Below are 72,089 nucleotides of genomic sequence, written 5' to 3'. Positions count from 1 at the left end.
GTATTATTAACAAAAAGTTTTACTTTTTTTTTATATTTATGTAATTTTTTTATTTTAATTATTTATAATTTTTAATTATCTAAATTTTTAATTTGATATATTTAAATATTATGAAATTTAAATAATGTTTGAATAATTTTGATGTTTAATTTATTTATTTATCATAAATTATTATGTTAGTTTTTAATTATTTTCTTTTATAACAACATATAGAAACTTTTATTATAATAAAGTTAATTTATTTTAATTGTAATGTAATAATTATATAAAATAAATTTGAAGAAAATATTTTTAGATTAATATTCAACCACTCATAATAGACTGAGTTAGGTTATAAAACTTTTAAATCATTAATAAGTGAATTAAATTGATTTGACTTATATTTAATTCAATTCATTATATATCAATTTATATGAATTAGGTTGATTTACTTAGACATTTCTATTTACAAATAAAAAGTATAAATCAAAGAATGAATAAATAATTAGTTTATTATATTAACATATTTTAATTTTAATTAAAAACTTATAATTTTATTTGAACTAGTGTAATGAAACATATATTTGATTTTTGGTAATTTTTACATATGGTTATTAAAGAGAAGTTAACTTTAATATATAATTAATCTTAAATAGAGTTTTTACCATTTTTTTTTCTTTTATACATACAGAATATTTAGTGTTTTCTTAAGATTAATTATATATTAATGTTAATTTTTTTAATAAATATATATCACAATTATTAAAAATCAAACATATGCTAAGTATGTGCATTATTAATGGAGTAACAAAATTCACATAATTAAAGCTGTATTAAGATGATAAAAAAAATCTATTATTGTATTATAAATAAAATATATGTCAGTACAAATATTGAGTCGACTATTTGTTGTTAAAAAAATTCATATAATTGGTTATAAGTAAAAAAAAATATATATATTTTTTTTATAAAATTAATAAATTTCAATTTTTAATTATTTCTTTCTTACTTTAGTCTTAATCCTTATTTATTGAAAATCTTTACTATTAATGAAGTATAGGTTAGGTTCACCAATACACTATAGTATTATAGTATTGGTAGGTGTTAGGTCATCCTTTTGAAATTTACTTAACTACGCAAACATTTCTCCAAGCCAATTATCAAACTCAACCCTACTATTGTTTTGTCTTTTATAGCTAAATAAACATGAGCCACACTTCTTTTCAAAATTCACTCACTCATTATAATGCTTATACCTTACGTTTTTGTGATTAATCAATTAGTTCTTAGTACACCATTTTAAAGCTAAATTAATCAACTATACTTAAATATTATCAATATTTTATTACAGAGGCTTCTGTCCGTTTATCTATCAAGAATAAAAAAATAAAAAAGACAAAAGTCATGTGTTATATGAATAAAAAATATAAAGAAAGATAGGTTATATATACATTGAATTTCAATTACAACAATCTTAATGAAATTGTTCCACTATTTTAAAAATCATATTATTTTCATATATTTTATATATAGAGATTGAATAATATATTATAATAAAATATTAAATAAAAATCAAATTAAAAAATAAAAAAATAATTAATTATTATAACATCCTATTCTAATAGTATAAAACTACTATAATAAAACGTTACAAGATTATAATAAAACAACTAGATAAAAAAAACAAACCTACCACAGAGAAAAGATTTACACTTGTAGAACCACCTAATTACACATCTGCTTTACCATCACTCCTCGCAGGAACAACTGAAAGACATCTTTATCTACTCTCATCATTAAGGTGATCATCATAAACAAGAAGATGACAAACAAAAAAACAAACACAAAAGTAAAGGTAAGATAATATATAAAAAAACATGCATATAAATAAAAACATAAATTTTGACACACCAGATAGATGAATCAAACAATCCTAAGTATACACTTCTAGATTGACTATCCGAATACAGGCGTTATTGTTGAGTTATGGTGAGTTCTGCATTTGTATGGTGGAACAACTGATCCACTCAAAGCTATCATAGAAGGTTAGTTTGTTAAAACAACCTTTTGCCAAATGGTAAGGCTTTCAGATTAGGACTTCTTGCTACTCCCACCACATGATTTCCTTCTCTATCGAACATAGATGACCATTAGAGTATCAGGATAACCTCCAATAATAAGCTCCTAATATAATACATACACTAATGGACACCACCATGGAATCTCTCCATGAGAGTTATGGAATTACTCCATCTACTAAGCACATGACCAAGACATCCTCCTCCTCCTCCTCATCGTCATCGTAATATCATACAACTCAATATATAGTACCAAACAAGCATCAAAGTACCAATATAACTCAAACCTAGTCAGAAATAAGAGAAAAGAAAACACAAACACACCAGTATTCTGGCACTCAGCACAACCTTGCTCACCTAGCGAGCTCTCCTAACGAGAGCAAAAATAGAGAGTTTTGCAAGCTCAATGAAAGCAAAAGCAGAGAGTTTTGCAAGCTCAATGAGAATGCTATCCCAACCTTTGTAACTCATTATTTTTCTCAGTTATATACTTGCCCAACGGCTCCCTAGCTTGCCCAGCTAGTATGTGAAATTATGCAACACAACATTTTTGAAGAAAAAACCCCTATCTACCTCAAATGTTCTAACTTCTACACCTTCCTATGCATCTACAACTTTCATTTACCATTTTGAGACTTGAAATTGAACTTAAAAAAAAGTGTCTATGACTCAACTTAAACCTTATTAGTAACACTTTTAAAAGAATTTCTACTTCCCTCAAACTAAAACACATTTCTACAACTCATTATTCAATTCCACTCATTCCTCATCAAATTTTGGCAAACTTAACCTCTATACAAGTCCTAAATGGCCTAAAAATTGACATTGAACTTCAAGTTTCCCCATCCAAACACCATCTCAAAATCTCACTTGTCAAAACCTCCTATTTAACGCAAAACAGCCTACAATTCTACCCAATTGCTACTTCTCCAAATCAACCTCATATTTTTAGTCAATTTAGGCCCTAGACAAGTTTCAATTGATCAAAAGCTCCTAGACATCATTTCTCACTCAAAAGTCACTCCTCTAAAAACTCACATACCAAAACTTCAATCTAGACTAAAAACAACTCAACAACATTCCCTTTTTAATACTATTAATTCTATAATAGGTTTGTACCTCCTAAAACTCCAAAAGCAGCAACATTAAAAGTACAATGTAGTAGCAATTCATTAGCATACATGACAGTCATTCATCAACATACATGACAGTCATTCATCAATAATTCAATTCCATGCGTCAAACAAGATTATTACTAATTATTCATCTCAATTGATCACATATTAAACCAAACATCATTCTTACAACATGGCAAGTATAAATTCATACTTCTTAACACAAAATAAAACAAATATTAGCTTCCCTTATCTTTTTGAAGATCACACCGTTCTAGAGAATCCTATTCTACTCTCAGAGCTCAAGGAGTTCTATATGTACCTACAAACAACAGAAACATGATCAGGGTATACCATTAGAACCACTTATCAACATAAATTTTTATAGAAGACTTAAACATTACATGCAAAATGAGCGGGCCCCACATACCACGGAAGAAAGAAAGGAGCAGAGAAAATGGACGAACTTAACTTACTTAAACGAAGAAATTAATCCGTCTGAATTGAAAAGTTTGCCGCCAGTATCACTCTTACATTCTCTATTCTTCAATCAGATGATTAGAGAAGAAGAACTAGAGAGATATCAGAGAACTCTAAAAGAGTGGTTTCTAGAAAAATGGTGTATTTTAAAATAATGAAACTCATTTATAACGAAACTATTTATAATAAAACTATTTAATATTAAAATAATCAAGTTTCACTAAACCATTACCATTTCTAAAACACCATTTTTTAGGTCTTTACAATTATTATATCAACTAAGTTAAATATCATTTTATAAACTAAAAATTATTAGTGTAATATCCCAAATTTAGTAATATAAAACTACTAAAGTGAACATTACATTATAAAGAGAGAACAAAACTACAAATCGTGATGAAGAATAAAATCCTAAAGTGAACATTACATTATAAGGAGAGAACAGAACTACAAATCTTGATGAAGAATAAAATCCTTCACCTGAAGAACAAAAGTACACCCTATACAGCAAGCTTCACTCCCAATCTCTTGATGAGCCAAATGAAAAGATATGTCCCTAAGCTCACACCATTAAGGTGATAATCTCAGAAGAGAAACATCATACAAGGACAGACCACAGAAAAACAAGGGTAAGCTAGAGTATCAAAAGATTTTACATATCAATTTAAAACGATAACAATATACAAGCATATTATAAATTAAACAACACAGCCTTTTGTCCAATCCACTTGAAACCCTTTTTTACTGTCCGGACAGATGTACATACGTCGGACTCATGGGGAACCTACACCCATGTATGGTGGAGCAACCTAACTTAGAAATAATAATAATAACCACATCCTCAACCACCACCTATAATACCATAAACCAAAGTTAATCTGTCAAACATCTATGGCCCTAACTAGTGACCATAGACTAGGACCTCCTACTACTTTCCACGACATAATCACCCATCTCTACATGAAATGGGGTTATTGAAAGTGTCAGGATCATTCCCCAATCCAGGAGCCCCTACTTCGATACATAGTACCACATAATCAACTTAGGGTATCCCTCCTTGGGATTCCTTTCTCACATAATACATAAAATCCACATCTCATACATTGTTTTAACATCATCATCACATTCACAACCTTGTTTCCATACCACATTGCATACCATAATACACATTCATATATACTGAACAATGAATCTCAAAACTTCAATTAAATCAAACTATAACAAGAAAAATACAGAGTAAACTAAAATCTGAACAATTCGCTCAACGCACATCATTCGCTAAGCGAATAAAACTGACAATGCTCCCAGACCTCAACAATTCGCTCAACGCACACCATTCGCTAAGCTAAAGTCAACAATTTGCTTAGTGCACACCATTTGCTCAACTAAAGTCCTCAGACAGAAAACCCACCCTCTACCACCACTCGCTGAGCGAATGGATTCGCTCAGCGAGTCTGCATAATTTACAGCACCAAAATCTGCAGAATTACGCAACTCACACCAAGTTTACCAATTCTAACTATTTTTCCCAACTTCTAACCCTCCTAGATTGTGTTATACACCTATTTATATGTAACCAATGTTGTCTAAACACTTTTAACCCCAGTCTAAACAATTAAATTCAAGATCTCACTCAAAAACTCACAAAAACTCAACTTATAGACCAAAATTGAATTCTACCATTTGTAGCACAATTCTAAGAAACTTAAGGACTCAAACAAGTTGCAAATAACTTACCAAGATTCCCCAAACTGACTATACAAGCACAAAACCTCCAACTCACGTTTTCCCTAGTTCACTTCCTCAAATTGAGTTCGAAACTAAGTAGAACTCTACCTTATTAACACCACACACTCACACTTCTTATTTCTTCTATTCTAATTGTTAGAACAGCTCACAAATCAACTTATAACCAACTCCAAATACCTCTCACTAGTTCCCAACACTTATCTCACAATTTCCCTGTCCAAAACCTCCTTTTTAGACAAAAAGACTTATAATCATTAGTAATAATTTATTTTCCCCAATTCCATCAACATACAATCTTCACAACACCAAAACCCAATTCGACAACACATACTAACAAATTCAACATGTTTCAATCATTCATCTGTACACAAAGCATCAACTAACTCATCATCATAAAAATACAGTCAAATTCTCACTTCTCTAACATTTGCATTCTTACATACACATACATTCCCACATATAAAATCACAGTACATATAAATCCCACTTCTTTTCAACATAAACACAATTTAAGTAGAGATTCTAGCTTCCTTTACCTTACACTGACGATACACAACTCAAACTCCTCTAAACGCTCCACCGATCACTTGTTGTACAAGGAACTTCTACAAAACCTACAAGTTATCGATTGATGATTGAAGAATAACCTTCGAATCACCAACAAACTAAGAATCCAAGAAGAGGAAAACTTGATTCATGCAAAACAAAACTGTTTTACATAATCAAAACCCTAGAGGCTAAGAAAAAGGGGTTACCACTTACTTGCTCTATTCAACAAATTGATCGGTTGAAGAGGTAGACCTCGACGCTATGATCGCCTAGACACTTCCTGATCGTCGAACAAATGACTTGAGGTGAAGAACCTTTAGAGAGAAGTGAGAGAAAGCAAAGAGGATAATTGTTTAGAAAGATGGAGGAAATTAAGATAATGAACCGAGTTTTAGAAACTTATATTTATATTATAAAACTATTTTAATATAAAATAGTCGGTCTCATTATTTTAATACACTTGTCTACTCTAATACTCTATTTTTTAATTCTTACAATTAGTATATAAAATAATTTTTATTAAAAAAAATATAATTAATTTATGAATTTGTTTTACGTATTATTATAATCAAAATATCTGCATAATATTAAATTTATTTTCTTGTTTGTTGATGCTTAATTATTTTTCACCCTTTAAATATTTTTTTTCTTTTGGACATTTGCAAAACAATCATGTCTAATTTACTTTTATATCATGCAAAACAATCAGTTTTTTCGTTTACGAGCAATGATCCGTCTTCATCAAGTGAATATCGACAACAGCATTGTAATAGAAAATATCTAAGTAGAATTTTAAAGATATATATTAATAAAAATAAAGACACTTAATTAAAATGTGGTAACAAAGAATTCCAACAAAATTTAAGACGCTTATTAGAACAATTTCCTACTTTTCTATTCCAATGAATATGTGCTTTTGAGTTCCACTTTCATTCTAATATTACACTTTAAAATCGTTGTTTTCATAAAGAAACACCAAATATTAAGTAGTTCAAGTAAATTCCTCTTGAAACTCTTCTATGTTTGAGTCAAGAAATATAAATGTTTCAAAGAATATAAAATTTACAATGAAGATCCCCTATGTTTATCCAAGATGATACTGTGCAATTACTTATGTTCTATCTTCAATGAATAAATCAACCTACATGAAAAACAATATCAAAATAAATAAAGTACCCATAATATAAATAGTTTAAATACAAATTGGACTCAAGCAACAATATAAAATAAATAAATAAATGATATTTTACCAGCCATCTCAATCGATAACTTCCAAACTGTTTCACAAATAAATTATACTTTCATATCACATATTATTCTCATGCCAATGAAAATCACCAAATTACATGGAACTCAATAGTTTATCATTTGATAAAGATCTCACACTTTTTATTATTTTTCGAGTTAGCTTATTCAACTGACACTACAAAAAATTTTATAATTATTGATGAAATTTTATTAAAAAAAATAAATTTGTTGATTAAACCAAATTTGTCAACAAGTTTTATATTTTTAATTATCAACAAAAATATTTGTCATTAATAAATTTATCGATAAATTTTGTTATAAATGTTGACAAAATTACAAACAAAACTTGATTTTTGAGATGTGTATAAATCATATCTTTAAAAACTTAACTTATCTGTTATGTATAGTGCAAATCTTTCAAAATGCAACAAGAACTTTTCGAATTTTTTAAAAAACTCATAATTAGTAAGAACTTTTTAAAAGTAATAATCTAGGATATAAGAGAGGAAGAGAAAAAGATAAAAGAACAAATAAGATGAGAGTGAGAAAGATATGTCTCAATATATTTCTAGGGAGCATAATAACATCTATATATAGGGAGGGGAAAGTTTGTTCCGTACAATCAAAAGCCAGTGGATCCCAACGTCCCCGTTGATCTATGGAGAACAATTTGTCACATTTTCCTTGATCCACAGAGAAAAATCCTTCAAAGGAACACAACATCCATAGCAAGAATCATAGTCAATGTTTTATCAGAAGATGATGACGACACACTCACCCTATGAACCTTTTCATTCCAAAAGAGGGGAAAACATGAGAAAAGAGGCATGAGCGGTTTTTAGTGCCAATATATATCTCTCTGCTTCCAGACTCACATTTGATTGTTGCACCAAATATTGCTTATCAAGAATTCTAGGTGACTGACCATTTTTGAAGAGTAAGGAATGAAAGGAATACATGTGAAGAAGAAAAGAGAAGAGTTTACCTTGAGCTTGATAACCACATTCAATCTTTTGCAATACACTTGATACTTTGTTTCCATCATAAATTCCATCGTTAAATTTTTTCACTAATTTTTAGGGTTAAATATGTTTTTAGTCCCTATACTTTGAAACGATTTTGGTTTTAGTCCATTTTCAAATTATGGTACAATTTAGTCCTTCAACTTTAGAAAACTCTGATTTTAGTCCTTTTTACCAAATTTTTTTAACTTTATAATAAAACCAAAATCGCCTCAAAGTATAGGGACTAAAAACATATTTAACCCTAATTTTTAATTCTTATTACTCACATATTTATTTGTCATAAAATAGTGTCAAACTTTTGACTTTGAATTTTGACCAATTCATGTAAAATTTGTTGGTAATTTTTTTTTTTATAATTATATGTTTTAAAATTCATTGATAGTTTATAATTCATAATACAACTTTTTCTATTGGTAAATCCTTGGATAAAAAGTGCATCAAATTTTCTATCAAGTTTATAAGATTTTTTTTATAAATTAAGTGGAGATGAGTGAGAAGAAAATAATAGAAGAAGGAGGAGAATGAGTAAGAATAAGAGTAGGAGGAAGAAGAGTAGGAAAAAGGACGAATTGGTAACGGTGGCGGTGACATGGCGAAGGTGCGATGACGATGCAGTAGAGGAGATTATGATAATAGTGACGATCAAAGATTTAGAAGAAAGACAAGATAATAGACATTGTAGGAGTGATGTGGAGGAGGTGGAGGAGAGAATGAGGTGGAAGAGGAAAAAGAATACTTAATTACAATATTTACCAATGAATTTTAATGATAGTAAAAATTTATTAGTAATTATCAATGGATATTTATTGATAGGTTTTGGTTATCATTTATTATTGACAAATTTGAAAAATCCATCATTAAAATTTAATGATTAATATTTTATCGATGAACTTTTTATTGTTAGTAATTATTAATTTTCTTGTAGTAAAGTTCATTATTTTTCAAACTTTCTTTGTCAAACTTATATAATTGATTAAAGCTAGCACACTATTGAAAATATTGATTATGAAGGAGTATAATGAACAAATCACTAAATTTGGAGGTGAACACATCATATACATGTTTAATTAAAGGCATTTCTTGTGCAACAGCTATAGACATTCGTTGATTTTGGTAATCAAAATTATCTTAATTGCCATCATCAACAAAAGTTTGAAATGAAAAAAAAAATTGTACTGTTGATACATTAAAATTATAATTAACTTTTTTTTTTTTGCATTTGAATAATTATTAAATTAATACACTAAAGGAAAAAAAAAAACTTCATTAACCATGACAAGATACTAGTAAATTACAAATACGAGTGCATCTAAATATTATAGTTTTCTATTGGTCAATCGTAACAAAAATTTCAAATGGTGTATCATATACATAAATTTTGTATGTGAAGTAACAACTTTTGAAGAGATAGAATAGAATCCAAGAAACATATAAAGTAACATTTAATATTAGTTCACCAACAACTTTTAGATTATTTTGAGTTCCTCTTTACTGATTAAAAAAAGTTGATTACAAGTATCATTCTACAAATCACTTTTAGTTGTCTTTTCTCAATTCTTCTAATACTAACAACTCAAGTACCACTCCTACCTACAAACACATATAATAAATAATAATAATAGTAATTCTTAGAGAGAAGATATACCTACAAACACATATAATAAATGATAATAATAAAATCTCATAATTATTAAAAAAGTTTCAAATTTGTCGATAAATTTTAAAAAAAAATCCATCAAAAGATATTATTTTTTTTGCTAATCCATCGAAAAACAAGACTTATCTTCTATCCGTTGCCAACAAATTAGGATTATCAATGAGTGGATTTTTTTTATAGTAAAACAATGTCATTTCGATGACTTTATAATATAATAAAATGACTTCTTTAATAAAAAAATTAAATATATTTATTCTTTACCAACCAATTATAAATATTAAAAATTATTCGGATGAAATTATTGTTTTCTTATTGAAAAACTAATTAAAGAAATTTGATTGAAAAGTATGAGAAGGTAAGAGGAAAATAAATCTTAATAAGTAATTAAAACGTGATGAGAAGACATGATAAAAAATTTGAAAATAAATAAATTGTCTTGGTTGACTATAATGATAACGTGGGAAATGGGGCAGTGGTGGGTTCACATGGTGCTCCCTTTTAAAACACTTGGAAATAATAAAGAAATATTCACAAACAAAGTTGTCAAATTTGACTGTTCAGTGGTGTGATCGAGATCCATCCAAATATTCTATTCGGACAAATTCTTGTTTCGTTTTGATTTCATCTGACTTTCACGTTTCAATCAATATGCAACATTATCTTCTCGTGTCCTGAAACATGTTCTAAATGCCAACTAAACAATATCACCAACAAAATTTAATGCTCCCTCTAAAATATACTTAATGTTTCATTTCTCTTTATTAAATTAAATTTTTTTAATATATCCAGACAAACTTATGCAACATGGAGATAATAAAGTAAAGAGAAATAGATTTGTCAAACACATCTACTTCAGTTAAATAAACTTGTGAGTTTATCCAATAAATTATAAATTAATTTAAAAAAATATTTCAAACACACTGATTCTTTATTTCAAATCAATACATTGAATAATAAGATATACAAGTGAGTCATTAAAAGTTTGAAAATCGAGAGGTAAATTTAAGTTTTATATAAATAAAAAAAATTGAGTAATATAAGAAAAAAGATACATTAACTTTGAAAAATATATTAATATCTTATATCAGTTAGACTTATCATTGTTGTTTTATCTTTTCAATAAGTTTTCTTCAAAAACCCAGAAAAAAAGAAGAGAGAAATAAAACCATTTGATTATGTAAAGATCCGTAAACTTATACAGGATGAAATATTTCAAACTTTGCGAGTCTTTATTATATCATACAAAAATTAAAATCACCGATACATGCATTTAGAAAGTTGGTGCAGAAACCTGCATAGTTTGTTTGTGTTGTGTACAAAAAAAAAACCCTAGTTTGATGAAGTTTAATGGAACATTACTATTTCTGGTTGAGATATCTTATTTCTCAACCAACCCAATGCACATGCATTTAAGGATTCTTTCCATTCTATTTTATTCCTTGAATATAAGTTAGGTAGAAAATTAGAATAAATGGTTAATTTAGTTGAGAAATCTAATTTAGTTAAAGTTTAAAGGTTTAAACCTCTTTTTGGTCCCTAAGTTATAAACGGATGTTCAGTTTAGTCTCCGTTTTTAAAAATGTAAATCTTTAGTCCCTAAGTTATAAAAAATGTATCAAATGAGTCCTTTTTTGACTTGAAATACTGTTTTTGGTTGTTTCTTAACAACTGCTACATCTTTATATTGCTCTGATTTGTTTCTTAATAATAACAACACTTTAGATTACTCTTTGTACTTTGACTATGAACATCAAAAAAGGACTCATTTGATACATTTTTTATAACTTAGGAACCAAAGGTTTACATTTTTAAAAGCGAGGACTAAACTGAACATCCGCTCATAACTTAGGGACCAAAAAAAGGTTTAAACCAAGTTTAAATCATCGAATGGTCCTCGTATTTGTAGGAGAATTGCAAGTGGGTTCTCTTGTTGAAAATGATCTCAATTGGGTCTTAATTTTTGAAAAATTAAGTTAATTAAGCTCTTTCCGTTAAGTGTTGACAGACGATGTCAAAGTTTGATGATGTGGTGATATTGATTTGGATGATTTTATTATGTGGAGATGTCGCGTCCAATGAGAGTTTGTCATTGCATCCCCTTTTTCCCCCAAAACTTAGGGTTCTTCATTAGGCAAAGGGCTCACCTGCTTCTCCTCTACGATAGCTATTGGTGAGAAGAGTTTAAACAATGACACGAGATGGTTCAAAGATTCACGATGTCTGATTCTAGTTGTGATAACGGTCTAAAAACCGTTATTTTTATACTTGAATTTGATATCAAAACACACCCTTTATGGCTTAGAATGAGCTTAGAATCAAGTAAAACACTTAGTTGAGTCACATGAGAGTCAAAAGTTGTTTTTAGAGATATTATGCTTATTTTTGCATTGTTTTGCAGGGTTTTGATGAGAAATGAAGATGGAAGTGAACAAGGGAGGATTTAGACTCAAGAAAGGAGGAGAAAAAGGAAGAAAAGAAGAGTCAAGTTCACCGCTCAACGCATATTCCAACGCTGAGCGCCAATCTCGTGGGTGAAGCCACTGTTTCTCACTTGAGCGGAAGCGCTGAGTGTCCTGCGATTAGGAGGGCCACCGCTGAGCGGTAGACTGGACCGCTGAGCGGCCTGCGATTTGGAGGCAAACCGCTGAGTGGCCAAATTGAGCGTTGAGCGCTTAAATGATGGGCTTGGGCTTAAATTCTGTTATTTTTATGCGCTATAAATAGCCCCAGTGCGACCCTTAGAGTAATCTTTTGGCAAGTAGAGACGTTTAGAGCACTTCTACACTCCTTGGAGGAGGTTTCTTGGATGCTTAGGCTCCAATTTATCAAATCTAGGGTTTACTCTTTCATCTTTTTCATTAATTCCATCTAGTTTCACCATGCCTATGGTGAGCTAAACCCTTTGTTATTGGGGAACAATGTAATCCTTTTGAAACTCTCTTATATTGAAATTCTTATTTTAATCATATGCTTGTATTATCAATTGTTGGGTTTCTTATCTATGATTAATGCTCTTATCGTTTAACTCATTCAGTAAGAAGATATTTGTCTTTGTCGATACGCAGACGTACGGGGAAGTCATGAACTGATAGGAATTTCCTTGATTAAGCAATACTGCCTAGAGATAGGGATAGGACGATCAATTGTATTTGCTTCTGTAATATATTGCATTGCTAATTACTTAGGGAGACTAGAGATAGTAAACTAGTAATTAGTGGTAGGCTCTTTTCGCCGAGAGATCGGGTTTAGAGTAGGCTGAGAAAGTTTGCATGACAATTTGATAATAAAGCGAATTTAATAAGAAAAGTAGATATAAGAGAGTGGATAAGGATGAAATTATAAACCCCAACAATTCCATTAATTCATATATTTTCTTTGCCAATTGATTCACTTGCATTTGCATGTTTATTTTCATTTTGCATACAACTACGAAGTTATTTCTTTTTCAAGTCTTATGTAATCAATCTACATGAAAGATAAGGCCTAAGAGTCCTTTGGGAGAACGATATTCGCTCTTACCGATTATATTACTTGATAACGATCTGGTACACTTGCCAGGGGCTTAACAGGTTGCTCGAATTGGTTTCTATGATTTGTTTTCTACAGGTTTCGTGGACGCGAGTTGAATGATGAAGTAACGACTAGTTTTGAGTGGAGAAGCAATAGCGCGATTTGAAGGTTTGTGATTCAATGGAGGCGCGAAGGAATCGCGATTGGTTGTGGAGGAGAATCGCGATTGGGATTTCGCAATTAGGGTTTCTAAATTGGGTTTTTTGGGTTTCTCTGATTTGCAGGTTTGAGACGTGATTCTCAGTTCAGAGGAAGGTTTCTAATGAAGGTTGATGGTGGTGCAAATCGTAGTGGTGAAATTAGGTTCTTCACGTTTTAGGTTTCAAACTAGCTTTGCGTGAGGTTGAATGAAAAATGGCAACAAAGCATGAAGAATTGGTGAATGGTGGCGGCGTTGTGATGTAGGATAGCGGCGATTTTGCCCTGGCTACTAGCGGCGTGGTTTTGGGAAGAACAACCCTAGATTTCAGATGCAAGTTCGCTTGGGATTTGTTGCGTTTGATTTGCTGCGCAAGGTGGCTTCATCATGGTGGTTTGACGGGTTGTCGTGGCTGCCATAGTTGACGGCGACGCATGGCTAGGTGGAGTCGCGCTGGTGCGATGAAGATGATGACAGTGCAAGGTTTTGCGGTGGCGCGATGAAGAAAATGAATCCCCTTTTACATCAAAACCCTAATTTGGGTGGGGAATTACAAGTCATAATTTAAATTTTTCACGTAATAAAATCATCCATCAGTAGACTTTGACGTCGTTTGTCAACACTTAATGGAGAGGGACTTAATTTTTATGATTTTTCAAAAATTAGAACTCAATTGAGACCGTTTTCAACAAGAGGACGCACTTGAGATCCCTTACATATACGAGGACCATCTGAGGGTTTAAACCTTTAGTTAATTGGTGCATGGTACATAATCTTTGCATTGATGATCATACTCAGGTCGATCACTTTTAGACCTATTATCTTTGGTTGATTATTTTTTATCAACCATCTTTGGATTGATCATTCTTTAGCCAATCATTTTTAGTTCAATTGTTGGCTACAAAATTAACAAGTGTATTGATTGCAACGTAATAAAGTGATAAATACCATTCTTTTTCAATAAATTTGTATAACACATGAAAACTTTTCCTCTCATAACTCAATTAGAAATTAAAGTCCATAAATACACAAGAAACTCCTTTGCATTTTTATCAAATAGTTAGTGGACAAGGAAATGTATCAGAGTATTTACAATTATCAAGATTAGATTTCAATCATTTCATTCTTATATATTCAAATATATCTCAATTTCATATTCAAATCAAAATCAGTTCACAATTATAATTAAGTCCGATCCATAATACTTTGAGTCTATAATAACTGATCAAGTTAATTCCTTGAATCCTCAACAAGTAACTCGCATTAAGTTCAAGAGTCTTAAGATTACTAATTAATTATGTTCTATAGCTAGATACAAGCTCTATTAAATGTTCAATTTTAGTTCTAGGTTCAAATCATATTCTTTAATACATTAAGAACCACAAATCAAGTTATGTGAGATCAAGCTACAACAAGCATTGAACATGGAACTTGAATACTAACATGAATTGGAAAGGTTCTACAAATTGAAGAGATAAGAAATAAATGGAAACCATAGAGAAGATGCAATCACTTTCCCAAGGTTCTTAGCAATTGCTTCATGCTCTAATTGTGTCTCCCCTTCACATCAACACCTCTAATTTGTGACCCATCTTCCTCCTCAACCCCCAACTGAGGAACCCCTCCCGATCGGATTAAAACCTTCAAGTAAGGGCGAGTTCCAACCAAGGAACTCCTCCCGAAGACTCTGTTGGGTAAGGGCTAGTTCCAACTAAGGACCCCTTCCGATCAAACTAAAACATTCCAGTAAGGACGAGTTCCAACCTAGGAACCCCTACCAAAAATTCCATTGGCTAAGGGTGAGTTCCAACTAAGGAACTTCTCTCGGTCAGACTACAACATTTTGCATACGCAAACGCTAGATGTCATTTTCTTGTTAAATCCTTCGTCCCTTCTACTATAGGTACTCAGGTTTGGGGACCAATGTACAGTACATACCCTTTAGACCAATCACCCTTGCTCGATCACCCTTGGGCCAACCACCCTTGACCGATCACCTTTAGTCGACCACCCTTGGGTCGATCACCCTTTGGCCAATCACCCTTCGGTTGATCATCCTTAGGTCAATCGTCCTTGATTGATCTCCCTTCAGTCGATCACCCAGATTTAATGACAATCGATTATAGAATGAAGGTTAGATTAACACTCGGTTAATGATAACCACGAATCAACCTACTAATGTTGATTAAGGTATGATTAGGTCAACAAAAAGGTAAAATCCCATAACAACAACTATAAATAAAAATCTAAGATATGGTTGTCCACACATGCATTATCACATTTAATACTCTTTCAATCAATCACATATTGACTTTAACATCAGCGTACCTTCTATAGATACCATCCGAATAAGCTTAAATGTATGAGAAACATAGAAAACCTATGAGACCGAAGAAACAAAAGATACGAGAGATACATAATAAACTATCTGAAAATTGACATCACTCATCCTATTCATACCGAAACAATAGACATATACAACTATTTTATCATTGAACTATAACTTTAGAGATAAATTTAATTCTAAATTAGAAATTGTTTTATCGTTAAATTATAATATTCATAACTAATATGTACTTATAAATATTATAGGACGTTTATGAGAACATTTAAGCTTTACGATTGATTTAAATTAAGATATAATATAAATGTGCCGAGTAGTGTTGTACAACTTGAAATTTTTTTAAAAGACATAATTTTTAAATGGATAAATAACTACTAAGTTTATAAAATGGTTATAAACATTCATTATTTAATTCATTAGAAATATCATCTTTCTATAAATATATTATTCAAACTTTCTCTAATATGTAACCTCTTTTGCTAATGAAGTATACATTATAGAGATTATAGAGATGATATATCAAAATAGGTCAATCATAACATGGATTCGGAGCTAACATTTTGAAAGTATCATAAGTTCAATTAAACTTTTGGAATATTCTATAATTGCTTAATACACACTATCTTTAGATAAGAAGAGTTAATTAAGTTACATGTAGTTGGAGAATGAGAGTCATAAAGGTTTCATGTAAAAAAGTTATAATATGATCCAAAACCATCTGATCTCTAATCATACATCACTATTTTTTTCAATATACAAATAATAGTAACTTCTTATATAAAGATAGATAATATTACATAATCGCCATAATGAAATATGTTTTCATATGTAGTTGAGAACCCACATCTCGTAGGGCCCAACATCTGAAATAACCGTAAGTTACGAGGATAAAAACTAAGAATACAAAAAAAAAAAAAAGAAAAAAAAAACCTGTTGAAAGAGAGGAAAAATAAATACAAAAAGTGTATGTCTCGACTACTCAACTAAATCCCTTTAAATAAACTTAATGCAAGAAGATATAATATTTCTATTTACATGATACAATAGATCTATAATTACAAAATTTTAATATATAAAGAAAAATAAATAAAATATAAAAGAAAATGATCTTAAAAAATAATGTAATATTAAAAAATTGAAATACTTTTGTTTTTTATTTTGTGCATTGAAATTCGCTATTATACATGTTGTATGGCAAGGGTACTTTTTCAACTTTAAACATAACCTAAACCTATTTTGAACTGTTTCTCATTCCAAATTTAGTTTTAGCACCATATAATACTTCTTTGTAGCTCCTTACTTTCTTTATCTCATTGCTGATAAAAAAAGGAAGACTGATAGTAGTATTAGTAGCTGCAGAGATGCATCAAGTTAATACAGATCAGTCTAATTTCCAATCATTGAGCACTACTAATTTTAAAACATAACAATGATATCTGCAAAACATCATGTGCTAACTATTTGATTTCAAACTTAATCACTACTGTGTTGTGTTCATAACAGAGAAGGAATTAGCACTGTCATCTCTGGTTTGCAAACAGCATATTTGTACTGGCATTACAAACATAATTAACGTGAATGACGTCTGTTAGGAAACTACTTGTAGTTAGGAAGAAGTCTGTATAAAAGGGGTTAGGGTGCTTTGGGAGACTTTAGTTTTGGAGTCTTACTGATTGTGCGGGAACTCTTGGAATTCTTTGGAGAGAGATTAAGCTCTCTTAGTACCTTGTATTCACCATTTTCTTGATTCTTTTGCAATAAAAGGAGGCTGTACAATTCAGAAGAATTGTTCTGTGTAGTATTTCGAGTGTTTTTCATAGGTTCTTGATTAAAAGAACCTATCATTGGTCCGACCTGCCAGATCCAGAAGGAGAACCAGTGATAGGCAGCGAGACAAGGGAAGACTAGATAACTTGGAGATCACGGTAGAGGGAATAAAAAAGGAGACCGTCGCGATCAGACGCGATTTGCAACAAATGATGAGGTTGATGAGTGGAGGTCCGAACCATCAAGGGGGTGGTTCTGAGGAAAGCAGCAGTTCGGTGAATGAGAACCCCGAAAAGGGTGATACTAGGGGAATACCGCACAACTGGAGGAAGGGGGTGGAATTGCCATCGTTTGAAGGCGGGGGACCCACATATCTGGATTAATCGAGCCGAAAGATTCTTCGACATCCAAAAGGTAGAGCTGTCAAAATGGGTCACAACCCGCGAGCCAACCCGGCCCGTCACGGGTTCGGGCCGGGTTGGGTTTGAAAAATACAACCCACTTATATGCGGGTCAGATTTCAACCCGGCTCATTTAGACCCGGCTCATGTGGGTTGAACCCGTGGTGAGCCGGGTTGGCCCACCAACCCACCTACCTAATTTTATTTTCTTAATTTATTATTTTATTCATGAAATCCCAAAAAATAAAATATTTTCTTCACTCACTGTGTATACCAAAAAAGTAACCTCTACTCTCACAAATCACTTTCATGGTACTTGCTCTCATTTGACGGTGCTCTCACCCTCACTTCACTAAAATTCTTCAAGGAGCAGCTAAAACACCTTCCTTTTTTCTTCTCTTTTCTCCACATTTTTGCTTTCTCACTTCTCTTTCTTTTTTATTTCAAAAATCCTATAATGACAAAAATAGAGGTTTGTGAATTTGTTTTTTGTTCTAGGGGATTTGAAGACATGGAATGATTTTTTCATGTTCTAACATGCTTGTATCAGATTTTGTTCATTTTATTTAAATAATTTGAGTATACATTATTTGAACAAGCTCTTTTTGATATATTTGAATTTGGAAAATTATGTTACATATTAAGATATTAATTTTTTGTTGATGTTGTTGAGTACTGATTCTCTTTTTTTGACTAATATTTTTTTATTGATTGTCGGAATTCATCTGATATTAGGAAAATCTTTATTAGTGAATTTGGAAACAACAAGAACAAGAGTCAAGGGTTACAACAAGAACAAAAAATGATGAATATAAGAAACTTATTTGTATGTTTTTTGTGTTTGTTTTTGAATGACATTTGGATTATATTGTACGTTTTATTATTATTTTGAATTGTCTTTAACATAATTTTTTGGAAGTGAAAATTGTTTAAATTTAAATTACAGAAAGTTTGTATTTTTTCTTTTATTTTAAAAAAGTGTAATTAAATGGGCTAGTGAGCCAACCCGTTTACCCACCAACCCGTGGTGGGTCGGGCCGGGTTCAAGTTTTTCTGGCTCGCTAATAAATGAGCCGGGTTGGGTTGGCTCACTAAGTGACCAACCCGTAGTGGGCCGGGCCGGGTCGAGCCGGGTTACCCATTTTGACAGCTCTACCAAAAGGTGGCTAAAGAGGATAAAGTCGAACTAGCCTACATTAGCATGGAAGGGAGCGCGAGTTATTGGTCCAAGTATTGGCGGGAGAAAACCAAGAACCGTTCTTGGTTGGGTTTGAAGGCTGGGTTGGTTAATTGCTTTGGTGGTGGGTTCAGGGGAACAGTCTACGAACAAATGGCCACCCTGAGGCAAGATGGAAGGGTGGAAGAATTTGTTAGGAGTTGTGAGATATTACTGGGTCAAACCCAGGGTCTATCGGAGGAGTTGGTATCGGGTTTTTTCCTAGCGGGGTTGTGGGACGATATCAAGGGGCAAATACGGATACAAGACCTTCAAGAATTGATGGGGGCGATAAGAGTCGCAAGGGATGTGGAGAATGCCATGTGTCAAGCGCGAGACGAAGGATGGAACAGTGTGAAAATAAACCCAGTGGGAATGCGAGCCACGTCGACGGTCATTAGAGGCGACATTGATCGACAGACCGCGAGACAAACTGGTGGGGCCGAGGAAGTGGGAACAACCAGAAAGGAAGGGTCGTCGGAGGCGAGTGACACGAGAGGAAGTATCGTTGGGGGAGGCGATAGTAGAGGAAGAATTTTACTCAAAGTTTCTGAAGAGGCGGGAAAAAGGTAGCTGTTTTCAATGTGGGGACCCATTTGCTCCAGGCCATCGATGTTCGGAGAAGAGTTTGAGAGTGTTGCTGCTAGCAAAAGACGAGGAGGATGAGGCTGGCGAGGGGGAAGAACAGGAGACGAAACCCATGAAATTGTTGGTGTGTTCGGCGGAAGGGCTGACGCCTCCCAAAACCATGAAATTGACAGGATTAATTGGGGAAAGTCGAGTGGTGGTCCTCATCGATAGCGGGGCCAGCCACAACTTCATTAGTCGAAAAGTGGTAGAGGAATTGGAGCTGCCAGTGGTTGACACACCGTCATATACAGTGAGCCTAGGTGATGGACATAAAATGGTGACGAGTGGACGATGCGAGAAAATTCAAATACGTTTGGGAGACGCCACAGTGGAGGAAGAACTGTATGTTTTTAAGCTTGCGGAAGCAGATGTAATCTTAGGAATTGCATGGCTAGCGAAGCTTGGGAAGGTCATGATCAATTGGGGGGAGATGTCCATGGAATATATGTTGAAGGGTAAGAAGGTAACAATAAAGGAGGACCCAACACTTTCCTGCCAGCTGGAGGAACCCAAGACATTGTTGAAGTTAGTGGATGTTGAGTCATGGGTACTTGTTTGGGATCGGGGCAAAGTGGAGCAGGAGGAATGTGGTGAGTGGAGGGGAGATTTGACAGCGAAACAGAAAGTGGAATTTTGGTCAGTGTTGCAGACCCACTATCTTGGGTTTCGGGAGAGAGTAAGCTTACCCCCACTTCCTGATATAAAGCATGTTTACAAAAAAAAAAATTCAAGACTTGGAAATTGGGTTTGATAGAGAGAAAAAGAAGTATGGCAAGAAGATATCTTGAGACTGGCGGTGGGAGACCCAAGAACAACCCAACAGAGGAAAACTGCATTGCGCATGAGGCTTCGAATATTTCCGAAGCTGATACCCATTGGACATCATGGCTGGTTCCTATGTGGGGGTTGCTAATATTGTCGTTTTTTTTTTTTTATTTCCATGGACCTCAACAATTGTCTCAAAAATAACTTCGGTCCCCAATGTGGCTGCGTGGCTAAGTTCCTCGAAGGATTCTCTTTCGAACCTATGTAGGAGAACTGCTTCTCTTTTGAACCTATGCAGGAGAACTCGTTGCTATCATTGACTGAGATGGGAGCCCTTGGGTGGGACAGTGCTGGGAACGGGCATCAAGGATGGAGACTGGACACTTGCATGGGGTTATATGCTGGAATTATTCATTTGCTTGCTATCATGTTGAGTCTGGTTTTCATTGGAATTCGTCTGGAACAACAATTTTGGTCTGGGAGGATTGGAGTTATATACTGGTGACTATCCAGGATTAATATACTGGGTTCAACCTTGAGGACAAGGTTGTTAAAGGAGAGAGGAGTAATGTTAGGAAACTACTTGTAGTTAGGAAGAAGTCTGTATAAAAGGGGTTGGGGTGCTTTGGGAAACTTTAGTTTTGGAGTCTTACTGATCGTGCGGGAACTCTTGGAGTTCTTTAGGGAGAGATTAAGCTCTCTTAGTACCTTGTATTCACCATTTTCTTGATTCTTTTGCAATAAAAGGAGGTTGTACAATTCAGAGGAATTGTTCTGTGTTGTGTTTCGAGTGTTTTTCATAGGTTCTTGATTAAAAGAACCTATCAACGTGCCTCTAGAAAATATAAATAAAAGAATGAAAAATCACAACTCAAGGAAAAATCTCACGGATGAGAGCCTATAGTTTGAGTAAAAGGGAAAAATTATATAAACCAAAGTAACATTGCATTAAAATTATCCAAAATGACTAAATGAATCAACATATGATATTATCTGAATTTTGAGTGTGAAAGCATAAGCAGTGATGGTAGGGACCATTACGGCAATATCAATTAAAATGGTGAAGTCCATGGCAAGAGGGTGGTGCTTGTAGAATGTAGAAGCAGTTGCTTCCTTTGATGGCTCCGATTCTGGTTCCATTAGTAACCGGTCTTGGCAAATAGTATGTTCAAGTTCCTGAAATTTAACACAGGGAAACTGAAAAGAGTCATGCTTCTGTCCAGCAAAGATATTAAGCCTTTACTAGGGAAAATAGACTTCAATGTTTTAATTAGTTAATAATGTGAACATAAACGTTGGTACAATACAAGTATTATCCGCAGATAAACAATTAACAAATGAGCTTAATCAAGTACTGCATGAATAAAGCTATATCAGATACAAAAACCAAAGCAGCTTCATATGATTTGGGTTTATTTTCTTATCATCTAACACATCTACAAGCACAAAACATGACCTTATCCTAATTGATCATTGTCATGGTTATCATTATCAAATCAAGATTTAAATTGTGAACGGTCAGCTATTTTTTAATCATGAATCATAATTTGCATTGCATAGTAAACTTTAGAGCTCAATACATTAATTTTAAACTGGAAATAGATAGAGCAACCTAACCATAAGTCTCATAAAACAAAATCATTAGTTATATTTAACTTTGTGAGGGTCCTATTTTAGAAGAATGGAAATAAATTAATGAAAAACTGAACAAAGTGTATGCATTGAATAGGTGACAAATAAAAAAAGTTTGTAAGTATTATCCAACTCCTTTTCATTTAACAGAATTAAAGGTTATATGACTTTTGAATCTGATCAATGACTCGTGATTCGTATTTAAGAGACAAATTTGCACCAATTCGTATATGAATTGTAAGATTCAAAATCATTTGAGATTTATCGTATGATATGAATCAACAAGTAACCAAATAGTATCAAATTGTAAGATAAAAACAGTGAAAGTGAATGATAAGATTCGAATAACCGAATCGTAGCTAAAGCGTTATTTCATCTAGGCACATTCACGAACATAAGAATTACCTTCTCATCCTATATCGTATATGTTGTGAAAACGGATTGCACTACCGAACCGACCCAGATATGACTAAAAAATGCTGCGGAAGTTATTCCAGTAGTAAAAAGTATAGAATGCAACTCTCAAATCTCTGCACCTAAATGTAAATTCAATAAACCTGCATACAATTGAAACCTCATTTCCTTCCCCTACCTGTTTTGAATCTCAGTGGAATTGCAGCCGTCTAAAACTCAAATTTGATGTATTTCATCTGCAGATAGGTTAAACCGACATTTCATCAAAAGACTGAGGTTGAAAATTTTAGCAGTTAACACTGCTGCTAGTTGGCCCAAGACATTTAGAGAAAGGGGCATATAAAAAATGCATCGAAAGTGAAGAGGCTTGGTGAATAAAACTCCTGATAAAGGTGGCGACTTTAACAAAATCCTAAAAGCAAGTAAGCTTGATATTTATTTTTCAACAATTTCAATTATTTGATCCACATTTTCAAAAGGTGTCATTTGATAATCAGCATTTCCAAAGCCATTACTTGCCAACTCAATAATACAGTAGCAGTAAGTAACTACTCATCAGGTTTATGATGAATGTGCCCATGACCTCAAGAACAATAAATTATTTGTAAAGAAGTGGAGATGAGCTAAGTGGAACAACAAATTGCTTTTTGTCTCTAACTTCTTTGTTTTGACAAAATCAATCAGAAAAAGTGAAAATAAAAATAGTCATATGATGAGAAATACAAAGGGTACCTTTATGTAGCAAGGTCCTTTGTATGGTTCTTTAAAATTCAAGGAAGACACTATCAATTGTCTTGAGTTTCTTCATCTCCTCCTCACTGGCAATTCCAGGATCAACATAACACAACTGAAATAGAAACAATATCATCTAGCCTCATCACATAATGTTGCAGGGAAATTAGAAATTTTGGTTAAAAAAAGAAAAACCTGGTATTGTGGCTTCTTTAGTGTGTGCACTCCTCTTTTTATGAGTTTCTGCCATCCAACTTTCTCTATAAGAGATCTTTCTAGAGCACCAGTTCTCTATAATGATAAGTCACAACATTTGAAAGGATGTCATGCCATCATTACTACATAACATGTATATTCCAGATTCATTCCCTTAATAAGCACAAAAAAAAAAAAAAGAGTAGGAAGAAAACATATCTTAACCTACTTCAAATTGCACATCCTTACTTGCTAATCCAAAGAATACAACAGGTTAACAGAAAACGAACTGAAAGGTTCATATAAATATAGTAAGGGTTATATTATTTTTTAAAATTCGTTAAGCTTTGTAGTTTGACCAGTTTCAATTGATCAAAAAGCACCTGTAGGATATGCAAGAACAGAGAATTACTCCCATGCATCTAAATAACTAGAAAATAGACATTAGAAAGAAAATATATTACATGACCGGGATCCAGAACCAGGAGATTGTATTGTGCAATTCCAGACCGTTGATGCTTGACTTGAATTCCAACTATTGTTCTTGAATGTCCATCATGCTGAAAGTACAGTGGCCTGTACAAGAAAAGCTTTCTAGACTTAAAACATCATTAAAAAAACACGATTGTCTGCAAGGTCAGAACATGTGTACCTAAAATGCAGTCACTTACGTTTTCTCACTGATAAGAACATTGTTGTGATCAAATTGAACGGTGTTTTTATGGGAGAAGTAATTCCACACAAAGTCCATAAGAACTTGGTGACCCTCATTTAGTTTCTCTTTGCCGTATAGTACTCTATTACCACTACTACTTTCTTTATCCACAGCGTCACCAACACGTACAAGGGAAGGACATGACTTTGCATCTTGGTTGCAACTTGATTGAGCAACACAGCGAGACACATATCTATCCATTGGTCCATAAGTATTTGATGTTTTCCTCTTCCTTTTATCGTTACTTTTCACAAGATCCTTTTCCCCAACACTTGAACCAAGGACAGATAGATAGAGTTCCTCAGATTCCTTAGGACCAAAATCCACTACCCTCACCCGGAGACCAAAAGAACGCAAAAGGGCAGCACATTCAGTAGCTCCAATCCATTTTTTTGAGCCATAGACAGCATGGTTAAACTGTTCAGCACCAGGTGCATCAAAACCCCTTTCCCAAGCAATCTCAAGCCACCTCTGGAGTGATGGGATATCAGGAACAAACCCTGAACGGCCAAACATAGCTTCTCTTGCTTCTGGCCTTTGTGTCATTAAGTGAGAGCTAAGCATTTGAATGTTACGCCAACCACAACCCCATCCAACATCCTTAAACTCAAGGCTCTGGAAATGATCAACATAACATGTCAAAATGCTTCTTGAGTTTTCAGCCTCAGACTCCAAACAGTCTCTCAACAAGGCCATCAAACCTCTTTCAACCTTGTAAAACTCTCCCCTTCTTTGCACATCAACTAAGCAAGAGATCTTTTCATACATTTTCAAAACCACATTATCCCTACCCCTTACTCCACCACCAAAGTGCAAACCACTAACCTGAAGAATATGAAACAGCGACAAAAATCCCGTGTCATTCTTCTCTTGACAAACAGATGAAACCGCGGTCCACTTTAGACCATATATGTAAAAGAATTCGGTTCCTTTAAATGTACAACATAGGAATAAAAAGTTCCTTCAACAAAAAATGTACTTTCCACTAATAATAAAGAGAGAAAAATGTAATCTTTACTCCATATGTTTTTAATCAATCGTGGTCAAGGTCTTATACGTTCGTATGATGAATTTGGCCCTTCCCAACATCAAAAACATGATTTTTCAGAGAGAAAAGACTAAATTCACATTTTAGTTTAAATGTGAAGATAAAATTCATAAAAAAAGGGGAGGGGGTAAACAAAGGATAATAAATAATTGAACTCCAATAGAGCAGAAAATGCAAACAAAATCACATTGTAAGATCATGTGGGTAAAATTTACTTCCACCACCATCCACAAAGCGAACTACTTTCAAAAAGGGTTTTGAAAAACCAATTTTTATTTTCTGAGTTTCTCAAACAAACCAAAAGTAATGGTGAGGTGAAGAGAGAGAACGAGAGGGAAAAAAGGGTACCGAAGGGGAGCTATAATCAGCGTCGTTGTCGTCGAAATGGGCGTTAGCGTGCCTGCAATTGAATTGAATTGAAGCAGTGTCACTGAAGATGTAATGCATCAAAGGGAAAATAAAAGAATGAGAGAGAGAAAGAAAGAGACGATTGGAGTTCAGAGGAAGGAACAGATAAATCACAGAAGGGGCAAGTGGATGACTCCATGTTCATCAAATCATCAAAAATTGAAAGAACAACGATCGAGGAGAGAGGTGATGTGAGGTTAATGGCGGAAAACCCCTTCCTTTCAAATGTTAAAGGCGGCAGCTACATTTGTTTGGTTTTGTAATCTACCCATTCCTAAGTTTTGTTTTGTTTTCAAATATTTTCTTAATTTTTAATTTAAATATATTAATTGATGTGTCCATCTTCAAGCCAATTTCCATGTGGAGACATTGATTGGAGTTCATGGATAAGGGAAGGTGCGAAAGCAAGGTTACTAATGATGTAATGGTAAATCATTCGAGAAAGAAATGTTAGGTTAATTTTCAAGAAAAAAAAAAAAGAGCTAGATAGAATCACTAAAGGAAATTTTAGTTATTCTCAAAAGGAAATCTAAGTTAATTCACAAAAGAAAATGAATGGATTTATTTTGAATCTAAAAATTGAATTTATCTAAGTCAAGAATATCATGAGGTATGTATGACTTATAGAAAGTATTTAAAATGAATTGATTTGATTATTGGATTACAATAGTATAAATATATAAATTGATAACTCAATTTGAACACCAATTTAATATCAATTATTGTAATATCAATTATAATAATTGATATTTTAATATTAATTATTATAATATCAATCGTTGATATCAATCATGTCATATCTATGACTTGCCACAAGCAAGTCACACCTCTTATGCTTGTAATTACGGTGGGTAAATGGAACTGTACTACTATAAACTGAATTGTAAAATAGTTAAGACAAACTGAATTAAATTATTTTTGTTTTATCTAATATTGTACTAAATTATACTAAACTACAATATAAAATGAACTGAACTACTAACTAAATTGTAAATTGTACTAAACTACAATATAAACTGAACTGAACTACTAACTGAATTGTAAATTGTACTAAACTACAATATAAACTGAACTGAACTACTAATTGAATTGTAAATTGTACTAAACTACAATATAAAATGAACTAAACTACTAACTGAATTGTAAACTACACTAATTTTAACTACTATACTATTTTTACTTTTTTTAGAAAAAAAGTACTCTTATTAGAAAGAAAAAAAAAACACCTTAATATATAAAATAATTAGTTTATATATATATATACTTTTTAAATATATTTAGTTGTTTATGATAGAAACATCATTATCAAAAAGATAACGAAATTATTACTTTTAATTAAAATGAAATAAAAAAATTTCCTTGACTTTTAAAATAAATACATTGGATTGAAAAATAAATTTGTTACATCCTTGATTTTAAGTTGAAAATTAGCAATCACCTCTCAACACAGGTAAATTTGGAATTAATTGCAACTTTTTTTAGGTTATTATTACAGTTATTTTGAAATATTATATTTCCTTAAATAATCACGTCAACACTTAAAAATATCTTATAGTGAAATCCTGACGACAATTTTGTTATTAACATAACTATTATGTCTTTATTATCTATAATATAAAGATGTTGAAGTAATAATTTATAAACCAAACACATTTTGTACTTTTATAAATAAAAAATAGATATTTGAAAATTGAATTTTAAACGTGATAAACTTATTAGAGATAGTAAAAATTAAGGATAAAAGTAAACTAAATATATCCTAATTAATATAACGTGTGAATTAAAGAATAGGTAACAATAGTTTTTAGAAACTATAATTAGAAATAACTAAAAAACAATTAATATAATTATGGTAATTTAGATTTTACATTTAAGAGGAGAGGTGGAAACCTTGTCAGTCTCGTGTTTGTGACAACTGCAAATCGACAATTTTAGCACCTTATATAGTATTAAGGTCCCAATTCCCACAATAACTAGTACAATCAAGTATAGTTAACTGTACCGAAAATTTATTAAGTTCAGTTTTTAAAAACTGAACCATAAAATAGTATATTTAAATTATAGTAAAAATGGTTTAGTTCTTTTTAGTATAATATAGTACAATTAACTATAGTATAGTACAGTTCAATATTTTTTAGCCAGCCCTACTTGTAATCATATAAAGGAAGGTATTAACCTTAATTTGCTTTCTAAGTTAGTACACCAAATTAGGGTTAATGTGCTTCCTCCTCTTAAGCTCAATTTCTAGGCTCAAACTTTATTCTATTTTTCCTTTCCCCAAGATCATTCAACATGAGAACATTTTGATAAAAAAAGAAAAAATTAAAAAGAGTTCTCTATGTTGAACAACATTTATACCTCCTTCTGAGTAAAGGAACACTTGTATGCACGGTGATAACCGTCTAAAACCGTTATTTTCATGCTTAAACATGATATCAAAACACATTCTTTGAGGCTTAAAATGAGCTCAAAATCAAGCAAAACACTTAGTTGAGTAATGTGAGAGTAAAAAGTTGGTTTTAGAGATATTATGCTTGTTTTTGCATTGTTTTGCAGGGTTTTGATGAGAATTGAAAATGGAAGTGAATTAGGACAGACTTAGACTCAAGAAAGAAGAAGAAAAAGGAAGAAAAGAAGAGTCTATGAATCACTCAGCGGCCAAAATCAGCGTTGAGCGGTCAGAGCGATTAGAGGCAAATCGCTTAGCGGTAAAACTGACCGTTGAGCGGTGGTGCGGCTAATAGGGAAACCGCTGAGCGGTTATTTATTTTAATTTGGCTTAGATTATGTTATCTTTTTGGTCTATAAATAGACCTAGTGCGATTCAAATTGTAATCTTTTGGCCAGCAGAGATGTCCAGAGCTGTTCTACACACCTTGGAGGAGGTTCCTTGGATGCTTAGGCTCCAATCTACCAAATTTAGAGTTTATTCTTCCATTCTTTTATTATTTTTCATCTAGATTCACCATGTCCTTGGTGAACTAAACCCTAGGTTGTTGGGGAACAATGTAATCTTTTGAAACTCTCTTATATCAAAATTCTTATCTTCTTTATATGTTTGCATATGCTTACTTTATCAATTGTTGGGTTCCTTACCTTTGCTTAATACTTTTATCGTTTAACTCATTCGGTAAATGTTGTTTGTCTTTATTGATACGGAGACGTACAGTAATGTCATGAACTGGGAGGAATTCCTTGATTATGCTAATACCGCCTAGAGATAGGAGTAGGACGATCAATTGTATTTTGCTTCCGTTTATCATGCATTATTAGTTACTAGGGGAGGCTAGAGATAGCAAGCCAGTAATTGGTAATAGGCTCTTTTCGCCAAGAGATTGAGTTTAGGGTAGACTAAGAAAGTTTTCATGGCAATATGATAAATAAGCAAAGTAGATAAAAAGAGTAGATATAAGAGGGTGGATAAGATGAAATTGTAAACCCCAACAACTCCATTCATCCATAGTTTCTTCTAGCCAAGTGATTCACTGCATCTTGCATGTTTACTTTTGTTTTTTGCATTCAAAACCTAAATTTAATTCTTTTCTCAAGTCTTATGCAATTGATTTACATGAAAGTTAAGGCCTAAGAGTCCTTTGGGAAACGATACTCGGACTTACCCATTTTATATTACTTGATAATGATCTGGTACACTTGTCAGGGACTTAACACACAATAACATCTTTTAAGCTTAAGAGCCTACATCTTAATATTAAAAATCTTTTGAAAGAATTTGGTGATGTATTTCTCAAAGAATAACCTATTAGGATTCCTTCTTTTAGGAGAATAGAGCATTAAATTGATTTAGTGCATGAGGCCAGTTTTTTTAAATAGACTAATGTATAGGATAAATCCCTAAGAAACCAAGGAGATAAAGTCTCAAGTCCAAAAGTAGTTGGAGAAGGGTTGGATTAAAAAGCGTCTTGGTCCTTGTGTTGTGTCAGTTTTGTTAGTACCTAAAAAGGATAACAAGTGAAGGATGTGTTGTGATTGTAGAGGAATAAATAATATAACAATTAAGTATAGGCATCTAATTCCTAAGCTAGATGATATGTTTGATAAGTTGTTTCTTATGTTTTCTAAAATTTATCTAAAGAGTAGGTATTACCAAATAAGAATAAAAGAGTGTGATAAACATAAAACCGCCTTTAAGACTAAATTTGGACTATATGAGTAGTTGGTGATGCCTTTTGGGCTCACTAGTACACCTAGAACATTCATGAAGCTTATGGATCATGTCTTTAGGAATTGTGTAGGTATATTTTTAGTTGTCTATTTTGATGATATTTTAGTATATAGTAAGAGTATGCATGAGCATGTAGATTATCTTAGGTTTCTCGTTGCCATTCTTAGGAAAAATAAGCTTTTTGCAAATATAGAAAAATGTACCTTTTTTGTGCAGATAGTGTCATTTTCTTAGGTTTTGTAGTCAATAAACATAAGGTTCATATGGAGCCTAAGAAAACAAATGTCATTCAAGAGTGGCCTACTCCTAAAAATGTACGAGAGGTTAGAAGCTTCCATGGGCTAACAAGTTTATGTAAAAGGTTTGTTCCTAATTCTCAAGTTTAATTTCACCCTTAAATGAGTTGGTAAAAACGATGAATCTTTTAGTCTGGGAGAAAAACAAGAGTTTAATTTTCAACATCTCAAGGAAAAATTCACCAATGCATCCTTTCTAATCTTACCAAACTTTTCAAAAGCTTTTGAGCTACAATGTGATGCATCAAGTGTGGGCATACATGTAGTGTTGTTGCAAAGATGTCATGCAATTGCTTATTTTAGTGAAAAACTTCATAGAACCTCCTTTAATTACTCCACTTATGACAAAGAGTTGTATGTCTTAGTTAAGTCCTTTCAAACTTGTGAACACTATCTAGTGTCCAAAGAGTTTGTCATTATAGTAACCATGAGTCGCTTCAACACTAGAAGGGTCAATATAAGCTAAATAAAAGGCATGTTAAAAGGGTGAAATTCTTGGAATAACTTTCTTAAGTGATTAAATAAATAAGGGAAAAAAAATAATGTGTTGGTTGATACCTTGTCTATGAGGCACACCCTGTTTTCAAAATTCGAAGCCCAAGTTCTTGGATTTGATCACATTCTTGAAATATATGCTTAAAATTATGATTTTTCATTCACCTATGTTGAGTGTTTAGAGAAAGCTCAATGGGGGCTTTTATGTGAATGATGGGTATTTGCTTAAAGAAGGAAAAAATTGTATTCCCCGAGTTCGCAAAGAAAGCTCTTAATCCAAGAAACACATGAGGGGGGACTTATGACCATTTTGGGGTAGAGAAGACCCTTAGCTTATTAAAGGAAATCTTATTTTGTCCCATATAAGGAAAGATGAAGACATTGTCATAGATGTATCTCATGTTTACAATCTAAGTCTAGGATAATGCCTCACAGACTCTATTGTTGCTTCAACATCTTGGGAAGATATTAGCATGAATTTTGTTCTAGGTCTCCTAAAAATCCAAAGGGGTTATGATTCCATTTTTTTTAGTTGATTGTTTTAATAAAATACACAATTTCTACTTTGCCACAAAGTGAATGATGCAAGCAACATTGTTAGGCTCTTTTTTAGAGATGTGTTGAGACTTCATGGTATACCTTGCAACATAATGTCAGATAGAGACTCTAAGTTCCTTAGTCAATTTTGGAAAACTCTTTTATCAAAACTAGGACTTAAGCTTAATTTCTCTACTTCTTGTGACCCAAAAACTGATAGGCAAACAAAAGTTGTCAATAGGTCTTTCTCTACTATGTTAAGGGCAATATTGAAAGGAAACCACAAATCTTTGGATGAGTACATTCCCCATATTGAGTTTGCTTACATTAGATTAGTTCACAAGACTACTAAAATCTCTCCTTTTGAGGTTGTTTATGAATTCAATCCCCTCACTCTAGTGAATTTGCTACCATTTCTCACATTTTTTTACTTTGTCCACAAAGAAAGGGTAACTAAATATGAGTTATAAAAAAAGTGCATTAGAAGGTTAAAAGACAAATACAACAACAAATTGAGAGGCATACTAGATATAACAATAAGGGGAGGAGGAAAGTCATATTTAAGGAAGGGGATTGTGTTTGGCTTGACTTAACCAAAGACAGGTTTCTTAAGTAAAGGAAGTTCAAACTTAGCCTCCGAGGATATGGTCTCTTTAGAGCACTTAAGAGAGTAAACAATAATGTTTATAGGCTAGAGTTATTAGAGGACTGTAAAGTTAACACCACCTTTAATGTCACTAACTTAATTCTTTTAGCATGTAGAACCGATGATGAGGTAGACCCTTCATATTTGAGGTCAAATATTTATCAAGAGAGAGGAGATGGTGACATACCTCTAGCCAAGGTACCTAAAACCAAAGTTATGGCTAGGAGGATACAAGAAGACTGAACCTTTTCTTCTTTTCTCTTATTTCTCATTTGGACTTGATCCTCTATCACTTGAGATGGTGAGAGAGGATGAAGTACAACTCTCTTCTCCTTGTGGGTGAAGGTAATCTAGTTGGTGAGACTATTGTGTATGTTTTTGTTTTTCAAATTATCATGGTCTCCCCAATAAGATGTGACAAGCTTCCATAGGTAATACATCACATAACACACTATCCTCCTATTTTTCTATGTAAAGCTTGACTTTCACTTGTTGATTAACTGTCAAATCCTCATCCCCATTGAGCCAATAATGTTTATAAGGTTTTGGATGGGTAAGAAAATTAATTTTAATTTATCAACCAACATAGTGTAGTAGTAGTTACAACACGATTTACTAGTCATAATGAGAGAACAAGTGCTTTTTAAAACCTTGCATATTGTATGAAAAATATTCTCTATTTGTGTTAGTGTTTGTGGACTACGTTAATTATTGAGGATCCTTCTCACCATAAGAAGGTCCTTATCACAAGGGTAAGCATCTTCATTATTAGGCTTACTAGACCCCTCACTTTTGCTTACTCTTACTTTCATCTTGGCTGATATACTTGTAACACCTCTAAGAATTGTGGTCTTTTTGGTAGGACATTGAGCTGCTATGTGACCTCTACCAAGACACTTAAAACATTTGATATCACTAGTGCAAGTGTGTGATGATGTTATTCCCTCTTTCTCCATTCCCTTGGCTATATTCCTTGATGGTTATTCTATCTTTTATTCTCTTTTAAAACACTTCTTCATATAAGAGCTAGGTTGAGCTTGGTTTCTTGATAAAAAAAAAAATCTCAAATATGGTTGTTCTACCTTCATGTACATCTGTACTAAATCATTTAAATCTCTATAAGATAGAAGCTCAACTTTATCTCTTATATCAAAATTCAAGCCACTTTAGAATCTAGCAATGGTAATGGCCTTCTCCTCAATTATTCCCGCTCTCATAATGAGCAATTCCGTTTTCTTCCTATAATCTTCTACAAACATAATTCTTTCTTCTCTTACTTAGTGACATCTAAAAAGTTACTCCATCATCATTTCTCAGTCTAAATAAACCCCTACACCATCTTTTTCTTGGGAGTATAGTATGTCAACTATAGACTCCCTAGGGGTAGGTTCTTTTCTTTGTCTCGTAATGTGAGAAGGTTGTTGATAATAATCTCTTAATCTTCACCCTCTCTCTTCCTCGTTGATAGTCTCATTACTCCTAAACCCCTTACTAGAGTTACTCCTATTTTTTATTTTTTTTTTGAATTTTCTCATCTTTTAATCTCAAAATTTTAATCTTCTATTATAAGATGGAAAGTTAAACATCTCTTTCAATTTGATCTTTTACTTTTTGTATTACTTCTTGTTATTCCCATAATTCCAAGTGATTTGAGCTGTTGAGAAATTTGTTATAAACTATTAATAGAATGTTTAGAATCACTTGCATCACTTACACTATGTAGAGAAGGTTGTCAAGGCATGAGTAACTTTTTTTTATTATTATTATTTCAGGGTTTAAGTTTTAAACTAAGGTTTTTATTAAAAAGTTTTTAGAAGGAAGTAAATATCAAGTTTTCTTGAATTCTCTTCTAGAAAAAAAAAGATAAGAGAGATGAATCACTTAAATTGTTTAAATACCAAATCTTTCCTAGTGAAAGGCTCTTTCATAAAATTTCTTAAGGTTATCTTTTTTCCATATATTTAAGTCTTGATAGATTTTGGGCTTATTATGCTAAGTATAATATTTTTCTATCTTCTTAGTCATAATTGGTCATAGGTCTCTTTGCTAGAAATATGTTACCACTAATAAATAAATAACATTATCTTTTTAAGAAAATTTATAACAACTTTATATTCTAGTCCAATTAAAAATAATCATATGATAATTTAATTTAAATTCTTAAGGATTATTATAAAAGTTATATTAACAATAATTTTAAATTGAAAATGTGAAAAACATTATTCTAGAATACATAATTACTAAATTTATTGTATTATAAATAATTACATGAAATAACATATTTTAAATTGTCTAAATTTTATATACACAAGTGAAAACACATATGTACGATCTTGTGTTAACTTTTTTTTATGATAATAAAATTATTATTATTATAAAAATTAATTTAAATATTTTTATAATTTTATTGTAATTTTTATTTAGGTAGTTTATAATTAAAAAATATTTAACTTCAAAAAAATTGTCAAATAAAAAACAATTAAATTAAAAAATTAGCTATTTAAAAGGTAAAATTGATAAAATAATCATTTTAGTTTTAAAAAAAATATATAAAAGATAAAATTGAAAAATAAATGTGGACACGAAAAAAAAAATCTCTTATATATATATATATATATATATATATATATGTATAAATAAATTATAATTTCGGTTTATAATATAAACTAAAAGGACATTTATGTTTAAAATATATCATTTGTGGTTTATTGGTTGAACTAACAATTAAACTCTACGATTTTTTAAGTTCTTGTAATAACTTCTGATAATTTACAAGTCTAAAAAGTGCATGGAAATTAAATTTTATTTTGATATTGTTTCGTTTTTGTTTAACTAAGTTTAGTATTCCTCGATTTTGTTTTTAGTATTAAATACTTTTTTAACAAGTTATTTAATAAAGTATATAATTATAATTTAAAGTTTTGAGAAAATATTAATTTGTATCTTTTGTCTCTATTAAGTTGACTCTTAATTTCTTTTTATCTATTTTTACATTTTTCATTTTGATTCTTTTATTTATTTTTTCATCGTAAGAATTAATATGCTTTTCTTGTATATGTAAGTAGCTATTTTTATGTGTTAAATAAGTAAGTAAATTTTTTTTGAAAACTTAATTTAATTGTGTGAATGCAACTAGTGTAATAGAAATTTTTGTGCCAGTCCATTAGTTGGTGGACTAAACATAGACAAAAATTTTGAAAAGAAAAACAAGAAGAACTTCATGTTTTGATGAAGTAATATAAACGAGTAAGGTTTTATATATGACAGGGAAAAAAAATGATTTGTACTGTATTATACATAAAAATTCATTAAAAGTTTATTGTACTATTTTATGGTTCAGTTTTTAAAAAACCGAACTTATAACAGTTTCAGTTCAGTGAGAACTATATTTACTCTTTCTTTTTTTTTTCTCTAGTTTCCATTCAACTCGTTTTATCAAGAAAACATTATTTAATAATAAAATATTAATAAAAGAAATCGTTCACATAAAAAATTAATAATTAATTTTTTAAGACAAAATTTTTTTTATCACAAATTTTTAAATTTTTTTATCAATAAACATATAATGTATATAAATAAAGAACGTAATTTATATTTTTATATTTTTTAAGTTACATATAACGTGTGTATATATATATATATATATATATATATATATATATATNATATATATATATATATATATATATATATATATATATATATATATATATATATATATATATATATATATATATATTTATATAGTGTAATATGAGTACAATTCAGTTTAAAATTAGTATAGTTAGTAGTTAGTTCAGTTTATATTGTAGTTTAGTACAATTTAGTTCAGTCTAGTTTAATAAAACAAAAAACTTAGTTTTACAGTTCAGTTCAATTTAGACAAATTAGTTTTTAGTTCAGTACAGATTAGTAGTACTATGCACTTTCTTTCTCTTCGTAGATGGATCTTCTCACTCTAAAGATCCCCTCTATCGATAATACACATTCCAGTTGACCGAGCCTAATTCNAATTGTTTTGTTCCGAAGCAAAGAGATCCACAGGGACGGTTTGTCCTATTCAGATATTCACAACCAAGAAATATTGAATTTTTTTTTCGGATAGACCAGGAGAAGAAAGGTTAGAATGCCAATAGGCGTCTATATTTTGAATTCACCCGACCCGAAAGTACACTATCCGTTTTGGGAACGTCCGGTGCCAAAGTCATTGAATGGGTAAGTCGCCAGTTCTACCACCCCTAGTTTTATCTAAATTGTAGATGAAAAACATTAAAGTTTCTCATTTTAACAACTCTTGTACACAAATTAGATTTCATTTTTTGCCCTAAAATTAGTTAGAATAATTACCATTACATATTTATTTTATGTAAAAACTTTAATTTTTTGAAATGGTAATGCGTGGACTTGTTATTGAAGTCTTCCATGGCAATGATCCACGTGCAAAAACGTTTACTAAAAGCCATTTTGTTGAAAATAACACCTTCCGAAAACAACATAGTTTGTGTCACAGAACAACGTATGGTGTAAGACAATCTTGTTACAATAATTCCTTCTTAGACAATAATAAGATTTGATGCCACAAAACGACGTGTGGTAAGGCCATTGTCGAAGAACATCATTGTATTGATCCAAAACATCTTACGCTTCAGCTTAAGATATTTACCATGAAACTTCTGGCTTTAATATTGCCACGTACAGGGAAATTTTGTGATAACTACACTCAACATATCTTCCTTGATTTCTTTCATGATGACATTACTCTACACAGAAATTAAACTTTTAAAATCATTATAAGATAAATTCAATATATTAATCAGCTTATATAATCAAATAATAAGATCTTGAGAGAAGAAAAACATCACCAAACTGATAAAGGAAAGTCAATATACATTCAAAGCAGTGTTTGCCTGCATGCATCTTTACAAAGAAATTCAGCAACCTTTTCTTTCAAAACAGCAGTAACATTCTTTTTCCAGCCTTTGTCATTGCCAAACACAATAATTATGCAAGTTCTTCATTTCATAACTACAATGTCTATAAGGACTGAGAGAAAATTAGCATAATTTTAGTGATTATAAAAATGGTGTTTCTAGCCAACCAACATTCAGTCAGGATATGTACAAAATCCATTGGAACATTCTCTTTCCAAAAGAACTGTTTGTTGCTGTGTATAACTGTAATTGATTAGTAACACTCTTTAGTCAGCATCACCCCCTCAACTATTTTATAACCTTGATGATGAACCCAGTATTTTAGCATGTTCAAGCTTTATGCTTGTTCAAGATCCTGGTGCCACTCTTGGAAAGAAGAAGGTCTCTCATCTCTCTGTAACCCCTCAGCTCTTCAAGTGCATCTGCTGTCTTTCGCGGCATGAAAAAACCAGAAGCAGTGGCAACTCCTCCATCAAGTTCAGCCTTTGGGGAATGGGATGAATAGCAGCTTGGATCTTGGCGCAATGGAGGCGCTGTCCTCAGCATGTGCACAAGAACACCAACAGCAGCATCTTGTGATTTTCTTCCAATTGGCAGTGATGTTGAAGTGATCTCTGCTGTACTCTTCCCATCCACATTCTGACTGTTCATGTTAAAATGAACAAAAAGGTTGGGTGAAATAACATAATCAGATGATAAAACACAAATCATAACTATTTTCATAAGCACTAGACGAGTTGGTCAAAATCATAATATGCTAAAACAGCATTCCCCTCAAACTTCTAACAAGGGCTTAAGTAGAATTGACATGGCCTTTTGCCCATACTGATGGAGAATAACCAAATTACCATAGTACAGAAAAATATAATCCAACAAGAGATCATCCGTTCCCAAAAGCCAAAAGGATGGATCAATAATAGTATAAAAAGTAGAACTTTAGGACCGCTTTAGTAGCAGGATAAATAACATGCAACTACATGTTCCTATAGCAAGCCAACCCTCTAAAGGTTACCTAAGTAGAAGCCCTCATGATAAATTTTATTGCATAGCAAGAACAAGAAAATGTAGCAATGCAGAGAGACTCGCCACCCTAGTACTAACATATGAAAAAGTTAATGCAACCACGACAATCATTTAGCATGCATATTTTTTCTTCTGGATCCCGCTATAGGAATTAAGCTCTTTACAATGATGAAGTCTTTCTGGTCTCTTAACTCCTTGATGCAAAGGATTGGAGTTTATAGGCTAACATAGATCACTTGTTCAAATTAACATGGGAGATGTAAAATAAATCAATGATGCTTTCCGCATATGAACTTCTCTTCTCTATTAATTGATTAAATCTTAATATAAAAAGCTAGTAGAATCTCAGAAATAATGATTAGGAAACATATCTACGATGTTCTACATAACAAATCCATTATATCAAATAATCTTTTGGTTTACTTCTTATTCATTAGCACTCCATGGAAAATCAATAAATAGGGTCCTTGGCCATCAAAATACACATGTCTAGAACCTTATTGGGACTCCAAAGTATCATTCCTGAAAATTGGAATTTCTTTTACCATTCTGAACATGTAAGCACATTAAACTAACTTCTAATGTGGCTAACACATCCATTATAATCTTTAACAACCAAGAATGGTTTTAAAAATTATAGATTGATTTTAGGAGGCTTCCCTGAAATCATCATTGACGAAGGAGCTATGCTAAAAGTATAACACTGTTCATATCAATGTATTCATTGTCAACTTATAGATGCCCACGACTTTACTTGTGAGAGACAAAGTCTATCAATGTACCTGGATTGGACATCTGGTGCATCAACATCATCAACATCAAAAGGACACGAAAAGTCACCATCATCCAACTCATCCTGAAATGATAATCTACTTGAGGTTCTTGAAAATCCAATGCGTGGTGAGCCACTTGAGGACAACAATGCTGAGAACCTCCCTGAATCATCCTTGCTGTCTCTGACAAACTAAGGAGCAAATACAATGCTTGTCAAACAGATAAAACAGATTTGAATTTAACTACAGGAGTAGCAATGAAGGAACAATGTTACCTTATGACCAGTCCTTGAAGCTTCTAATTTCCTGAGTGACCTGATTCCAGATGGAGACTCTTGGAATGAACCATCATTCCTTCTGGGAGATAAAGGGGGCAGAGAATTTCGACTAGGATCTGAAAAATTAGGAGAAAGATTTCTAGTGCTTCTTCCTATTACTGGATGAGGTATAGTTACAGGGGCAGTTTCAGAGCGAATGTGAGTTTGTATTGGATTGCTAGCATAGAAGTATGTAGGTGGCGATGGAGATGGTGAAGATGAGAAAGGAGGAGAAAGTTGATACTCATCATAACTAGTAGATCTTTGCTGATTCAGTATTCGATGGTTGGGTAATCTGACACCATAATTATCAATAGGTGGGGATGGATAGTCATTCGGCTTGGAAGAACCCCGATACACTGGTGGGGAACCAACATAAGGATGATTCTGTACAAAATGTGCTGCTCTATGGAAACCACTAGTCCAGCTATGAGGACGATCAAGTGGTGAAGATGATGGTGGTGCTATCCCTCTTAGTGGAAAGGAAGTGGCCCCAACACCCTTATCCGAGACAGGGAAAGACCTCAAAGGATCAGTACTGGGGCTTCCAACATAATCAGTGATTATTTTGGTTGGCAATGAAGCTGAACACTCAAGGTTTAACTCAGATAGCACAGTTCTGAAGGTCACAGATATACAAAGGCGACCAGGAAGAGCCTCAATAGGAGTGAAATTATATTCTTCCATCATTCCCCCTTCTGCCCTAGAGAAAGGATCGCTAAATGAAGACACCTTGTAAACAATATCAAAATTACAACTATGACTATATGTGCTTAACTGCCTGAATATCTTATAAGCAGGGAGAAGCCTCATCTGAGAGTAAAGAGCTCGGAAAAGGACTATTGACTTCTGGTATGTCTTCTTGTAAGAGCTAGTAATGTCACCTGTTTGAGGAGCCACTACACGGGGACAATCATACTGAACAACCCACCTCTCTATGACTGTCTCAACAGAAGAACCAGCCACATCATGAACTAGTATAATGTCAATTATCATTGGATCCATCAAATTCCTGTGCCAGAAGTTCAAGTTATCCAGAGCAGAAGGCCTATCACCTAATGCCAAGTTAAACCACTTGTCACTCCTCCTCACACGAGAACCTATGGATAAGTCACCACTTCTATCATGGGGGCGCAAAAAAGGTACCCTTGAGTCCAAAATGATGTGCAAGCACTTCAAAAGAAATTGATAAACAATCTGTTCCAATTTGCCTAATTCAGGCTGCATGTTGTTCTGCAAATCCATCCTACCCCAAGTAAAAAATTAAATCCAAACCAAATACCCCCCTCCACCCAAGAACATAACTTTACCACAAAAAGATTATTTCCAAGAAAAATCCACCACTTGTCAAACACACTTCTCTCTGTCTCTCTTCAAATAGAAAATTCCACGAACACATGAGATAAAGAGCAAACCATCTAACTCACACAGCATCACCTAGTGATCATCACCAGAGAAAACGAACCCCATCGGCGTCAACCAAGCAAAGCCAGAATCATGGATCACTCTGATAACGCAAAAACAACAATCAGCAAGCATGTCCACACAGTAGCATGCCAACGTCATCAACAAGCAAATTCCAACTACAATGCAGATATACACAGCCCCAAGAAAGAAAAATCAATTGAATACACAGATCATACGGGGTTTTCAACCAATCAACAACAAAGTAATACACCTTAATCTTCCAAAAAGAAAGAAAACATCATCGCCGCAACATGAACATGGGATCTAGGAATCAAGAACAAATTTTTATCATGTGGGTTGCAACAGAGGAACTCCAGAGAGAGAAAAAGCGAAGCACTCACGTATTAGGAGAAGCCGAGATGAAGAAGGGGGTGAAGGGTATGGTGGCATTGGAAGAGAGACGCCATTGGAGAAAAAAGGTTGCGTAGAAACACACAGTGCCGTAGCGTTCTCTCTCTTCAACTCCTAATTATTGATTACTATTACTATCATTAATTAGATTAGATCCATAATAATAAATTACTAAGACATATATGTTGTGTATTTTAATAGATCATATTTGGAAATGGATCGAGAAAAAGGTAGCAGCAATAAAGATAAGAAATAGGTTTCTTTCTTAACCTGAGGTTCCTCTGTTTTCTCTGTCTCATCTGTTCCAATTTTATGATCCAAAAAACCAAACTCTATGATTGATTGGTGTCTTTCATTTTTATTTCCTTTTCAAAAAAATAGGACTGATTCTGGTTGGTGGAGTGATGTTACAGACTCACTTTGCAGACCCATATCACAATAAAAATGACTTTTATTTATTATTTTTTTCACATGGTTTTCAGGAAAATTAAAATCTGCAAACTCTATATATTTGTAATTTTATGCATAAAAGTCAGAACAGTGAATTTCATCCCCCAAAAATATGTGATTTTTCATCAATGGTTGAATTTAAATAAATTAATGAATAGTTCTGAACATTTTTTTAATTATATACGTGCGTGAGAAAATAGTGTCCTTATAAAAGGAACAAATATTTTCTATAAGTGTACATTAATAAAACAAAATCAATTTCATTCATATATTTTCAAAACTAATAATTCTTCAAGAATAATTGATATTAATAATATTATTTAGCAAATTTAGAATTGAAATATTTACATCTTCAAAATGAAAAAAAAAAAATTATTTAAAGTGTTTTTTTCTCAATTTCTAAAATCCTTAAATTATATAAGACTATTGGACATTATAGTCATTGGTGTTATTAATGAGCTGTCTTTGGTGTGTTTGATCTCTGGATTTGTGTATGCTAGGGATGTTGGTGGTGATAAAACTGTTGTAACTTGATTAGACAGAAGGTAGAGTATATTGGTAGTGTTTTGGGTCAAATGAGAGGAAGTGAGGTAGTGAATTTGAGAGTTAGGGGTTCTAGGTATAATTGGACTATTGGGGTAGTCTTAGCAAGTGGATTGTGACTTGTTTGAGTCACCAAATTGGTCAAAATAGGTACAAAGTGTTAAAATTGGGTTTGGGGTCCTCTAGTTATTGAGTTTAATGTTTTGGAGTAGAATGAGTTGGTTTAGTACATCTAATTCCTATCCAATGACCAATGCAATACTTTACTTTCATCTATAAACATGTTTCATTCAATATTAGTGTTACAGATTTTAAATTGATTAATTGGATATGTCTAAGATGCACCAAAACCAGAGACATCAAGTTGCTGTAAAAAACTGATAAGAATAATCTATTATCTCACTTGATAATCGATTATTCTAGTCATAAAGTCGTATTTTCTTCGAAGCTCTCGTAAATAACCAATTATTATATATCATAATCGATTATTGTCGTCAGAAAATCATCCAGGACAATTTTGGGTGGTTTTCGGGGTTCTGGGTATCATTTTTGGACGTTCTTTAGGTCGTTTTGAGGGGTTTTGGACCTTTCTGAAACTGTTGGTGATGGTTTCAAAGCCATTTTCTCTGTCTAAGTACGAGTTACGAGGTTGTGTATTGTTTAGTGGTTCTTTTGGGATTGTTATTGTCTGGTAATGTATATGGAACGGTTTCATGCGATTTGGATTGATTAATGTTGTTTGCTTAGCAGAGTGTCAGGTGTGTTTACATATATGGCTTATGTGGTTTGAAAGAATATGATTGTGAAATAGAATGATATAATTGAGTATGAACTGGACATCTCAGGGTGAGACGATTGGAAGTGGTTGTAGAGGTTGTGTTGTTGTCTTGTATAATTGTATGGAACTTTGAAATGGTAAGTCAATCGCTACACTCAAAGCATTGTTCATGCTCAAATAGAGAAAAACGGTGTGAGCGGTGAGAGTAAAGGGAGGTCCTTGTCTTATTATTAGAGTTTAGACATAGACTGGTATGGGGATTTATCTTGCATAGGGCCAGTTGAACTATGCAAGTGCAAAGACGACCAATAGTTCGATAGTTATACAAATCCAGATGAGTCTTGTTGAGTACTTGATGCATGGTTTGAATTGTATGCCTTTAATTGTTCTCTTTATATGTAACTGAAAATAATGATATTGAATGATTGTGCCATATGTACATTGCTTGTGTATCTAGCTCACCCTTGCTTTTGTGTTGTGTGTTACTTGTGCATGTTTTTCTTTTGCGATAATCATCCACTTGGATGCGAGCAGATGTTCAGGAGGTGCCCCTGGAGCAAGTACTGGAGGATGCTGGTGCTGCAGTGTAGTCTTCTTAGGATTTCTCTTAGTTATCTTATGCTATTTTGAGATACTTCTTAGGTTATTCCGAAACACTTTGTTATGATTAAAAGCTTTAAATTTAAGCCATTCTGGATGATTGTAATCCTATACCTAATCGCAAGTCTATTCTAACTGTTCTCTTTTATTTGGATGATGACGCTTGTATTATATGATTATGTTTTATTATATATTTGGGATGTCACATTTTTTATGATATCAGAGTTGTTCGTTCTTAAAATGACCTGTGAGTTTTGGGTTTGTCGTGTCTTTCCTGTGGAAAGTTGAGTCTGAATGGTATGTTCTACCATTTCCTCCAAGTCTAGTTGGTGAAATTGTGTATCTAGCTAAAAGTTGTGGGAACAGAAAATGTCTCTATAGGAGGAATGAGGGTGCACAATCATGACTTTTATTAGAGATAATTTTCCTTTCTTAATTCTGAAGGTTTAGGGAAAGGAAGGGTAGTGATTCAAGTGTTACTGTCTATAGTATTTTATGTCTTGTTCTTGCCTTTGTGGTAGTGTACTATGCTCTATAGTGGTAGAGGAATGCAGATTCAAGGACAACTTGACCTGTATACCTTCATTAGAATTGGTTTAAGCCTTTGAGACATTTTCTTGCCTTAAAGATAAAGAGTTAGAAGACCAAAGTTTAGGTTTCAAGGGAGGTGTAGAGATATTGGAAATTTATAAGTAATGTTTTTGGGTGAAGAAGTTGTCAAGGAAAAAGTCAGGAGATCAGATATTGTACATTTCACAAGAAGAGTTGAGTTCAAGAGGCTAAAATAAGAGGAGTTTTGGATAAGCATTGCAGTGGCAAGGTTTGGGATTTGAGTAAGAAAAGTGGTCGATGGTTTTAAAGCTTAAGTTAAGAAAGGAATAAGAATTTTGAAGTGGAATAAAGGGAATCAATGTTTAGAAAGGAAGTAGAAGTAGAAGAGTTTGAGGAGCAGTATGTAAGACATAGAGCAAATTTAAGGAGGGTGTAATAGAAGGCGGAATTTCCAAGTTGAGGAACATAAATGTTGAGATTGTTGCCAACACAATATCTATACCACTCTGATTTTTGATGATGACAACACATTATTAATAACACATATGTTGTTGATGCTTTACATGTTCTGTGCTTATTGTTTGATATCTGGTTGAACATGTTTTTGTGTGTAAAATGACGTGTGAATGCATATTTACTGAGCTTATATATGCTACATCTTATTTGGTTGCATTACACATATTTTGAAAGATGAAAACCACATGCACTTTTATGAACTTACACTGTGTGGCATAACTGCAAGCTGTAAGTCGACTTCATTATAGGGGAAGTCGAATTAAGCTCACGACTATGCACAAATTTTGTGAAACAGTGCTATATGAGATTTTGTGAAGGAAAGAATTTCAAAATGATTTGACTTGTTGTAGTCGACTATACGCGTCATGCATTCGACTGTATTAGTTGCTTGATTTGAAATTTTGTTGTGCTCATGAATAGTAATGACTATATTTTTAAAAGTTAGTTGAGCAATGAATGATAGTCAACTACTTTGACTGTGGAATTAATTGGTTTGATTGAAACACTACTATTGGGTCTTAACTGTTATAACAGATTTAATTCAGTCAGCTGTATCAGTAGTGTAATCGACTGTAGGAGCGTTTGTTTTATAGAAATCTATAAATAGACGAGACCTGAGTTGTTTCAAAAAACTTTTGGAAATCTAACACTTTCATATTCCGTTTCAGATTGTTCTTTGAAGGAATTGAGCTCTAAGAACTCATCAAGAAGACGATTATGATCTTTCTTTGAGGAGTTTCTGAAGGAGAATTGTGTTGCACACACTACTTGATCAATATCTGCACATTGAGGTGCTTCTAGGGTGATCAAGATTCTTGTTGGCATCTGTGGTGATTGCTGTTACCTGTTGTGACTACAGGGGTTGGACTCGTGGAGTCTGTTGCACTTTAAGGATTGTTCAAAGTGGGTTGCAGATTGCAGATGAGGGAATATCTTGCTGCAAGTCTTGCTGTATTGTTGCTGCCTATATTTTGGTTAGAGGGTTAGAGAGGTGTTTTATATTTTTGACGTGGAGGTCTTCTATAAAAGCCTTGTTGTAAAAACCTTGACCATTATAGTGCATTTTCTTCCTGGTATTAGAAGGACACTAGATGTAGGCATTGAGGCCGAAACAGTATAAAAACTTGCGTTTGAATTCTCTATCCCTACTCTTTTACATTCAGTCGACTTTACAATTCTTGTAGTCAACTTCGTTTTTCCGCTGCACTTAATTTTCTATTACTTGTGATTCAAGAAAATTTGTAAAGTTTTATAAAGATTGAAAAGACTCTAATTTTGAAAACTCACCAATTCAGCCCCCCCCTCCCCCCTCTTGGTGTTAAAGCGAAGCGTACCTGTTTCTTAACAATAAAGTTTGTAAGGAGAATTGAAGTATTGTGGGGCTGTGAATTGGATAACCAGATGGAGTGGTTAAGCATTAATCGCAAGTGGATATTGTATAATCAAGTTTAGAAGGATGTTTCAAGATCATTGGTTCGTATAGAAGAAAGGTTTGATTATTGGCTGAGATGAGAGATTTCAAGTGTTGAAGGAAAAAGTACATCGGAATGTCAGTTTGGTAGGAAAGTATAAGGTTAGAGAATTAAGAGCACAGTAAATGAGGAAAGGAGAAGAAAGGTTTTAGAACAGATGGCAAAGGGTGGTTACAATATACGTTGTGAAAGAGGGTATCGCGAATAGTCAAAGAGTCTGGGTTGGTTGAGACGTTCAGAGTTATGAAGCTACATGTTAGGGTAAAGTCAGTTTTCATCGGGTGTGGTTTTATAGTGATGTTCAGTGTTCGGCGGAGTTTGATCAAGATAGAAGTGGATGTTGAATGATGGATTGTAGAAGGTAGTGAGTTGGTAAGTTTGAATAAGGTTAGAGGATTGGTGTTGCTGGTTAAGGGTATCTTGAGGTTTAGAGGATTAAAAATAGGGTTTTTATTTCTGACGATTTCGAGTTGAAGAGGGCAATTCTTGAAGAAGAAGGTTTTAACTTGATCTGGCCGGGATGAGTGCAATAAGAATTCTAAGTGATGTGGCGTTTGTGGAGTTAATCTAACAGCTCATGTTTCAAGTTTATATGAAGTAGTTTCTTGGCAGGGAAGGAAAGCGAAGGTTGTGCATCAAGTGTAGTTGAATAAAAGGTGGAAGCAAGTGTTATGGGATCTTAAGATGTCTGTTAAGTGCTAGTGAAGTAGAGATGATGTTGTTCTTTCTTAAGTTTGAGGTGCGATTCAAGAGAGGTTTTTTGCATCAAAATAGTTCTCTAGCGCTTTATGGTCTTTAAGAGGAGCCTCGTGTTTCAAGAAGAAAAGTAAGTGGTTATACATCAATTATAGATCAAGTTAAAAAGTGAAGAAAAAGGGGTGTGAGAATCAAAAGAGGTTAGCATGGAGATGTGGAGGAGAAAAGATAGATCTTTATGTTGTAAGGGTTTTTGTTGATGTTCTGCAACAAGTATTGAATTTTTCATACCTTGGAGAAGTGATGTTCATTTTGGAATAGTGTCTAAGCAGGACCGATGTCACTAATCTCTTTATGGGTATTTCTTGTTGAAGTTGTGTAGTGCAAAAGGAAGATGGAAGTTGGGTTAAAGCAATAGTGTTTGGACTTAGTGTAATCATAGGGAGAACTACAAGGTTGAAGAATCTCAGAAGAGAAATAGAGGACAGGTTGGAACAGTCTGGTATAAATCTCAGCAATCAAGAGTGATTTCGGCATGTTAGTTATGAGGAGTAGAAAACAGTGTTGAGGAAATGGGATGAAAAGGTTATCATGGAAGAGAAGAGTTATTAGGGTTTTGCAAGGCCATGGAAGTTTTGAAGAAGGTTTTTCAAGGGCAATCCTTTTTTCGGGTTATAGTGTCATGAAGAAGTGTTCTTTGAGTCAACTAGTGAGCAAGGGAGTTTGAGGATCATAGTAGCACAACGGATGATGGTGAGCATGTTATTGTCAGTAATAGGTATGCATGAAGAGCTTTCATAATTGTGGATTGGTGGTTTGTGAGGGACGAGTTCTTTGAAATAGTATTGGTGTTGTTATATGAGAATGAGTTGGGAGTGTTTGGTAATCTTCAAGAGTCAGAAGTGAGTTTAGGTACTAAAGAAATAGGTGTCAGGAAGAGAAGATAAGTGAGCCTACGATTTCAAGCTACATGGTCAACTTTAAAGTGAGGAAGTATTAATGGATTTAGAACAAGAAGAGTGGGTCAGTGGACGAAGGAGATGATATGAGTTGTGGTTTTGAGTTATAGTGGCGATCTAGAGGTAAGGAAATGTTAACAAATGGTTTGAACAAAGAGAAGATTTAAGTTCTTGGTTTAATAAGGACTGAATAAGAGTTTGTTGAGGAATATGAAGATTAGGGTCTCTAGTGAAGCTATAAAGTGATTTCATTAGTATAGTTGAAATGTTATAACTAGTGGATTTCTCAAAATGGTTGAGAAAGCGCAATTTGGACAATCCTAGTTTGAGATGTATCATAAGTTGACTTGATGCTGATCAAGCTAGTGATTTCAAGTCAAGGAGGTTGCAGATCTAAGTATGAATTACAGGCTAGTGAGTCAAGGAATACATATGGTTCAGGTCAGTGAGATAATGAAGTGGAGATAGGGTGCTCAAATTTGATTTTTCGTTGCAACAGAGTAGAGTCTTAACTTGGTAATGGAATGATATAGTTGAAAACTACGCTACTCAAGAGTGAAGATCAGTAAGGCAATGTGAAATCCTTAGAATGAGTGTGGTGGTAGGTGATCAAGAGCATAACAGTTGGTAGTCAAATCAGAAGTGGTAGTGATCAAGTCAGTGGTAGGGTGGTTCTTAGAAGAAACAAGTGGAGGTAAAAGGTTATCAGTCAATTGTTGATCTAAAGTGAAGGTTAGCAGAAGTTTTAGAAGAGAATTTTAGGAAGTAGCAAAGGATTGATGAGTGGTTATCAGTGTGGTAGACACTCTAGAGCGAGATGGGTAGCAAATTGTAGATGAGTTTAGCATATCATCCCCAGACTAATGGTCAGTTAGAGAGGACGATCCAGTCACTAGAAGATTTGCTAAGGACGTGTGTCTTGGATCACTGGGGAGTCTGGGATGAGGTGTTGTCGTTGGTGGAGTTCACCTACAACAACAGTTATTAGGCTAGCATTGGTATGGCACCGTTTGAAGCACTGTATGGGAGACGTTGCAGAACACCTTTGTGTTGGTTTCAGGAAGGAGAATCAGTGTTGACTAGGCCAGAGTTAGTACATCAGACCATAGAGAAGGTGAAGCTTATTCAGGAGAGGATGCAAGCATCTTAGAGTAGGCAGAAATCATATGCTGATTAGAGGCACAAATCGTTGGAGTTTGCATCGGGGATCATGTATTCCTCCAAGTGACTCCTACTACTGGTGTAGGAAGAGTCATTCATGCTAGGAAATTATCTCCTAGGTACCTTGGTCCTTACCAGATCTTGAGATGTATGAGATCAGTTGCCTATGAGATAGCCATGCTGCCTCAACTTGCAACCTTCATCCAGTGTTTCATGTATCACAGCTTGGGAAGTACGTGCCTGATCTGTCTCATGTGCTAGAAGATGAAGATGTTCAAGATAGAGAAGACTTGTCTGTGGAGGTGCAGCCTGTTAGAATTGAGGAGAGCCAGCAAAAGCAACTTAGAGGCAAAACCACCAGTCTAGTCAAAGTTGTTTGGGACGGCAGGATAAGTGACTCTACTTGGGAGTTAGAGGAAGAGATGCGAGAGTCTTATCCTTACTTGTTCTCTGGTAAGTTTAATTTTCGAGGTAAAAATTTTTTGATGTGTGGGAGAATGTGAGGACCTGAAAAATTGGTTCAAGAGTTGTTGGGCTTTATGCTAATGCAACCAGGCCTTTAAGAATTAAGACACCTTGACCTAAGAAATGGCTTTCCAAAGTCTGATTCATTAGCTTAAAGACCCTCTCTTTCTCTAGAACTCTTGTCCCCTTTCTCCTATGCCTTCTCTCTACCATAATTGTTCACTAAGCCATTGCATTGTTGATTAGGTGGCGTCAACGCGTTCCCCGAGTCAAGAGCTTCGAAACCATCCAATTAGTTTCACGTTCTTTGTCGGGAAATTTGTCTTCCCTCTTCTCCGTTGTTTCTAGAACCTAGGGCATGTTGTTCTACTAGAATGTATGCCACTAAAGGCGTTCTACCCCATATCTCTGTTTAAAAATTAGCTCTAAGAGCTAATCTATCACCATTGGTGGTGTGTAGGGTGCTGTTAAGGGCTGGGCAGAGTAGGGTGTTGTTGAAGCGTTCCCGTGAATTGAGCAGTTCATACTCCAGGTAAGGGGAGCTAGATATTTTCTATAAATATGTTGTACGATGTGTATGTGTGATGCATTATGAGTTGGTATGTTGCTTGGGCATAAATTATGTTTTTGATGGCTTAAATTACATGTTCTAAACTGTTGAACTGGTGAATCTGTAATGTGTTGTTGATGAACTGTCTTTGGTGTGTTTGATCTCTGGATTTGTGTACCCTAGGGGTGTTGGTGGTGATAAAACTGTTGTAACTTGATTAGATAGAAGGTAGAGTATATAGGTAGTGTTTTGGGTCAAATGAGAGGAAATGAGGTAGTGAATTTGAGAGTTAAGGGTTCTGGGTATAATTGGGCTATTGGGAGTCTTGGGAAGTGGATTGTGACTTGTTTGAGTCACTAAATTGGTCAAAATAGGTACAAAGTGTTAGAATTGGGTTTGAGGTTCTCTAGTTATTGAGTTTGATGTTTTGGAGTAGAATGAGTTGGTTTAGTACATCTAATTCCTATCCAATGACCAATGCAATACTTTACTTTCATCTATAAACATGTTTCATATCAATATTAGTGTTACAGATTTTAAATTGATAAATTGGATATGTCTAAGATGCACCAAAACTAGAGAAATCAGGTTGCTGTTAAAACTTGATAAGAATAATCGATTATCTCATTTGATAATTAATTATTCTAGTCAGAAAGTCGTATTTTCTTTGAAGCTCTCGTAAATAATCGATTATTATGTATGATAATTGATTATTGTCATCGGAAAATCAATAAGACAGTTTTGGGTGGTTTTCGGTGTTCCAAGTATCATTTTTGGACGTTCTTTAGGTCGTTTTGGACCTTTATGAAACTGTTGGTGATGATTTCAAAGCCATTTTCTGTTTTTAGGTATGAGTTACGAGGTTTTGTGTTGTTTAGTGGTTCTTCTGGGACTGTTAATTTCTGGTAATGCATATGGGATGGTTTCATGCAATTTGGATTGATTAATGGAATTTGTTTGGCAGAGTGTCAGGTATGATTACATATATGGCTTGTGTGGTTTGAAAGAATATTATTGTGGAATAGAATGATATAATTGATTATGAACTGGACATCTCAGGGTGAGATGATTGGAAGTGGTTGTAGAGGTTGTGTTGTTGTCTTGTATAATTGTATGGAGCTTTGAAATGGTAAGTCTATCCTTGCACTCAAGCACTATTCATGCTCTAAATGGAGAAGAACGGTGTGAGTGGTGAGAGTAGAGGGAGGTCCTCGTCTATAGTCTTAGAGTTTAGACATAGACTAGTATGAGGATTTACCTTGCATAGTGTTGGGGAGGGCCAGCTGAACTATGCAAGTGAAAAGACGACCAATAGTTCGATAGTTATACAAATCTAGATGAGTCTTGTTGAGTACTTGATGCATGATTGTTATCTCTATATGTAACTAAAAATAATGATATTGAATGATTGTTCCATATGTACATTGCTTGTGTATCTAGCTCACCCTTGCTTCTTTGTTGTGTGTTGCTTGTGTATGTTTTTCTTTTGCGATGATCATCCACTTAGATTTGAGCAGATGTTGAGGAGGTGCCCCTGGAGCAAGTACTAGAGGATGTTGGTGCTACAATGTAGTCTTCTTAAGATTTCTCTTAGTTATCTTATGCTATTTTGAGATACTTCTTAGGTTATTCTGAAACACTTTGTTATGATTAAAAGCTGTAAATTTAGGCCATTCTGGATGACTGTAATCCTGTACCTAATCGCAAGTCTACTCTAACTATTCTCTTTTATTTGGATGATGACGCCTATATTATATGAAACAAATAATGTGCTTGATATATATGATGATATTGATTGGAAGGTGTATCCTGGTGGTTAGGAAGTGCACATAGAGTGCTTGATATATGATGAAACAAATAGTTGGATGATGTTTCCTATATTGGTTGCATTTTATGAAACAAATGTTGTGCATTGATGTATGATGTAATTGATTGGCAGACAGGGTGTATTATGGTGGGAAGGTAGTGTACAAAAAAGGAGTGCAAGCTGCATTTTATGAAACAAATTTTGTGTGTTAGAGGTTTGATGTATTGATGATTGACAGGTGTATCATGGTAGTTCGGAAGTGCAAAAAGAGGATTATGAGTTGCATAGTATATTTTCGACGGCCATACCGACGGCTATAGTCGTGGGTAATAACCATCTTGTCTCCAATTTATCGACAGCCAGAATAAATTATCGAAGGTAAGCAACCCTCGGTAATTACCGAAGGCCCTTAAGCTTTGGTAAATGCCATCGTAAATTACCGAAGGCCAGATAGCCCTCGGTAAAAACCGTTTGTAATTACCGAAGGCTTACAGCCTTCGGTAAGTGTCGTCAGTAAATTTACCGACGACCAACAACCGTCACAAAGGTTTTCGACAAACTATTTACCGTGAGCCTTAAGGCCGTCGGTAAGCCGTCGAAAATCAGTATTTACCTGCGGTTGTTTTCCTTTACCGACGGGCATTAGCCCTCGGTAAAAAATTTAAAATTTGTTATGGTGAAAGAAGTGGTAATAGCTAAAAAAATAAAAGTGCCTAAAAATCAGGCATTATTATGCAGTAATAGAATAAGCCTACAAATCAGGTATTATTATGGAAAATAAAATATCTCTCCATTCCCTCCCTTAAACTGACTTCCATCATGTCAGTTTATCTCAGATAAATCAACCATTCCCATCTTCATCCCGAGTTTCTGAAAAGCTTCGAGTTTTAAAGCCTTGGTTATTATATCTGCAACTTGTTCCTTAGTTCCACAGTGCATTAACTCAATTTCTCCATCTTGCACAAGATCTCTTAAAAAATGAAAACACACTCTAATATGCTTCCTCCTGCCATGCATTACTGGATTTTTTGAAACTTTAATGGTTGAACTATTGTCACACATAATAATAGTGCTAGTGTCCTGAATATATAATAAGTTTCCCAACACTCTTTTCATCCACATTGCTTGACAGACAGTGGTAGTAGCTGCTACAAACTCTGCCTCTGTACTTGAGAGAGTAACAATTGGTTGTTTCTTGGACATCCATGATACTGCTCCTAAACTTAGCAAGAATACATAACCAGAAGTGCTTTTAGAATCATCCTCATCTCCTGCATAGTCAGAATCTGTGAAAGCGAGCATTTTTTCTTCCCCTCCCTTCTTATAAAATATCCCATAACTAGTAGTCCCTTTAAAATACCTTAAAATTCTTTTAGCAACTTGTAAGTGCATCTCTGTTGGCTTAGACATATATCTGCTAATTAAACTTACACTGAACATGATATCAGGTCGTGTAGCAGTTAAATATAATAAGCTTCCTACAATTTTCTTGAAATAAGTTTCATCCACGATTGTACCTTTAATATCTTTATTAATCTTACTACCTAGAACAAATGGGCTTTTCACAGGTTTACTTTTTGACATTGCAAACTTTTTCAGCACATCATTAACATATTTCTGTTGAGACACAAAAATTCCACCTGGTTTCTGTAAAACCTCAATGCCAAGGAAGAATCTCATCTTCCCTAAATCAGTTATATCAAAGGCTTTCATCATAGACTTCTTGAATTTAAGCATCATACCCACGTCATTGCTTGTATAAATCAAATCATCAACATATATACTGACAATTAATATGCTTTCTCTAGTACCTCTGTTGGTGAATAAAGTTTGTTCACTTGGACACTTTTGAAACCCTCTTGCATGAAATGTGCTTCTATACGACTAAATCATGCCCTTGGTGCTTGCCTTAGACCATACAAGGCTTTATGTAACTTGTAAACCTTGTGCTCCTCCCCTTTTTTGGCGTAGCCCTTTGGTTGTTCTACGTAGACATCTTCATTTAAATTTCCATGTAAGAATGAAAATTTTACATCTAGTTGAAAAATTTGCCATCCTTTGCATGGCGCAAGTGCCACGATTAACCTTATTATATCCATGCGTGCAACAAGATCAAAGACCTCAGAAAAATCGATTCCATATTGTTGAGAATACCCTTTAGCTACCAATCTTGCCTTATATTTATCAACTTCTCCATACTCATTCAACTTTGTCTTGTAGATCCATTTGACTTCAATGGTTTTAGTTCCAGCTGGTAGGTCCATTAGTTCCCATGTTTGATTCTTTTCAATTGAGTTTATTTCGCTATCCATGGCCTTTCTCCATTTTTCTTCTTTAACAGCTTCCTCAAATAAAATTGGATCTTCAATTGTGACATCTTGTACTATGTAGGCTACTATCTCAACTTCATCTTCTTCACTTAATCCTTCTCCAGTGACAAATTCTTCTATCCAGCTTTGCTTTCTTCTTTCTCTCCCTTGAATTATGTGTTCGTGTGAATTCACTGTTGCTTCATTTCGAATGACACTTTCCTCATTATGCTCACTATTTGCACCATCACTATCAACTTCAATATTTTCTTCATATTCATCACTATGTAACTTATCATCATCACCCCACAACAACTCAGTTTCTATTTGCTCTTTATAATTTGGACCCCAGTCCCAACTCTTCTTTTCTTCAAATATAACGTCTTTACTAATGACAATCCTCTTTTTCTTAGGATTAAATAGACGATAACCCTTGGACTCTTCACTAACACCCAATAAAATACAAGGAAAATTTTTATCATCAAGCTTACCTCTTTTTGCCTCTAGTATGTGCACATGAGCCAGGCATCCCCAAACTTGAAGATGGTTTATTAAAGGTTTGACTCCACTCCAAGCTTTTTGTGGAGTGATGTTCCTCACAACATGCGTTGGACATGTATCAGTTCCAAGACCTTGCTAGCGTGCCATTTACTTGTCTTAGGGATTGGATTACGATGTTGTTTGCCAGTGAAGCAGTCAACACACGTGATACTAGAGTCGCTGAGTTCAGGCAGTCCATGAACCATTTGTCGTGTTTGTAGTGTCTTCAAGCCTTTGTAGTTTAAGTAGCCAAACCTTTGATGCCAAAGGTAAGTGAGGTTAAAGGAGGTGTGTAGACACTCTTCAATGGGTAGGGTGATAGATCTTTCATTGAGGAGAATGAATATATGGTTGCTGCTCATTTTTGTATATGCGATCAAACCTTTAGACGAATGATAGATGTTGCATGTTCCTTTTTGTATAAGAATAGCGAGGCCCTTTTCTTGTAATTGTCCCATGCTTAAAATTTTTTTTTGAAGCTCTGGGACATAATATACATCACGAATAAGGAAGGTTGTGCCATTAAACGTCAATCTGACACTTCCTATTCCAAGGACAGTCATCTGAGANTTGTTTCCACATTTGACAAAATGTTGATCTCCATATGCCAATTCTACAAGCATACCTTTATCACCACACATATGATTTGAACACCCTGAGTCCAAAAACCATGCTTCACTTCTTTTGGATTCTTTTTCTACAGTAGCCATCAGAAGAAGCTCTTCTATTACATCTAACATTGCATAATTTGCTTCTCCTTTGTTCCATTGAGGACATTCATACTGAAAATGTCCCAAGTGGTGGCACTTGAAGCATTCCACAATGACTTTTGAAGAAAATTGTCTTCCTCTTCCCCGTCCACGACCATGATATGTTCCTCTTCCTCTTCCTCTACCTCTACCGCGACTGCTTTCTAATGTGAGTACTTGTTCATTATTTTGGTAGACCTTTTTAAACTTTTGCTCATGGACTACCAAGGAGCTTTGAAGTTCGTAAATAGACATTGTCTCTATGTCCTTTGACTCTTCGATCGAAACTACGATATAGGTAAAACGTGGTGTCAACGTTCGAAGTATTTTTTCAACCACCTTTGAATCAGACATAAGTTCTCCATTGCTTCTCATTTTGTTTGCCACTACCATGACTCTAGCAAAATATTCTGTGATGGTTTCTATTTTTGTCATTTCAAGCAACTCAAACTCCCTTCTCAATGCATTGAGCATTTATTTCTTCACACGATCATTTCCTCCATATTTTCTTTTCAAGGAATCCCAAATAATCTGAGATGTGCTCCTATCTAGAATTTGTTCGAAAATTGATCTATCAATGGCCTTGAAAAGGTAATGTTTTACTTTGTGATCTTCAATTTTGGATTTCTCCAACTACTCCAATTCTTCACGAGACAAAACACTACCATCCATAGGCTCCTCAACATCATTTTTAATCAGATTCCAGAGACCCTTGGCACATAAAAATTCTCCATCAGTTCACTTTAATGATCATAATGTTGATCGTCAAAGTAAGGAATTTTTTAGGAGAATTTATCATTATTCACCTTTGTAAGCTACAACTTCTGTATCAGGCTCACTGGGAGCTCTGATACCAGTTTGGAAAGAATAAAAAATGTATATTGCTACTCTTGCCAACTGAGTAAGTTTATTAAATTAAAGAGGCTATTAAATAGCACTCACGTAACATAATACATGAAAGAAGTGATAACGGCTAAAAAAATAAAAGTGCCTAAAAATCAGGCATTATTATACAGTAACAGAATAAGCCTACAAATCAAGCATTATTATGTAGAATAAAATATCTCTCCAATAATAATTAAAATAATATTTATAGACATATCTTGTTGATCATGGACCTTATTTAAGTGAATCACACTTTTAAATCCATTGATAAGAACCTCGATGACTAGTTTAGGAGATACTAAACTTGTTTTTGACTAGATTATCAAACACGAAAATATCTCTAAGGGTGTGTTCTTTTGGATGGATTTGAGAGAGATGATTTGAGGGAGATGATTTGAATGGATTTGAGTGGATTTGAGGGTAATTTTATTGTTGTTTTTTTGAGTGGATTTGTGGGTAATTGAGAGTGGATTTGAGAGTAAAGTTTGTGAGAATTAGTGTAGGATTTAATTGATGTGACAGATTTAAAAAATTAGTTTAATTGATAGAAATTATAGATTACCAAAATACCCCTAGGTATTAAAGTAATATAAAATGATAATCGTTAATGTTATATTTAATTGTAAAAATTGTTTATAAGGAAAAAAATAAAAATTAATTTTTAAAATATAAAAAAATGGTAATTTAGTAAATCGAAATAATAATAATAATTGTAATAACTATTATTATTAATATTATTATTATTATTAATATTATTATTATAAAGAGAAGAAAATCATTATTATGATTATTATTAATTATTATCATTAATATTATTAATTATTATTATTATTAGTTATTATTATTAATATTATTAATTATTATCATTAATATTATTAATGATTATAAGCATGTTTTTTGTTTTTTATTTTATTCTCGTTTAGTGGATAACAACAACCTAAAAATCTAATTATCATTAACCTTAAGTTAATGGAAGAAACTATCTCAACGTTTGTAAGGAGACCTCTGATATAACACTAGCCTCAACACTTTCAGATATACCTAATTAAAAGATGCATTTCTAATAACATAAAATTACGAAACACTACATCACATAACAACAATATTTATATCAGATCCAACACTATAGAAATTTGTCTGACCTAGGTTTTTGTTGAGTGTCTTCGTAATATGGTTCAAAGCTAGAGGAACCTTCAACCTCTGCTTCAGAATCCTTTTCTTCCTCTGAATTTGAACGGTCTTGGGCCACTTGACGAACCGAGTCAAGTCTCTCTTCGGCGGCAACACTCCTCCGATTCCGAACTGCTTCGGACGTTTCTCGAAAAGCGGGTTAGTAACTTTCTCCTGAGCCTCTAAAACAGAAGAAAAAAAATAAGAACAATAAACCGATAAAAATAACCGAATCACGGGTGCTGCATGGTTCACCATCCAGTCTGCATCCGCTACCCTCCACCATCTTCCACCTTCATCCGAGTCCACCTTCAGACGCAGCAAAGGCAGCACCTGCAGCTCATGCCAAGGTAGAAGTTCATGTGCAGTTGCAGCTCATGCGAGGGTACAAGGTCGTGCACAGTTTCAACGAAGAAGAAGAAAGAAGAAGAAGAAAGAAGAAGAAGAAGAAGAAGTAACCGGAGAAGAAGAAGAAGAAGAAGAAATAATGATGACCGTGTAACCGGATACAACATGGGTGAAGATCCGGATACAAGCTTTTGTGAACAAGAAGAACCGTATCCGGATACAAGTCTGTGGGTAACCGGATACAAGTTGCTGGACTTTTTCATGGCTTATCCGTAATCGGATACACCTCCCTGCGTAACTGGATACGACTTTCTTCTTTATTCCATGCCTGAATGAAGCAGAACGTCGTCAGGCTGCTGGAATCTTCACTGTTCCATGGCATGGCTTCAGAACGTGAAAGCTGGTGCAAGTGGGTGAGGGCAACGGAGAGAAATATTTAAAATGAAGAGGGCATTTTAGACAATGGTTGATTGATCCCTCCAAATCTTCGCAGATGCCCGGGTGAATGAACAGTGTCGAAATCTCGCAAACATCTTTAAATCGTCGCTTGCAAATCAGTGGAAATGAACGCGTTTTGTTTATAATTACTCGCTCGATAATCAGCGTGAACAGGGAATTACTCCGAAGCGAACAAACCCTAAGAGACACGAAAAGATACTAGCATATAATATTATAACTTAATGGCACAATACTCGATATCTAATATAATTAGATAATTTATTCATAAAATATTATATCTTTACATTAGTTAACTCACTCAGAATCTATAATTATCATGGTCGAAGAATCTCGACCACGTTAATACCCTATGAAATCTATTCTAACAAAAATATTAAATTTAATTTAATAATAATATTTAAAGTGCTATTTAGAAAAACGAATATAGATACAAACATTAGTTTTAACGGACTCTTTTAATTTATTAATAGCCAATACGGAGTAAAATTAACATTTTCACGAATAAAGTAACTACTATCCTTATCCTTATCAGAAGGAATAAAAAGGGAAAAAGAAGAAACTAGGCAAAAGAATAATATATAGAATGATGTAAAAGTAGAATATTATAGAAAAAAATATAATTGATGGTAATTTATAATCCTAGTGTTTTGAAATTGTGGGTTGCAAGATTCATTGGAAGGAGAAACCCATAGATATTAAATACTAATTAGTAAAGACATGTTCTAAAAAATAATGATGACTTTTTGACTTTATTAATTGACTTTTTGACTTTTGTTTCTCTCCTTTATTCTTCATTAATATAGGTTGTTGTTTATTTGAAAGGACAAGTAAGTATTTTTATGGACAAAATTAATGTGATATGATCTCGAAAATAAATTATGGAATTTGTTATCTAATTTTTTATTAATTAAACATTTAAAATTTATAATTCATCTTTTGTCTCTTTTCATTCTACCAACTTATTTTTATTCAGCTTGTTTATTTTCTTTTTACTGGAAATGTATCTAGAAAATTAATGGTTCGCATCTACTCATCCGGGAGTGTGGGAGTAGTCCCTCGTATTATTATAATAATAAAAAGTAGAGGTGTTAAAATGGATTAAACCTGTGGGTTAATTCAGTCTATCATAGGTTTGGATCATATTGAATTTAAAAAAATTGTATTTTTTTTATGTAGATCAGATTTTAACTTGACTCATTTAAATCTGACTCATGCGGGTTGAACTCGTGGTGAACCAGATTGGCCCACCAACCCACATACTTAATTTTATTTTATTAAAATTTAATTTTAATTTTATAAAAAAATATTTATTATATTTTTCTTGAAAAAATTATTTAAGTTACCTATTTTCATAATTAATTAAACACCCATGTTGGGAGTGAAATTTGAGAGTGAAATTTGTTTAGATTTGAATTATAGAAAGTTTGTAATTTTTTTTTTATTTTAAATTTTTTTTAATTAAGTGAGTCAGTGAGCCAATCCGTTTACCCACCAACCCGTAGTGGGTCAAGCTGGATTCAAATTTTTCTGGCTCACTAATAAATGAGCCAGATTAGGTTAGCTCACTAAGTGACCAACCCGTGGTGGGCCAGACCGAGTCGGGGCGGGTGACCCGTTTTGACAGCTCAAGTAAAAAGTAGTTTTAAATTTATTTCTATATATAAGTTGATGTATATTTATGTACTTTTGATGTTAGTAAAATATTTGTTGAAAATGATATGGCTTAGTTTCTCACACCAAGAGGAGGTGAATTGGTGAAACTTAAAATCAGAGTCTTTTAAAAATCTTTTCACAAAAGGATGATCTTTAAAATCTTTCTTGAAACGCAAGGAATAAGATTTTTCAAATACAGCAGAATATAGTCGATTATGTAAAAATTAAAGTCGACTTTGAAAGTAAAATTGCAGGGATAGAGAAATCAAACGTGGGTTTTTATACTAGTTCAGCCAAACTGCCTACATCTAGTGTCTTTCCAATCCCAGAAAGCAAATGCACTATAATGATCAAGGTTTTTACAACAAAGCTTTTATAGCGACCTCCACGTCAAAATATAAAATGTAAGACCCGTATAAATAAAACGATGTTTTAATTTAATTATTTTATTTTGGAATGTTAAATAATAAATTATTTTGTGAAATTGTGTTAAGAAATATTTAAAGAAGTGAATAAAATAAAATTAATAGTTGTTTTAATGTGAATTTACGAAAATAGTTGAAAAAGTAGTTAAATATAATTATTTGTGTTATTATATTAGTTAAGGGAACTTGGTCTAGTGGTTATTGTGTTTGTGCATGGTCTTATGTTCAAACTCTTACTAAAAAGATTCCAAACTCTTTTCTTTGCTTTGCTTCTCACATTTAAGATGAAAGAGAAAAGGTGTAGGGGTATAAATGAAAGTAATACGTTTGTGATGTGAGCGTTACAGTAGGAGTGCAATTCCTTGCATTGCTTTGTTTATTTTAGGTTCGCATTTGCATGGTTGAGATAAAAAAAATGGAAGGAAAACTTGGCTCATTATATTGAGCACGTGAACGTCCATGGAGGATGGTTTCCACTTGGTTTTCTCATTGTAAGGGTTACGTTACTATGCATGGTTCTTATTTATTTTTCCACTTTGCATGGGTTTGGGCACACATTTTCTTAGCCTTAGGAAGCTTGTGAGAGACTTTTGAATCCATTGGGAAGGTTAACCATTTCATGAGAATTGTAGGCTAAATAAATGAATATTATGGGAGCACTTTAACACACTTTAAAACTATCATTTATACTCATTAAAGTGGAGTTAGAATCTGAAATGGGTTGTGTAGGATGATGACCTTGGGAATACCCTTGAGTGGTTGGTTAAGGGTTAGTAAGGTGTAGAGTTAATTCCACTTAAATGTGAAAGTTTAAGTTAGTGAGGTTGTAATTCAAGCACTTTGGAAATGAAACATGGAGAGAGAGAGCCGTGAGATTGAGTGGAGAGACACACTTCATTGTAGAACAAAGTTGGTGAGAGAAAAGGAAGAGCCACCCAACCTTGGTGTCTTAGCCGTGACTTAAAGGAAGCTTAGAGGATGGAAGCTTGGTGTGTCTAGTGAAGGGCGAAAACCTAAGAACTTTGGAAGATAGCTTGGAACTAGAGGTAAGGGGTTTAACTTGGGATATAATATGGTGTATGATGGGTAGAAGGAACATGATAATGTTGATGCATGCTTCCTTTCTTTTGTGTTGAGATTAAAGTTAACATGTTTATGCATGCTCTCTCTTTTTGTGTTTAGTTTCATGTGTTGTTGTATGGAGAATGATTATTTTCATGCATTTTCAAAAATTAGGGTTGTGAAGGGGTATACTTTGGGTTGTATATATATAGTGATTTTCGTTTTTTTGTAGTTATGGGTATACTTTGAACTTTACATGTTGGTTTTTCAAAAATTGTTATTCTTAAAATGGGTATACATGTTTTGGACACTTTGGGGTGATGTATGTGTATGAAAAAGTTTTATGGCTACACTTAAAATCATGTTATATTGTGTGCATCTTGTTTCCTTATTACCATGTATGAATTATAATATTTTTGTGGGATGCTTATCTACACTCTTTGACCAAGAGTGTGGGTAGGAGGGTATTGAGAGTTCTCTCCCATTGTTGGAAGAGAAAAGAGTGAGTTATGAGTATGAGAGGAGTGAAAGTGATGTTTGTGAGATGGGGTATATGGGGTTGATGAAAGTAGTGAAGAAAGAAGAAGCTTGATGTCATTGGAGGAAGAAGAACATGAAGAAAGAATTATGGAAGTGGAAGGAGGAGATGGGCACACTACAAATCACATAGCAAAGGCAAGGAGAAAAGAGAAGGAATGGAGGAGTCTCGGTTAACATGGAAAGTGAGAGAAGAGTAGAAGAAAGGTGGTTTTAGGGTTTTAGTTGAGAAAGAAAAAGTGAAAGAGTGAAAGGAGGTGTGTGTATGTGTTTTGCCGTTGAGAGGGAGAAAGGTGAGTTAAAATGGGTGTTGAAAAGTCAAAGGTAATGAAGAAAAATGGAATTAGAGTGTGTGTGCATAGTTTTGACGTAAGAAAGTGAAGAGAGAGAAGATTGAAAATGTAAAATGGGAGTGGGGTCCACGACATTTGAGAGGAAGGATAAAAATGTGAACCTTGTATATTTAATTGAAAGAAAAAGAGAAAGAGGGGACGAAAAGAGATGTTACGTAAGAAGTAGAAAAATAGGAGAGAGAATGAGAGTTTTGGTGAAAAATGAGTTTAAAGTGGGGTCCACTTGGAGATAGAGTAAAATAAAGTTTGAGTTTAAAATTAAAAGATTAATGGGGTTCATTTGGGTTGGTAAATTTAAGAGAGGGGGTGTATTTAAAATAAAAAAGAGTACATGAAAAAATGTGTTTTATTATGTGTTGTGATTTTTAGTAAAAGCGGGGGTGCACTAGAAATATTGGTTCTAGTGGATGGAAGGGTGAGATTAATAATTTCACGGGGTACCCTAGTAGGAAAATAATTAAATCTATTTTATTGTGAAAAATTGATTGATTTAATTATTTGAGTATTTTTAACTAATTGTTGGTCAATGAATTTGGTTGACGTTGTATATGCGGGTGATATGTGTATGGTTGTGATGGTGAAGTTGTGAGGGCAAGTGTTTTTTCATTTCCTTAGAATTTTTGTCGAACCGGTGGTGTTCGTATTGCGATACGATAGTGTGTTGAGTTCTCTACGGAGACTGAGATTCGAGTGTCACCCTATCCTTGTGCACGAGGACTAAAGAGGGTTGGATGTCTCGCCCAATGACTTCAGCTCGTGTGAGTATAGTGCACGGTGGGTGCGTGATGAGTTGTTATTTCTTGAACTATATTTAGTTTATTGCACTTAAATAAACCAGGGAATTGTGTTTAATTGTCTGTTATTTCCCCGTTTTCCGAATTCTGCTTAATTTGGTCAGAAATTCGTAATTGTGCTAATTTGGATTTTCTGAGCTGATTAAGCGCATTTCTGGTTGCAGGGAAATTGTGGAAACATCATTTGGAGCATTAGGGAAGGTGGCGTGATCATTCAAGACTCAACATTTAGTCACTTCCATTTTAATTAAGTTGTAATTTCGTTTTTAGAAACTTTAATCAAGCTTAAGTGCATTTGGGCCCTTTTTGGTGGCAAAATTGTAGAAGCCCAATGTGTGGGACACTTTGCATAGACCCTAGGGTTTCCTTAGAGGTGGACCCCACCATTTTAAGTCTTGGACGTTATTTTAGAATGGCAAGACCGAGACACACACTTCTTGTTTCCACTTTTCATATCACTTTGCATGTATGAACTCTCTCTTGGAGATCATATAGGGTTTTACGTTTTTGGAGCTATCGAATGACCAAGATCATATTTTTCTTCTTCTCTTACTTAAATCTTGTTTATCTTTGCTTGGTGGAAGTGAATCCCTCACCCATTTTCCTTTCATTTCTTCTTGAAGTTGAGAGCATAAGCTTGAGTCTTGAGGTGGTTTCTTGCATTTTTCATGATGGGTCTTTGGTTTGAATGAAGAGCTATTTCGTTTTTCTCCTTCTTTGCTGCCATATTTTCATATTTACTTTGAGTTTCTTGGATTGGATGATGAAAACGAAGTTCTTGATGGGTTTTGGAGTGAAAGAAGCTTGAGTTGGTGTATGGGTGTTTGAGTTTTGAACCCTGTCTTCTTGCATTTCGTTTTTGATGTTTGGAAACATATTTTGAGCTGGACTTTGTGCTTGATGATGGTGGCTGGACGGTAATGAAAAGAGAGCTAGGGATTCCATTTTATTTTCATTAAAAGTTTGAAGAAAAGTGAGTGTTGAAGTTGAGTTGAAGAGGTAGACTTTGTGTTTATTGCTTTTGAATCATTTTGCAATTGAACTTAAGGGTTCTTAGGTGTAGTCTCGGTAATGGGAAGTAGAAGAAAGCTTTGGATGGTGGTTGAGAAGAAAGAAAACCGAAAATAGGTTGGGAAGGGAGAGAGAAATTGAGCATTTAATTTTTTACCTCTTTTGGACAAGCAAAATTTGAAGCACACTTTCATAGAAGGAATATTTCTACTTTGGTATTCAACCCTTTGCTAGTTTGGACGTGAATTGCATTGAGGAGAGAATGTATTCTGATTGTTTTATTTACATTGGACTTTGCACATGTGGCACCTTGGTAGAAGAGATTGAAGCACCTTTTGGAGTGTGGAATATGGAAGGCAACGTTTTTTTTTAACCTTGGAAGATGAGTGAGTTCGGAAATTTGGTTTTGGTAGGGAGAGAGAAAGTTTCTTTGCTGCATGGTAGGAGAGAGAGCATGGTTTTATTGTGTGTGGAAGGCACATGTTCACTTTCTTAGAGAATGAGGCATATGGGACAAAAGGAGGCAACATATGAATAGTTTATTGAAGGTTGAATTGAAGTTGACTTTGGGGGACTACATGACTCACGACCATGAAGGTTTTCTTGGGCCAATTGCACTTTTAAATTCATTTGTTGGATGTATTTGGTCACATGGAATGTGTAGGAAAAAGCATGTTTGATTATTCCTTAGTTTTGAATTGATTTGCATAGTAGGATTAGTCGCTTTTTAGTTTCTCTAATTTATTTTTGCATTTAATTTAATTTAACTTTGTTGGATATTTGTTTGTCACTTTGTTGGGGTCTAGTATTTTATTTTGTCTCAATGTAATCTAATATGTTTGGTAGTGATAATTTAACTGTCATGTAGTTTAGGTTAGTCGGGTTGGTCATTAATAACATTATAATGTTTCCTTGAGATTTCTGGACTGTAATTGTGTTTGCCACTCTGACTTGGTTAATGTGAAATCTATATTTGCACTTGCAATTGGGTATACGCTTAGTTGCCCAATTGGTGTTGAGTCTTCGCTTAGTTAATGAACTGCATGGTGTAAATTGGATTTGATGTTAACATTGCGTTCGCTTAGTTCGCTTTTATGAAAACATGATTAGCCTTCGCTTAGTTGGTTAACTGTGTTGGATTAGAGGTTTGAGTCGCTGCTTTATTTTGTTGATTTTTGATTGGAAGCATTGTGATTAAGTTAATGACCAACCGTTTTCACATCCTGTTTTTACATTTCTTTTTACACTTTTGTTTGCATTCGTGTTTTAATTTAGTTATCCGTATTCACAAAGATTTTCACAAACCCCCCCACTACGTGTTAGACCTAAGTCCTGAACCACAGTTGGTCCTTGATAGACGACCTAAGAGTCACTTCCTAGTCTATATTGCATTTCTCATATGCAATCAAATTTGTATGGGCCGCGACACCCATTAGTGCGCCTAACCGAAGTTTTTACTCGTAATTCCTTAAGGAGTCGGGGAGATAGGCTTGAAGTTGCGATGGAAGGCGGCTCGAACCGTCCTATTTTGCAAAACAGGTTTGGAACGACCAAATTAAAGGAAACAGCAGAAGCTTGTGTAAATGATTTGGGTTGTGAGTTTAATACTGTAATGTATTGTAATGTTATGACTATGATAGTCTAGATGGTGATGATTTGAGTTATGAGTTGAATACTGAGATGTGTTGTGACGTTATGATCATATTAGTCTGTATTGTGATGTTATGACTATTTTAGTTTGTGATGTGATGGTATGATGTTAAATCATATACTATGTTATGTTCTTAGTTACTCACCCTTTCCTTTTGTGGTTGTGGTTCCACCTGCAATGATCGTCCTTGGACGGGAGTAGATGGTGTTGCAGATAAGGAAGGGTAGGAGTAGCGCGACGAGAGATATGGGATTAGCTGTTGGGAATTTTTTTATGTTTAAAGTATTTTCCTATACTTTTGGATAATGGATTTTAATATTTGTATGTTTTGAATAATATATTGTAATACGTTCGAACGTTTGATGTTTTGTTTGCTTCCACGATTTTATATAAATGTTATAAGCGACGACATTTAAATTTATGATAAAATTGGCGTAAATTTCGGATTTTATTATTTCCAAGTGGCACTCCGTTAGGGGTGTTACATAAAACACCTATCTAACCCTCTAATCAAAATCTAGGCATATACAAACAAAGAACAACAACAAGATGTCCCCTCTCTTGCAGTTTTCAATACTTTGAACAATCCTCAAAGTCCAGAACGTCACACGTCCTCTTCCTGTAGTCACAATAGGACAACAACAATCTTCACAAGAGTGAGAGAAACTGATCACGAAACAGACACCTCAAATGCAGGTTGATCAGACAATCAAAGAGCACAAATTCTTGCTCGTCAAGCAATCACGAAAGATGAACACCACGATCTTCTTGATGGATTCTTGGAGCTTTCACATGTTCTGAAAGAGATCAATAATCTGAAAATAAATCAATCAAATTGTTAGAATCACAAAAGTTCTTGCAAAATTCAAATTCGCATTTACATATAGTTTTTCATAAAACTGACGCTCTTAAGTTGACTTTGCTACTAATAGAGTCGAATATACTCAGATAGTTATAAGAGTTAGTAGCAGTCAAACCAACTTAATTGATTACACATTTAATACAATTGATTCATAATTAATGCTTGGTCAAACATATTAAAAATATAGCTGTTAGACAGAATATGTCAAGCATTAACAAAATTTCAAAACATAACAGACCAAGTCGAATGGCTTGCGCACATAGTCGACTTTGTAACAGTTAGATGCATAGTTTTGAAAAACATTCTTTCCAAAAATACTCACAGCACACTTTGAAAAAGTTTGTGCAAAGCTCGGGTTCTAATAGATTTACTTTATAATGAAGTCAACTTAAAATTGTTGTTTTGTCACACAATTTAAGTTCTACAAAAGTGCACGTGATTTTCCTTTTTCAAAACATTTGTTATGCAATCACAAATAATATCTCACATATAACACAATGAACTTTCATGCAATGACAAAAACAACACCAACATATTCTCATTTAATCATAACCATGAAAGTAATGAACATGTAACACATAAACACATATAAACACATGTGTTATTAATTATGTGTTGTCATCATAAAAAACCATAAGCTCTGAGATTGTAAGGTTTGGCTAAACCAGTGCTCTCCTATCAACAATCTCAACAATCTTCCCTTTTTTTGATGATGCACAACCATGATTAATAGATAACCATGTTTGTACAAATCAAACATTAATCAAAGATCACAGATTATCAATCAAATATCAGTCAACATCATTACATCATTATTCTCCCCCTTTGGGCATTATCAAAAAAGATACACACAGGTATTGATTTAGTAGATAATCAGTCATACAGAGATACATCAGTAAATCATAACACAGATACAGATGCTCCCCCTGTCACTAATAATCACATGAAAAAGATAAACTTTCCCCCTTAAGTGTAGGCATGTGAAATATCTAAAGTATCATGCAATGCTCCCCTTGTCATTATGCATGTTTTATATTCAAAACCCAAATGCACAATGCAGTATTCACAGAACAATTCAGAGCATGCATAAGCATGTGACAGTATTATATCATATCAAAAATTGTGCAAACACATCAATGCAACATAAATACAATATCAATTCAACAATCTCAATATAAACTCTCAAAGATTTCAATAAATAACAATACATAGATATATTGAATGTGAAACAATCAACAATATATGATCAATAAACAGAATAACAGAATTCCAATTCGTGGAATTTTTAACCCCTATTTATCAACAATCGATTGATCCACAATTGCAATCGACTTCATTACTTTCCATTTGAGTTGAATCTCCAGTTGTTCATCCAAAAGCAATGTTCCTGCAAAAACCTTTCAAGATCTTTTCCAGATCAAGCATTTTAGAATCATTGTAATGCAAGAATTATTATAGATAAGAAATGAGTATGGAAGATGTATTAGTGTAACAGTAATCAACAACATACTCAACTTCATGTATCACATAATCGACCATGACCAATTTTACACCACTGTCATTTAGAATTCCCAATTCATTTCGAATAGTAAAAAATCTTTCCTTGTGCAACGATTTTGTAAAAATACCAGCCCACTGATGTAAGGTATCTATATATTCGACCTCAATTTCACCCTTGAGGATGTGGTCTCGTATGAAATGATGCCTTATTTCAATATGCTTAGTTTTCGAATGAAGAACATGATTTTTAGTTAGATTTATTCATTTTAAGGGAATATGATCTAGTGATATACCATAATCTTCTAATTGACTCTTGATCCAAAGAGACTGAGCACAACAACTTCCAACTGTTATGTATTCATCTTATGTGGTAGATAATACCACACAAGCTTTTTTCTTTGAATGCCAAGAGACTAGAGAGGATCCAAGTAGATGACAAGTGTCACTAGTGCTCTTTCTATCTAGCTTGTAGCCTCCAAAATCAGAATCACTATACCCTTCAAGAAAAATATATGTTCCATTTGGATACCATAGTCCAAGACTTTTAGATCCTTTAAGATATTTCAAAATTCTTTTTACAACAGTTAGGTGTGATTCTTTAGGTAAAGATTGAAATCTAGCACAAAGACATACATTGTGCAAGATGTCAGGTCTACTGGAAGTTAGATATAATAAAGATCCGATCATACCTCTGTACATCTTTTGATCAACGTCTTTACCAGCTTTATCAAGATCCAGGTAGCAATTTGTTGCCATGGGAGTTGCTGCCTCCTTGCAGCCCAACATTCTGAATTTCTTCAACAAATGAGTACAATACTTGGATTGGTGAATGAAAATTCCATTTTTAGCGCTCTTGACTTGAAGACCAAGAAAGTAAGTAAGCTCTCCCATTATTTACATCTCAAATTCCTCCTGCATAGTTTTGGAAAATTCTTTGCACAAAATAGGATTAGTTGATCCGAAGATAATGTCATCAACATAAATTTGAATATATAGTTTATCTTTGTTTGAGTTCTTAATGAAAAGAGTTGAGTCAACTTTACCCCTAAAGAATCACTTCTTTACTATAAATTCACTTAAGCACTCATACCATGACCTTGGCGCTTGCTTCAACCCATACAAAGCCTTTTTTAGCTTAAAGACAAAATCTGGATGTTTGAAGTCTTGGAATCCTGGTGGTTGCTCCACATATACTTCCTCTTTAATGTAACCATTTAAGAAAGCACTCTTGACATCCATTTGGTATAGCTTGAACTTCATCACAGAAGCGACAACAAGAAGAATTCTAATTGCCTCCAATCTAGCCACAGGTGTGTATGTTTCATCATAATCGATTCCTTCCTTTTGACTGTAACCTTTAGCAACTAGTCTTGCATTATTTTTTATGATTTCCCCTTAATCATCCATTTTGTTTCTGAAAACCCATTTTGTACCTATAACTTGCAAGTTTTTATCTCTTGGAACCAGTTTCAACATATTAATCTGTTTAAACTGATTCAGTTCCTCTTGCATTGCCATCATCCAACTTTCATTCGCAATTGCATCTTCAATCTTTTCTGGTCAATTTTGGAAACATAAGCAACATTCATGAAAAATTGATTAAGTTGTCTTCTAGTTGAAACTCCTCTTGTGATATCACCATTTATGTTGCCAGTCGAGACATTTTTAGGAACTCTCCATTCTTTAATCGATTCCGTTCTGGGAGAATCGACTACATTTTCAGAGTTTCCTTCTTCAGGATTTTCCTCATTTTCTTCTTCCTCTCCAGTAGAGTCATCAACTTCTATAGACTTTCTAGTCTGTTCAAGATTAACCGTAGTTTCAATGTACTCATCAAACACAACGTGAACAGATTCTTAAACGCACATTGTTCTTTTGTTGTAAACCTGATAGGCTTTGCTTGTAGTGAGTGTCCTATAAAAATTGCTTCATCAACCTTGGAGTCAAACTTACCAAGGTTTTCCTTTCCATTATTTAGCACAAAGCATTCCCATCCGAAGATCCTTATATGAGAAATGTTTGGCTTTCTCCCTTTGAATAGCTCATATGGAGTTATCTTCAAAATTGATCTTATCACAGTTCTATTCAACACACAACATGTTGTGCTTACTGCATATGTCCAAAAATACTTACGCAAGTCCCTTTCATTTAGCATGGTTCTTGCCAACTCTTCCAATGCCCTATTCTTTCTTTCAACTACTCCATTTTGTTGAGGTGTTTTTGGAGGAGAGAAGTTGTGAGATATCCCCATTTCAGAACAATTTTCATCGAAAGCTTCATTATGAAATTCTTTACCGTGGTCACTTCTAATCGACTTAATCCTGAGTTCCTTCTCATTTTGAATTATAGAGGCTGATAACGGTCTAAAAACCGTTATTTTCATGCTTAAATTTGATATTAAAACACACCCTTTATGGTTTAGAACGAGCTTAAAATCAAGTAAGATAATTAGTTGAGTCATTGAGAGTCAAAAGTTGGTTTTAGAGGTATTATGCTTGGTTTTACATTGTTTTGTAGGTTTTTGAGGTGATTTGAAGATAGAAGTGAAGTAAGGTGGACTTGTGCTCGTGAAAGATGAAGAAAAAGGATGAAAAGAAGAGCCAAAGGAACCGCTGAGCGCCAGAACGGACCGTTGAGCGCCTAGTGTGATTAGAGGCAAATTGTTAAGCGGTCAAATAGGGTGCTGAGCGGTTGAACGATTAGAGTCAAACTGCTGAGCGGTTAAATTAGGCACTGAGCGGTTGTCTGCTGGGCTCGGGCTTAAATTCTGTTATTTTTCTGTGTTATAAATAGCCCCAATATGACTTAAAATGGGAATCTTTGGCAGAGGGAAACGTCCACAGCAGCTCTACACACCTTGGAGGCTGTTCTTTGGATGCTTAGGCTCCAAACTACTCAATCTAGGGTTTATTCTTTCATTCTTCCATTGTATTTCATCTAGTTTCACCATGATAATGGTGAACTAAACCCTTTGTTGTTGGGGAACAATGTAATCTTTTGAAACTCTCATATATCCAAATTCTTATTTAATTCATATTGTCGCAACCGGTGTCGCAACGGGAAGACGATCCAAAAAGAAAATGGTTTTGAAAAGAGATTTGGAGTAGCCACCATAGTTTATTTTGGAAAACTATGGATAAACCATAAGGAAAGGCTTGGTCCACAAAACCAAATTCTGGTTTCGGAAGTCGGTTATGTGTGGGGAAGGTGTTAGCATCCTACAATGCCTGTCCTGAGGTAGTACCTTTAATTAAATACGCGAATTTGATGTGGTTTGCAAAATGTTTAATTTCCTCTAAAAAATAAAACTCTAAAGAAAACAAAATATTTTTTTTATGTTTTTTGTGCCCGACAAGGGTTGACCTTGCTCCTACGTATTCTCAATCAGACTGAGAAATCAGGGTTACGTAGTTCTAGCGAAACTATTTGAAAATTTTGTTTGAGAAGTCGTTGAGAAAATTTATTTGCAAAAGATTTGGATTTTTTGGATTTTTGGAAAGTGAACCTTACAAGGACTGGCCTTGCTCCTACGTATCTCCATTTTGGTTAGAGAATCAATGATCACGTAGTTTTAGGTGAAAGATTGTTCGTTGTTTAGAAAATGATGTTTTGTGTTTTGATCTTTTTATAAAAAAGGGAAAGGTTTTAGCACAAGGCCTACGCGAACAGTCGCGCGTGTGCTTAAACCTTTTAAAATAGTTTTTGTTATTTTTTGAAAGAAGAAGAAAAAAGGTTTTCAGCACAAGGCCGACGGAATGGCCGCACGTGTGCTTAAACCTTTTGAAATAATTTTTGTTAATTTTTGTAAAAAGAAGAAAGAGGTTTTCAGCACAAGGCCGACGGAATGGTCGCACATGTGCTTAAACCTTTTGAAATAATTTTTGTTGATTTTTTTAAAGAAGAAGAAAAAGGTTTTCCGCACAAGGCCGACGGAATGGTCGCACGTGTGCTTAGACCTTTAAAAACATATTTTTGTATTTTTCTTTTTATAAAAGTATATTTAAAAAGTAGATAAATATTAAAAAAAAATAAGGAAAATAAGAATAGAAATAAAATAAAAACAGATAAATAAATAAAAACAAAAAGAAAGATGAAAATAAAATAAAGAATGAAATGGTAAAATAAATTAGTAAGTAAATAAAACGGGTGTGGAGGTGCCTAAATAAGAAAGAGGGGTGTCTAACCATTTTTATAAACAATCTGGGCTTAAGCCCAAACTTGAAGGGATGATATTTAGCAGAAACAGGAGGTGCAAGTAAGAAATGACTTTTCAGACGGGATGGGTGATGAGTCGATATTTTATTGATTTCACTTAGTTTATTGTACTAAAATTAATCAGCGAATTGTGCTTAAATGT

At 33.7% G+C, this 72,089-nt stretch overlaps 3 protein-coding genes and 1 pseudogene across 13 annotated transcripts; 1 reads left to right on the top strand and 3 right to left on the bottom strand.

Moving 5' to 3' along the window:
• Positions 1-20,696: 20,696 nt before the first annotated feature.
• LOC106763423 lies at positions 20,697-21,237 on the top strand (annotated as a pseudogene).
• Positions 21,238-21,613: 376 nt separating this feature from the next.
• On the bottom strand, positions 21,614-26,123 carry LOC106764237 (zinc finger with UFM1-specific peptidase domain protein). 8 transcript variants are annotated; one of them, XM_022782096.1, is made up of 9 exons: positions 25,937-26,121; positions 25,797-25,848; positions 24,357-25,225; positions 24,150-24,261; positions 23,686-23,781; positions 23,491-23,605; positions 22,937-22,994; positions 22,750-22,823; positions 21,614-21,888 (listed from the first exon to the last, which is right to left on the bottom strand). In XM_022782096.1, the coding sequence occupies exons 1-6, from the start codon at positions 25,999-26,001 to the stop codon at positions 23,522-23,524; spliced, it is 1,278 nt and encodes a 425-aa protein (XP_022637817.1). In that variant the 5' UTR covers positions 26,002-26,121; the 3' UTR covers positions 21,614-21,888; positions 22,750-22,823; positions 22,937-22,994; positions 23,491-23,521. The 8 variants fall into 8 exon arrangements, with proteins under 8 accessions (XP_022637817.1, XP_022637816.1, XP_022637821.1 ...); XM_022782095.1 differs by having other exon boundaries at positions 22,750-22,813; XM_022782100.1 differs by having other exon boundaries at positions 22,750-22,994; positions 23,686-23,733; positions 25,937-26,122.
• Positions 26,124-36,854: 10,731 nt separating this feature from the next.
• Positions 36,855-41,180, bottom strand: LOC106765058 (autophagy-related protein 13a). Of its 4 annotated transcripts, none has more exons than XM_014649548.2 (4): positions 41,146-41,180; positions 39,016-40,564; positions 38,750-38,931; positions 36,855-37,596 (listed from the first exon to the last, which is right to left on the bottom strand). In XM_014649548.2, exons 2-4 carry the CDS (start codon positions 40,300-40,302, stop codon positions 37,275-37,277), a joined length of 1,791 nt encoding a protein of 596 aa, XP_014505034.1. In that variant the 5' UTR covers positions 40,303-40,564; positions 41,146-41,180; the 3' UTR covers positions 36,855-37,274. The 4 variants fall into 4 exon arrangements, with proteins under 4 accessions (XP_014505034.1, XP_022637814.1, XP_014505031.1 ...); XM_022782093.1 differs by lacking the exon at positions 41,146-41,180 and having other exon boundaries at positions 39,016-40,290; positions 40,368-41,109; XM_014649545.2 differs by lacking the exon at positions 41,146-41,180 and adding an exon at positions 40,866-41,108.
• Positions 41,181-56,996: 15,816 nt separating this feature from the next.
• On the bottom strand, positions 56,997-68,623 carry LOC106763422 (60S ribosomal protein L7a-1-like). Its single transcript, XM_014647617.1, has 2 exons — positions 68,422-68,623; positions 56,997-57,259 (listed from the first exon to the last, which is right to left on the bottom strand). Exons 1-2 carry the CDS (start codon positions 68,621-68,623, stop codon positions 56,997-56,999), a joined length of 465 nt encoding a protein of 154 aa, XP_014503103.1.
• Positions 68,624-72,089: the final 3,466 nt, after the last annotated feature.

Source organism: Vigna radiata, chromosome 6 (assembly GCF_000741045.1).
Source record: "Vigna radiata var. radiata cultivar VC1973A chromosome 6, Vradiata_ver6, whole genome shotgun sequence".
NCBI lineage: Eukaryota > Viridiplantae > Streptophyta > Magnoliopsida > Fabales > Fabaceae > Vigna > Vigna radiata.
Note: the sequence above shows the minus strand (reverse complement) of the source record. Positions and strands in the feature narration are given on the sequence as shown.

What these genes read in the sequence shown, in the direction of transcription:
- LOC106764237 (XM_022782094.1), bottom strand. Translation starts at nt 26,001, where the DNA reads ATGAACATGGAGTCATCCACTTGCCCCTTCTGTGATTTATCTGTTCCT. An exon ending in CTGATTATAGCTCCCCTTCG is followed by an intron (nt 25,226 to 25,796) that starts GTACCCTTTTTT and finishes CATATTCTTCAG; the next exon opens with GTTAGTGGTTTGCACTTTGG. An exon ending in GTTCTTATCAGTGAGAAAAC is followed by an intron (nt 24,262 to 24,356) that starts GTAAGTGACTGC and finishes TTTCTTGTACAG; the next exon opens with GCCACTGTACTTTCAGCATG.
- LOC106765058 (XM_014649548.2), bottom strand. Translation starts at nt 40,302, where the DNA reads ATGGATTTGCAGAACAACATGCAGCCTGAATTAGGCAAATTGGAACAG. An exon ending in CTTCAAGGACTGGTCATAAG is followed by an intron (nt 38,932 to 39,015) that starts GTAACATTGTTC and finishes TTTGCTCCTTAG; the next exon opens with TTTGTCAGAGACAGCAAGGA. An exon ending in GCACCAGATGTCCAATCCAG is followed by an intron (nt 37,597 to 38,749) that starts GTACATTGATAG and finishes TGTTCATTTTAA; the next exon opens with CATGAACAGTCAGAATGTGG.
- LOC106763422 (XM_014647617.1), bottom strand. Translation starts at nt 68,623, where the DNA reads ATGGGAGAGCTTACTTACTTTCTTGGTCTTCAAGTCAAGAGCGCTAAA. An exon ending in TGATCAAAAGATGTACAGAG is followed by an intron (nt 57,260 to 68,421) that starts GTATGATCGGAT and finishes CTTCTGTTTTAG; the next exon opens with AGGCTCAGGAGAAAGTTACT.